The sequence below is a fragment of the Medicago truncatula genome, chromosome 7, assembly GCF_003473485.1.
Source record: "Medicago truncatula cultivar Jemalong A17 chromosome 7, MtrunA17r5.0-ANR, whole genome shotgun sequence".
NCBI classification, from domain to species: Eukaryota; Viridiplantae; Streptophyta; class Magnoliopsida; order Fabales; family Fabaceae; genus Medicago; species Medicago truncatula.
In genome coordinates, this window is record NC_053048.1 from 28,189,093 (window position 1) to 28,249,841 (window position 60,749).

A 60,749-nucleotide genomic window follows, 5' to 3' on the forward strand; every position below is an offset into this window, starting at 1 on the left:
ATTCTAAATTCAAACAACGGTCCTTATCTAAATAATTTCTAACATCTTTCTCCAAGCAACCAACTTTCTCATATCCTCCGTGTTGTTTGGCCATTGTGGCAAAGATTTTGCTTGTTCTCACTCCAACATGTTGCAAAGTTTCAATACAATTCTGTTGAGCTTTATTGATTGTTCTATGGCAAGGAAAATAATGTGCATATGTTGGAAAAAGTTCATGATTGTGATCTTTGATCAAGCCATGGACCACCCATTTTCCATCACATCTTCTTCTAATATGTAAGCCAGCCTCACATTCCACCTTCAAACAAGGACGTGGATTTTGTGCGGTCGACTCTCGTTTTTTCCCATATCTTGTGCAAGCATATTTCACATCAATAAATTGTCTAGAAATTTTTGAACGGCGATTGCTTTTAATGGATACACCAAATCCGACACATTTAGCATATCGAACATAGAAAGAATAAGCATCTTCCTGTGACTCAAATTCCATTCCAAGAGAAGGTTGTTGAAAATTGTTAGCATCTAAATCACCAACATATGAATCACTATTGACGGTCTCATTTATAACATGCTCTTCGTTTTCATCAATGGGTTCCATTAATTCCTAATATATGTATAAAAATAGTTACAACTAATTATCAATACATGTTGAACAAACATAAAAAACTCAATAAAATATTTTCAAAGACAAAGTGATAGTACCAAATTCATGTTTTTTAATACAGGGGAATCACATGCATTGACAATGAGGAGAACAAAAGTGTACCTTAAAAAGTGAAATACTCTTACTCTTTTGTTGGAATTGTGAGAGAAAAACACCAAGAAGTGACAGAGTGGTGGTGCTTATCCTTTGGGGACTTTCTGCATGAAACAGTGGCAGAATGGCAGAGCTTCTGATAGTTGAAACAACGATGTGCTCGATAAGGAAAGAGATATTCTTAGGCGCGGGAAAATGCCTTGTTGTTTGGGATATCCATTAAAAAAATAAAAACAATTAAACGTGTTGATTTTGGTGAACCGGTAACCAAGTCAAAAGTTAAAAGAATAGTATGACGTGGACCACTAAAAGAGGGAGTGCTTAACGAGAGTGTCAAAGCGCCTGATGCTAGCATTACTCTATTCAATATTGTGTTTATCGATTGGACCGTCAATATCTTTCTCAGGATCTAGAAGTCCTCCCAAAGAGTCTAGAGACCCTCCTAGAGGCCTCAACACCCTTCTAAAGGGATCCAGGGCCCAGGGCGCGCCCTCCCCAAGGCGCCGACTCAGCCAACTTCTTACTTGTAGAAGCCTCTAGAGCTCGGCATAAAGACCTAAGTACCCTTCAGAGCCTTCTCGAGGCATAACCAATACAATGCTAAATCCTAATTACGATTAGTGTACTTTTTTTATAAGTACAATTGGCGTAGTCTGTGGGAACCAGTAAAACTGACCCAGACCACACTCATAAACCTAAAATCTTATTGGTGACCTCGAAGAGATGGTGGCCGACGAATACCAAACCAGATTTAGTTTTCCATGAAGCTATCAAATGATCAACGCCAAACTGCCTCGGAGCGATCAATTTTTCCAACAACCAGGTGCTATCGATTTCAATTCTCATGAATTCAGTTTCAGTTATTCTTATGTCATTATTATTATATATTGACTTTAATATGTGTTTAGTCCCTACAAATAGAAGTCATTTAAACAATGGTCATGTATTCGTTAATCCTTACAATTTGCCCTCCCAAAATTTAATCACTTAAAAATTGGTCTCTCAACCCAGTTAATCAATGCCACGTCACTGATTAGCTGACGTGTCACATATGATTTATCAGAGTTGGTATGAACGGACAAAAACACCCTTGAGCTTCCCAGACAAATGCAAAAAGACCATTATACCCTCTATATTCATCTTCTGAAAATCTTCATCCATTACTTTTCCTTCCAATTCCTTTTCTGATTCCAATTCCTTCTCTTAAAAGTGAGTTTACTAATGTCACTAATTTGCATCAGCCTTCCATTGATAAAATCGAACCAGATCTTTAAATTTGCAATGTATCAAAGCTTCAACTTTGTGTTTGAATTGGAGAAGGTTGCATCGGGTTCGTGGTGGTGATGACAACGGAGATATGTTTGTTCTTCGACGTGGTGTTGGGGGAAACAGAGAGAGAGGGACGAAGTTGATTATCAAACTAGTAACGACCGTCGAGATCTCCGTTCTCGTTACCGCGCCGTCCAGAACATGATTCACGGTAGGAATTCAATTTTATTCAACGCTCATTCTGTTTTCTAATTCTGTTTCGAGTTTCATATTATTTATTTTTTTGCATGTTTTTACTTCTGTAGAGAATCCAGAAATGAGAAAACGACTTCAAATTTTGTGTTATTTGTGTCTTTGGTGGTGGTGAAATGGAAAGAGAGGGAGAGGAAGAAGAATGAATTGGAATTTCATGGGTGGGTGTGTGGTGGGTTTAGAATTCCAAAAAGATTGAAAGTGAATAAAAGAATGGGATTGGATTGGAAGAAGAAAATTGAAGATGAAAATGGTTGTTGAAGTTGACGATATGCAGCAGAGAAAGAACCTCCTTCCATTGGTGTAGTAGGATAATATATATATATATATATATATATATATATATATATATATATATATATATATATATATATATAGGATGGTCCAGCTGGTATGCGATGTGGTTGGGGTGTTGAAAATGTACCCCTTGGTGCTGCTGCTTGCATAGAATACCCATAATAATATGGTGAACCCATAGTTGAAGATAATGGTCCATAAAGTTGTTGATATTATTGTGCTTGCTGAATCTGTGGGTTATGATTTCAGTTTACTGATTCAATTTGATTTCAGTAACTGGATTTAATTTCAGAAATGTTTTGCTTGAAGCTTTTGTTTGTCATGACAATTGATTGGGATTTGGTGAGTTTGCAATTTGTTTCTCTGGATATTTAGAAACTATGGTAAAGTTGTGTTGCTGGGAGAATAACAAGGGGGAGTTGCAGGTGAATCTGCAAGGAAACGAAGATGAAGCCATGGGTATTTTGGTCTTTTCAAAAGTTATATCAGCTAATCAGTGACGTGGCACTGATTAATTGGATTGAGGGACTAATTTTTAAGTGATTAAATTTTGGGAGGGCAAATTGCTAGGATTAACAACGAATACATGGACCATTTTTTAAATAACTTCTATTTGCAGGGAGGGATTAAACACATATTAAAACCTTATATATTTGTTCGATTCAATTTGATCGACGGAGGATGTGTATGTTCATTTTTTCCAATCACCAGTTCCATATTGATGTTAATATTTAAGATTATTTTTGGTTACATAATATTTAAAATTTAATAACATCAACTACCACTGCTTCATACTAATTCATTTTATCATGAATTTGAAAAAAAAGATCCTAATAAGCTGTTTTGCATAAATAAGTTATTTTGAATAAGTTGTTTTGAAAAAAGAGATTCTAATAAGTTGTTTAGCTTAAATAAGCTATTTTGAATAAGTTATTTTGAAAAAAGAGATCCTAATAAGCTGTTTTGCATAAATAAGCTATTTTGAATATAAAAAAGAGATCCTAATAAGTTTTTTTTGCATAAATAAGCAGGTTTGAATAAGTTATTTTGAAAAAAGAGATCTTAATAAGCTATTTTGCATAAATAAGTTGTTTTGAATAAAGTTATTTTGAAAAAAGAGATCCTAATAAGCCGTTTTGCATAAATAAGCTGTTTTGAATAAGTAGTTTTTTAAAAAGAGATCTTGATAAGCTGTTTTGTATAAATAAGTTGTTTTTTAAAAAGAGATCCTAATAAGCCGTTTTGCATAAATAAGTTGTTTTGAATAAGTAGTGCTCACATGTTTGATCAAATGACCTATCGTATAATTTTAAAAATAATATAATCTTTCTTCTCATGGGTAATTACTTTTCAAAAATTCTCTTATTCGAAATCTCTTCTTATTGTGGCTCCCTTGCACATGTTTCATTCTTATTTCATTACTCCAATTAGCCCTTATTTGTGTGGCTCTTCCAAAACCTAATTGTCGTTTTGTTTTTCCTATATACCAGTATATTGTGTGTTATATACTAAAACGTGATGCTTAGCCTGTCGAAAAACATGAATTAGGTATCTAATCCTAAGAAATTAGTAAACGCCAAGCAAGGAATGAATAAAAGGAGAAGCCGCATGGAAACAAAGGAAGAGACATACAGTTAAATTAAAGAACAGTAAAAGCAAATATCCTTTTTCTGTGAATTTTACTTTTCTTGTCCAATGAGTAAAGTGATGGACATTATATGGTAGTGAAGATTGGGGATAAAACTAGATTAAAGTGAAGGTGTAATATTTTTTTAAGCACGCATATTTACTTATCTTGTTCATTAGGTAAAGTATTTTCTATATATAATACGCATTTTGATTTGTATTTTCATCAAGTTTGACAGATCAATTTCCCTCAACCATTATCATATTGAATGAATGATGGCATCCGAAACTATTAAAGAAAAATTTGTGGAACTACAAAAATCAAAGCAAATATCCCAAAATTCAAGACCGAAGATACAAAGGGTGCTAAAGTCTCTCAGAAATAGAAAAAACTTTGAGAAGCATTACTCACCCAAGTGTGTGTCAATAGGTCCTATTCATCATCAGAACACAAATCTGATATTAGCAGAGTAGTACAAACTTATGTGGGCAGCAAAATACATAGAAAACACCGGACACATTCCAGAGGATCTACACAAAAAGATTGCTGATAACATTGATGAACTGAAGGGTCATTTTGACGACGATGTTTTAGCTTCAACCAGATGGTCTCTTGCAGGCTTTCGTAGCCTTGAAGAAAAGCTGTCGTGGATGTTGTTCGTGGATGGATGTTCTTTGCTGTATATCTTGGAGAAAGCGGATCTTAATAAACCATGGCACATGAATATTAGGGTTGATCAACTGGTTCTTGTGATGATGGATGTGCTTTTGTTGGAGAATCAACTTCCTTATCAAGTACTCAAGCTATTGTGGACAGATGAAGACGAGAGTGGATTGATAGAAAGCATGATGAATTTCGTCGACGGTCATCATTGGGCCACACCAGATGAGTCCCAGTCAAAGACACCCTTTCATCTTCTTGATCGTCGGCGTAATATCATCCTCATTACATCTACAACCAAGGTACAACAGAAATATTAGAGAAAAAATTAAAATTTGTCACTAAATTATTTGTCTTTAAAACTTAATGCAAAATTAATAAAATATTTTTCCTTTTTCCGTTTCTAAATTTCATCACTATTTCAACTTTTTTTGTATTAGTTAAAGTTTAACTATTATTAATTTTCAACTTTTTGAGAAATAAACTGACATAATTTCTATTTTTGGTATATTATGAACATGTGCCCTTAGTGCACATGTTAGTATTTTTCATATTTTAATTACAAAGTGGAGGATAGTGATTAGAGAGGGGTGTGCATATATAATAGTGATTAGAGGGTTAAACTGAAATAAAATAATTAATACTACGTAGAAAAGATAAAATAACAATTGTTTTAAATTATTTTTTTCTTTGCAAAATGTGGTATTTTATTACTGTAAGACGAATGAAATTTTAAAATTTTATTGTTATAATCCAATCCATTTCTGTTTAAAACATAGATTAAAAACTATGAAGCTAACAAAGAGAATTGGAGAATGAAGACGATATACATGAACATAAAAGATCTAAAAGCACTAGGAATAAGACTTAAGTCAAGCAAGATACGAAGGCCAAGAGACATAAATTTCCGTTTCTAAATTTCATTACTATTTCAACCGTTCATTTTTTAGTTTAAGTTTACGTATCATTAATTTTCAACTTTTTGAGAAATAAATTGGCATAATTTCTATTTTTGGTATTCTAACACGCGCCCTTAGCGTACATGTTAGTATTTTTCATATTTTAATTACAAAGTGGAGGATAGTGATTAGAGAGGGGTGTGCATAATATTGATGAGAGGGTTAAACTAAAATAAAATAATTAAGATTAAGTAGAAAAGATAAGGGAAATGTTAACGAGTGCCTTTGGGGCACTCTTTAAGCACTTCAAATGATAAGTTTTTAATAAATATTTGTGTATTGAATGTATTGGAAATTGTAATAGTTGACTTTTTAAAAGAATAATTACTAAATTGGAGATGCTTAAAGAATGCCCCGGAGGTATTCGTTAACAAGACTCAAAAGATAAAATAACAATTGTTTTAAAATAATTTTTATTTGCAAAATGTGATATTTTTTTACTGTAAGAGGAATGAAATTTTATTTTTTTGATCCAATCCGTTATTGTTTAAAACATAGATTAAAAACAATAAAGCTTACAAAGAGAAATGGAGTAAGAAGCGTTCAGATGAAAAGCTCAAGATGATATACTCGAACATAAAAGATCTAAAAGCATTAGGAATAAGACTTAAGTCAAGCAAGAGACGAAGGCCAAGAGACATAGATTTCTCCGAAGGATGGTTCACTGCAGAACTAACTCTTCCCGAGATCGTTGTGGACAACATATCAGCCGCTACTTTCCTCAACCTGATAGCATATGAGATGTGTCCAGATTTTGACAACGATTACGGAATTTGTTCTTTTGTATCTTTTATGGACTCACTTATCGACCATCCTGAAGATGTGAAGGAAATGAGATCAAAAGGGATTTCGCTCAATTCCCTTGGGAGTGATGAGGAAGTGGTTGAACTTTTCAATATCATAAGTACTGACTTGGTACCTAACACAGAAACATATTTTGAAGTTAAAGACAAAATGCTTGATCATTACTATAAATACAGGACTTGGATAGTGCGGGGTTATTACACTTACTTCAGGATTGCTGCATTTATCGCCCTTGCTCTTACTTTCATTCGGACAGTGTTTACAATTTACCCGGCTTTCAAAAAAGATGGTTAGTTATGACAATGTTGTTTTCGTTATGGAACTTCTCTATGGATTGTATACCTTCTTGAGTCTTGACAATGAGTATTTAAAAAATGCGGAGCATTTTATTTTTATTTTTTTGTGCTATGTATAAGAATTGAAACATGAACTTTCATATTTCAAGTTAATTTATTCAAATTATTATTCTCATAAACGATCTACGTGTTTCTATATTCTTGAGATTTTGTTGATTTTGTTTAGATGAGTTATTTAATCTTGTGTTTTATCGACATTGCAATAAGTGAATCCACGAAATGAGTTAATAAGACAAGTATATTATAGGGTATTCATTCATAAACATGGCAACACACAAAGTATTCGTTACAAAATAAATAACCTAACAATAAAATACAATTATCACTATTTATGATAATGACAGACATGATGAATTATTTCTTCATCAACTTCAGCACTGTCTTTTCACATTTCATGTATGAAGTTGCACGTTTTTGTTTATTTGTTTTTTTTGTGGTGGTCGGGGTTTAAACCCGAAACTTTGTATATTTTATACATTATCCTTATCAATTGAGTTATGCTCAAGAGAACTTATGTTTATTTGTTTATGTATTTTAGAAGTGCACGTAGATAGTAAAACCCAAGGAAAATTATCAATAATTTTAGAGGTAAATTAAAAGAATATTAGTATTTGTGTAATTTGTAATATGTTTATTGAAAATTCATATAACTTAGAGGTAATAAAAAAGGAAATTGCTCATATTATAACCGGATTTTCTTTTGTTGTGATGATATAACCCGTAAATTATAAAATAAACTATTAATATATGTCTACAATATAAGATAAATAAATCCTAATAATCTTTTAAGTTGAAAAATTATCAAGAGTGCGTGTTTAAAATGAAAAGGTTTAACACCCTAAATTGATTTTCTAGAATATCATTTAGAGTGTTATATCTAATACCGGAAAACTGGAAATTTTTTGGTCGAAATACAAGGAAAATTAAAATTTGTCTTAATTACACAAGACAAGATGCAAATTATAGGGGATTATATGAAACAAATTTCATCAATAATCAAAAGAAACTAAATAAACTACTACTTTAGTCCTCAACCTATAAGCTACTACAATCTTTATCTTCCTCACCTATTTATGTGTAACCTTAAATACAAATAGTGTCAGGTGAGACTAACTTGTCTCAAGAATTTCTACTACACCATAAGTGGCCTCTAATCATGTTAAGCCTAAAATATACATTTTTTTTCCTTCACATAGTAGCATGCATGTTCAATAAAATAAAAAGAGTTATCCTCTCTTGTTTAAGGGGTAATTACCCTATATGGTCACCATTTAAGTATAATAATAGACAACATTAAATGTCATGATATCTATCAATCAAAATTTAATATACATAGATAACAGTAAATGTCAAATAAATGAATCAATTTTTTCTAAAAATAAAAGAGTTAATCTTAATCATTAGGCAACTTTTAATACTTTTAATTTTTATTTAATTATTTTAAGGTGTTCAATCTTAATTAATCTACACTACATGACTATAACAAATAAAATTTTACATCAATTTTTTTTTATCTGGATGTCCTTAAATTCATCAATTACATTCATAAAATTTCTTCCATTCCAAAACCCCGAACTTGAGAAAAAAAAACATATCCTTCATTCAAACTTCTTCTTCTTTATTCTTCCCTATTGATCAATTCTTGTTTCTTTTTCATTCTTCTTTCCATTTTGATTGTTCAATTTTGTCGTTCTAAACTGTCGTCGTTTCCAATTATAGTGAGAATTGTCGTTGTTTCTAGAACCGGTCTGTTATCGTGAGTTATTTTTTTATTTAAGCAGCCAATCAAATAAAATATACTAAAACGCATAGACCTGCCTCACTATCAACCAAAGCCTTAAAGTCCAAACAAAAGAACAAAAGCCTCGTGACATAACCATTTCAGCAGCAACTGAAAAAAAGAGCTAGTAAACTCCCACAACATCACAGCGGCAACACTTGCTAGCAGTCCTCAAAGTACAACGGATGACTTACTCAATTGTTATAATTAACTACTTCACAACCAAGAAAAATCAAATAAAAAAGAAAAATTAAGTCACCATACCTGACGTGGTTCTGGAAATAACGACAATTCTCACGATATTTAAAATCAAACGAACGATGATGATATTTCTCACGAAAATTAAAAAATGCTGTTGTAACGCCGTTATTTAATTATTTCTGATTTATTTAGAGTCTTTTATATGATTTTAAATAACTATTGTTGATGTTGTGGTGTGATGTATTTTATTAAATGATTTATTTGATTATTTAATAGAATTATTTTAGAGTGATGGGGCTGTTTTAGAATTAAGGAGAATTAGAGGGAGTTAATGAATAAGTGGGAGGTTATGTTTTACTGAGTTATTAGAAAATAGAAACAAGAGTCAGAGAAACAGTTTTTCACGTAGAAAAAGAGTTTTGGGAGAAAAGCCAAGAGAAGCTAAAGAGCCAAGAAGAGGAGTCCGATTTCTGTCACTACAAGAAAACAACGTTTTAGATTCGGCCAGAAACCCACTCTAACAACGCAAAATCCGACGCTAACACTGAATTAGCGTCGGTGTCGGAGGCAGGCTAAAAAATTCGAAGTTACTGGATAGAGTCGGCTTTTTTTGATCCGAGGCTACCATAGAGTCGGCTTAGCCGAGTTCAAAACCGACTATTCACTAGGCTGAGGCTATTAAATTCAAAATAAAAAAGTCAACAAAATCATTTAGAGTTAGCCCGTCCGACGCTATTTTTACAATTTAGAGTCGGCTACACTAACTCTAAAGTCAACTTTAAGTCAGTCCACCAATTTGGATAGAGTTGGCCATCCGACTCTAGAGTCAACCAAAAGTCAACAAAATCTTAGAGTCAGTTGGGCTGACTCTAAGGTCAAATACAAAAAGTCAAGGTTATTTAGTAGAGTCCGTCTAACGGATGCTAAAGTTGAAATCATAAAATAGTCAAATAAACTTTTAGAGTCGGTTTCACCGACACTAGTTTTTTTTTTTTTTTTTTAAACATGTTCAGCAAAACATTTCATTATATAGTCTCTTTTGAAGAACAATACAGCAAATCTGCTAAATATTTCACTTTATATAATGTCTGCCAAATATTTCACTTTATATAATGTTTGCCTGTAATGTCGATAAACTAGTTAGCACATCAAGTGAACTACAAAAAGTAATATTGTGCTAACATAAGAAACACATTCAGTTTAACACTTAAACCACTGTTGCGATACTGCAAAAGAGCCTAAAACTACAAAATATCAAAGTTACGACCACAATAGCATGCTCATGTCATAACATATTACCAAAAAAATAAGCACGTTCAAAAAAAGTCGTTCTAGTACTAAAAACTAGTCTAAAACAACCAAAGTCAAGAGTCACTATGCAATGAATGGTCGTCCAAGTTGTCATCATAATGAGGATGTGAAGGAGGCTGGGTGGCACTACATGATCCGTTACCCGAACGACGGTCGCGCTCCATAACAAATTTTTTAAATTCAGCTATTACAATCATCATTTGCTTGTTTAGGTCTATAGTCACTTGAGATTGAGCTAATGCATCATTAGCCTACTTCTCAGCTATAGCAGCCTTCTCGTCAGCTCTAACTCTAGCTGCCCTCTCCGCCTCCAAAGACATCTCATACATGGAACCATGATGATCTTGAGATTTTTGAGTAAATGACGTGCACCCACGCCGAAGGTTGACAGACAAGTCTGTTGTACCATAAACTCGACCACGAGTACGACCCCCTGCAGACTCGATCCACAACCTAAGCTTTGTTCCTCCATCAACCTCTTGCACACCATCTCCAGCTGTTTCATCAATCTGAGCTTGTATTGTACTCAATAAACAAGTCAAACAAACAAACAAATAAACAAAGCAGCGTGATAGTGTTATTGTTCTTTGATTTTATTGTGTTATTGTTCATTTCATTCCATTAAAAGCATCCATTTGAAGAATATCATATTCAATAGTTAAACCAATATCTCATGAATATTCAAAACAAATAATGGTTTTAGATGATTTAAAACCAAATCAAAAACTCTTTTGGAATGTAAAATCACGTTTCTCTAATTCACATGTATCAATCTTTTGATATCTACTAAACAGACATGTATCAATTTTCTAATTCCTAACTTCTAGATCTAAAAGGAATCGCTACTTTCTAAAAGAAAAACACCACTTTTCATTCCAAATACATATGTATCACATTTATAATCCCTAAATTCCAGATCAAAAATAACATGATAAAATAAACAAATAAATATGAAATTAAATTCATAAATACATAGAGAAGTTAAAAAAAAGTGAATTGGAGGTACAAAGAAAATAAAAAAAAAAAAGGTATTTTGTAAAAAAAAAAGGTATAAAATGACGAAGAAGATGAAGAGAGCAGAACTTACAGAGCTGATGAGAAGCTACGGAGCTAGTGAGAAGCTAGTTATGGAGGAGCTGGTTGACAAATGAAGGGCATGGTGACTTAATCGATGAAGAGCATGGAGAGAAGCTAGTTAAGGAGGAGCTGTGAAAAATGAAGTGTTTTTTCTCTTTTTTGGTGGTGAGTGAAAAGTGAATATAGGAAGAGATAGATGAATCTGTGATAGGGTTAGATAGATGAGTGGTAGAGATATTTTGGTAAATGATTTAGTATAATTTTTTAGTGAGTAAGTGTTAAAAAAAAGAAGAGGGAAAAGATTTTGGGGGAAATTTTACTAAGTAAAAGGAGGGAGAAAAGTATGGGAAAAAATTTAGGGTAATAATTTTGTGGCAAAATTACACTATTAGTCCCTTAACTTAATTTCAGGTAACAGTTTGGTCTTTTATCTTTTTTTCATTTCAATTTGGTCCTTTTTGTCCATTTTCATATACATTTTCAAGCTTAAAATATAATATTCTTATGCAAACATAGACGAGAATCATACATTTGAAGACTGAAAGACCATAAGAAAATAAAATCATGAATTTTAAACTTAAAATTTCATATGAAAATGGACAAAAATGACCAAATTGAAATGAAAAAAAGATAAAGGACGAAATTGTTACCTGAAATTAAGTTAAGAGACTATAAATGTAATTTTGCCTAATTTTGTTGACTTGAATAAAAAAAGCATTATAATTATTTATATATAAAATAGGTAATAATAATTTTTTTTGACAAAGGTAATAATAATTTTATTGAATTAAATTTATACGTGGGACCTACTTGAGAAAAAATAGGTAATAATAATTTTATTGAATTAAATTTATACGTGGGACCTACTTGAGAAAAAATAGGTAATAATAATTTTATTAAATTAAATTTTTATGAATAAAAATAACAGAGTCAGACGTGCCAACTCTAAATATGCTGGCAAAAGTTATTTGTGGGCCCCCTATCCTTTAGCCTCGGCTAGACCGACTCTAAATTTATTAAAAAATAAAAGGAAATAAGATATTGTGTAGAGTGGGTTAGGCCGACTCTAAGCAGACGCTATTAGCGTCGGTGTCGGGGGCTGATGCTAAATTTCAACTCTAAAACCCAATTTTCTTGTAGTGTGTAGAGTTGTTCGTCGAAATTAAGGTAAGGGTGAGGCTAACATTCAGTAATCATAGTGTATAAATTCTGAATTTGTGATTTAACATGTTGTGGTTCTTAGTTTGGATAATTGGGAATTAGGTTTTGAGAATTGTAATTAGTTGTTAATTAAATAGAAAATCCATAGTATTTGTGTACAGATGGTGTTCTGATTATAGGTTATTCATAGTCTAATGTTCCAATCAGTTTTGGGGTTGGGTTAATGAAAATTGGGATTTTATGTTTGAAAAGTTGGTGTCCAACGTTTTGCAAATAAGAGATCATGTGAGTTTTGGGAAATCGATTTTGGTTGGTTGAAACTTGAATTTTTTTTCGGTAGATTATGATAGAGCTAAGTCTCAGGAGCGTTTAGGCGAAAACGGCATCGAAAACGGGTTAACGGTTTGGTTTTTATTAAAAAATAAAAGGAAATAAGATATTGTGTAGAGTGGGTTAGGCCGACTCTAAGCAGACGCTATTAGCGTCGGTGTCGGGGGCCGATGCTAAATTTCAACTCTAAAACCCAATTTTCTTGTAGTGTGTAGAGTTGTTCGTCGAAATTAAGGTAAGGGTGAGGCTAACATTCAGTAATCATAGTGTATAAATTCTGAATTTGTGATTTAACATGTTGTGGTTCTTAGTTTGGATAATTGGGAATTAGGTTTTGAGAATTGTAATTAGTTGTTAATTAAATAGAAAATCCATAGTATTTGTGTACAGATGGTGTTCTGATTATAGGTTATTCATAGTCTAATGTTCCAATCAGTTTTGGGGTTGGGTTAATGAAAATTGGGATTTTATGTTTGAAAAGTTGGTGTCCAACGTTTTGCAAATAAGAGATCATGTGAGTTTTGGGAAATCGATTTTGGTTGGTTGAAACTTGAATTTTTTTTTCGGTAGATTATGATAGAGCTAAGTCTCAGGAGCGTTTAGGCGAAAACGGCATCGAAAACGGGTTAACGGTTTGGTTTTTATGCGTGAAAACGAGAAGGTCGAAAATCTGATGCTGTCTGTCAAACCATGATCGTGCCACGATTCGGGACCAACGTGCCACGATTTGGATCAGAATTTTAGTTCGTCTGACACTGGAAAAATCGTGACACGATGGGAGACCAACGTGCCACGATGTAGTCATCCAATAAACCTTAAAAATGCAATATTCTTCACTCCAAATGCTTCCAAACTTATTCCTAAGTGTAGGGACTTTATCCTAACCATCTAGAGATGTTTTTAGCTATGAAATAACCTTGTATAAAGGGGCTAATGAGTTCATGAGTTGGTCTTTGTGGTAGGAATGGAAGTTGTTTATAAAGGTATAGCCTTTCAGTGAATCTAAACTAATAAAATTGATGTTGTTGGTTAACTTAAGCTATTTATATAATATGTGGAAAATGTATGAGATAGAAAATATCGTTGTTATTATCATTCAAGTTGTTATTATTAATATTGCTATGTTGCAAGTTGTTTATGTTGCTGAGTCGTATGTTGAAATACACAAATGTCGAGTCCATTTGCATACTCATAATCCGTTGGGGGCTCATGCCATGTAGTGCTTTGTCATTCACCACGTTGATATAAACGAATGCTTTAACCATTCAATTGTTGGGGGCTCATGTCCTGGAATGCTTGTCATTCACCACATTGTGATATACCGTTTGGGGACTTATGTCCTGGAATGCTTTAACCATTCAAATCGTTGGGGGCTCATGCCCTGGAATGCTCAGTCATTCAACACGTTGAAAATGGAACCACATGCATAATGCATTTGTTGTTTGTTGTCGGTTGCATTTGTAGTCATTGTTGGTTGAGTCGTTGGTGTTGTTGTTGTTGTGGAGGTTGATGTTTGTTATTGTTGTTGCTGTAAATGAAGCATGAATATTATTGTTGATTAAATTGTTGTATTCGATATTGATAAATGCTAACGATGATTTATATACCTATATTTATTGTTGTGAATCTCACCCCTTCTGCTTGGAAATGTTGTCTTCTTATGGTAAATTGCAGGTGATGAAGCTTAGTAGAAGTGATGGCTCATGTGTCTAGGTGCTCTGATATGTAACAGGATGGAAATTATGTAGTTGTATATTCATTCCTTTATGTATCAAATTGTGAACCTATAGTTGGAGTTTCATGTTGATGTTGGTTTAAGTTTTAAAAATATTACGTTGAGGCCTTTGTGCCAGATTTTATGAAGTTTGTTGATATTGAATAATTTGAAAATATTCCGCTGCGAAGTATTGACATTTTATAAAATTCGTTGAATAAATAGCATTTTATCTATTTATGAAATTGTGAAATAGCAGTGTAGCAGGCCCGTTTTGGTGATAAACTTTGATTTATTAATATATTTATGATGTTGGGTTAACGGGGTGTTACAGCGGCAGTTTGGAACGACAAAAGTGAACAATCAAAATGGGAATAAGAAATTTTATGAATGTAAATGATAAACTTAAGGACATTTAGATGACAGAAATTTGATGTGAAATTTTAATTGTTCTAAGTCATTCATGTAGTCTAAATTAATTAAGATTGAACACCTAAATATAATTAAGGCAAAATTACATTAGGGGTTCATTATCTTATTTATTTGTAACACTTTGGTCCTTTATCTAATTTATCCTTTTCTGCTTAGGTCTTTTATCTCTCTTAAAAGCACATGTACATCTTTTTTCTCATTTTTTTTTTAAAATACATAATTTTATTTTTAAAAATATTTTTTTATTAAAAATGAAAAAAATTTAGAAATATGATGAAGATGTTCATCATCTTCTTTAAATAAAAAAAATTCTACTAAAATATATCTCAAAATATCGTGAATTAATGTTATATTCACCTCAAATCTTCTTTTAAACACAAAAATCAAAACCTTAATTTCACAAATGTTGCAAGGCGGATGGTGGAGGCTTTGTCACTGGCGGTAGGGTTAGACTTTACGAAAGTTAAGATTGTTCTGGAAACAACAAAATTGATGTGCAAAGCTGCTCTTAATTTTGGGGTTATTTTTATGTTGAGTTTGAATATTGAGTTAGAAAATAATAATAATAATAATAATAATAATAATAATATACGGTTTGACAATTTATATAACTAATTTTTTTTTTTTTTGTGATGAAACTAAATCTCTTTCTCCATAGGGTTTTGATTTTTGTGTTTAAAGGAAGATTTGAGGTGATTTTAACATTAATTCGTGATATTTGTAGATATATTTTGAAGAAATTTTTTTGATTCAATGAAGATGATGAAGATTCAAAGGAAGAAGATGAAGATGATGAACATCTTCATCTTATTTCTGGATTTTTTTTTTAATAAAAATATATTAAAAAAAAATAAAATTATGTATTTTTTTAATAAAAAAATGAGAAAAAGGATGTATATGTGCTTTTATGAGACTTAAAAGACCTTAAGGAAAAGAAAAATAAAGATAAAGGACCAAAGTGTTACAAATAAATAAGATAAATGAGCTCTAATGTAATAATGTCTATAATTAAATAAAAATTAAAAGTATTAAAAGTTACCTTTTGATTAAAATTGATTTTTTTAAGAAAAAATTGACTCATTTATTGACATTTAATGTTGCCAATGTATATTACATTTTGATTGGTTGATATCATGAGAGGGTAAATACACCTAAATAAGAGAGGGTAATTAAAAACAATCAATTATAGGGGATTATATGAAACAAATTCCATCAATAATCAAAAGAAACTAAATAAACTACTACTTTAGTCCTCAACCTATAAGCTACTACAATCTTTATCTTCCTCGCCTATTTATGTGTAACCTTAATACAAATAGTGTCAGGTGAGACTATCTTGTCTCAAGAATTTCTACTACATCATAAGTGGCCTCTAATCATGTTAAGCCTAAAATATACATTTTTTTTTCCTTCACATAGTAGCATGCATGTTCAATAAACAATTCACATAAAGTATAGACGACGTTCAAGATAGAATGATTTAGGAATAATTAAGGTTGAACAAACAATTATTATCTTGTCAATTTTACAGATAATATTGGATGTGAGACGTATCCAATGTTACCTTCAATAGTATTGTTATATATATATATATATATATATATATATATATATATATATATATATATATATATATATGAGCTTGTAACTTACTTTCACTTAAAAAAAATATGAAAGAGTGAGTTAGCTAGCCTACTTCCACTTTGGAGTAAGTTAACAACCTTGTTAACTTACTTTTAAATTAAAAAAAAATAAATAAATAAAACTTCTATAATTTAAACCATTTGTAAATGTAATGGTTGTACAAAGTTATGCACGTGTAACATATTTATTATTTATGAACTAATTACATGAAAAATGTAAATATTTTTCAACGATGTATAAAAAATACAGGATTAATTAACGTCATCTTTATCATTAATTAGAATTTTAGTATTCAATAATATTTTGACATATTTCCAATCTACCATTTTATAATATTTAATAACAAATTTTTTTTTTGTTTTTATCGTTAACATCCACTACTACAAAATACCCTCTTTAATAGCATTCATTTTAACGTTTAATAGTGCTTTTGAAGCGCTAAGAAAGCCCCTGCTATTATAGGTCCGAACCCCTATAATAGCTCTTTCAAAGCGCTGTCAAATATCAGTGTTTCAATAGCACTTTTAGAAAAGCGCTAACATGACCTTATTTTGGTGCTATTTTTAAATAGATGTTTCTTAGCGATTTTCAGAAAGCGCTATCTTAACTATCCCCTTTATTAGCACCTTCAAAAAAGTGTAATAAAGGCATGCTATTATAAGTTTTTTTTTTAAATCCTTCATTCGAAAGATCAATATTGTAGCAAATTAGCAAATCAGTCAAACATTATCTCATTGCATCAATTGATAAAAAATAAACACTAGTAAGGCCACTGTCATATGTTCATCTCATTGCACAAACTAATATGTTCATCGAAAACTTGGCTACAAAATAAATCTCATATATTAATCAATCCTAGAGAAGGACATCTAATTTACAAAACTAAAAGTAAGGCCACTGCACATATAGCAAAAGTAGTCGCAACCAACAAAAAAACACCCAACTGCAAAGTTACTCATGACAAGCGATCCAATGTCTAGTGCTTAAAGCTACCTCTAACAAATGATTTCCTGTGTCATATGGAAGGAAATTTTAATTATGTATATTGTTCGATTTCCAGCACAGAACCCATATGCCCAAGATTTTATCTCTTTGCCTTAATAAAAACGACATAGTGAACTAACCTGATTCACGAGAGATGAGGATAGTCAACGCAAATGCTTAGTGCAAAATCTGCAGAAAAAATCAGAAGCACGAGATTAGTGCAAACCAAAATAATAGCGTTTGTGAAAAGAGCTATCTATACCCCCTCCAACAATAGCGTTTACAAAAAGGCGATATTAGTGCAAACCAAAATAATAGCGTTTATAGAAAAGCGCTATCTAACCCAGTTTTTAGCTCTGTTTGGTAAAAATAGCGGATAGCTGATAACTGATGACTAATAACTTATAGCTGATGACTGATAGCTTATAAGCTAATTGAGGTGTTTGGTAAAATGAGCGGTTCAACTAACTGATAAATGTAAAATGACATAAAAAGGTATTATCAATTCATAATATAGTTTATATAAATTGATATGTAACTCTAAAATAAAAATTCATATTAAAGTATTAAGGAATTCTTAGTTTAACTTTTTTTTTTTAAATTTATAAATTTAGAAAAATACTTAGCTACAATGCCTATCTAATATACTTTACCCAACAATTAAAAAACAATTGAAGGTTATCACAAGTCTTAAAAAAAAAAAAATTGACAGTTATCATAATGTATTATTAATAACACAAAAAAAAGTATTATTAACAATAATTGATAGATATAATGAATAATATCTTCTTGATTTTTTTTACGGGACCTTCATGAAATTTATTTTACTGAATTATTAAATGCATTATCAATCAAGGAAGGTATAAATAGACATAAAACTATTTTTTTTTTCACAAAAGACTTGAAACAATTTTATACGGTTCAAAACTAGGAAAACAATTTTATACAGTTCAAAAAAAAATTATAGTTCAAAACAAGGAGAAAAAACACAAGTGAGGTATATTATCATTTAGAAAGAAAAAAAAACACACAGCGGGGAGGTATATATATGTCAATGAAATGTCCTAAAGGTAAAGATATTCGTCAAAACAAAATATATAAATGTAACTAACATTAAATAAATTATAAAGGGGTATAAATTGATTTTAGATAAATTAATAAGTAAAACTGGAATTAAAAGTGAGACACTATAAGCTATAAGTCAAACGCTATTTCAAGTAGTTTCTGAAAAATAGCTTATAAACTTCTGAAATAAGCTATAAGCTTGTTGTAAAAAAGCGTTACCAAACAGAGCTTTTTTTATCAGATGAACTTATAAGCTATAAGTTCTTTTTTGGGTGTTATCAAACAGATCCTTTAACATGTTTTTCTTAACGCTTTCTGAAAAGTGCTATAACAGGTCTATAAATTGCATTTTTAATAGCAGTTATTCAAAAATGCTATTAAAATTGCTATTAAAAGCCAAAATTGTGATAGTGATCATTTTTAACATAAATTTTTTCTTATTTTTCAATATAAATAACATTGCACATAACTTTATAATTTTTTCTTTTATTACACATAACGTGTCTGTTGCGAGTTATATATTAAGACGTGATGCTTAGCCCGTGGAAAAACGTTTATTAGGTTTCTAATCCTAAGGAGTTAAAATCCAAGGAAGAAATAAAAGAAGAAGCTTGCGTTGTTACATTAAATTCTAGAACAGTAAAAGCAATGATCCTTTTTCCATGAATTTTACTTTTCTTGTCCATTGAGTAAAGTGATGGACATTATATAGTTTGTTATGAGGACAAGTTACTTTAGTAACAAAGAGGACATATATGTCCTCGTGAAGTTACTTTATATAGAAGATTTGGAGTTCGAATCTCGGCCATAAAAAAAATAAGATAGATATAAAAAATTATTAAAGTGAAGTGTAAGAATTTTTTTTAGCAAGCATATTTACTTATCTTCTTCAATAGGTAAAGCACTACAATGAGCCCATATTATATAACACACATTTTAATTTATATTTTCGTTAAGTTTGAAGGATCAATATTCCTCAACCATTATTATATTGAATGAATGATGGCATCCCAAACTATTAAAGAAAAAATTGTGGAGCTACAAAAATTAAAGCAAACCACTACAAGAAACATTACCTTTTGCCAGGGGTAAAATCTCTGAGAAAAGGACAGAATCCTTGAAAAAAGGGACGTTTGCGTGGGAATTTGCCAGGGGCAGAAGCACTGGCAAAACCGCTCGTCGCTAACATTTTGTCAGGGGTTACACCCCTGGGGGAAAAACGAGGGGCTAAACCCCTAGCATATGGCTTGGCTTTGTCCTTGTCACAATCCCTGACATATTCCCTCACTTTTTCTGTAGTGCAGTCTGCTCTGACTGTGCTGACACACTGACTGATTGATGCATGGTCAAATCTGATCAGCAAAAAACCAGGGACTTGCGAGGGGTTTAACCCCTGGCAAACGGTATATTATTTTTTTTAAATAAATGTTTTATTTATATTATATTGTTTTATTTTATAAATTGATAAAATATAACAACATATTTTAATTTATTAAAAAAATAGTTTTTAACATAGTTTTAATTTTATTTTTTTTTTAAAAAAACTGATTTTTAATACACTATTTTCAAAAATTGTTTTCCAACAATAAACCCTTTTAGTATATTATTTTTTATGAAGTATTTTTACTTTAAAATTAGAAAATTTAAAAAAAACAGATTTTAAAAACAATTTTAGTACACAAATTTTAAAATTTCAACAAACAGATTTTATTTTAAAAGAATTTCAGAATTTTTACTACACAAAATTAAAAACGGATTTTCCCTAAAAAAAAATTTAAAAAAAACCAGTTTTATTAAAGTAACAATTTTCTATAGTAATTAAAAACCTATTTTCCCGAATTTAAAAAAAAAAATATATTATATAGTATATATAAACTTAGTATTTTTTATTTGACAAATATAAACTTAGGGTCTGTTTGGTTAACCCCAAAAAAGAGCTTTTAGATTTTAGCTTATAGCTTATAAGCTCGTTTGACAAAAAAAAATTCTGTTTGGTAACACCTTTTCACCATGAGCTTATAGCTTATTTCACGAGCTTAAAAGCTATTTTTCAGAAGCTATTCCAAGTAGCGTTTGAGCTTATAGCTTATAGCTTCTCACTTTTTGTAACGCCCCAATTTTATTTAATTATTATTAGTCGATTTAAGGTCTTTTATATATATATATATGATTTTATATAATTATGTTGATTATGTGGTGTGTTATATTTTATTAAATGAGTTATTTTACTATTTAATAGAATAAGTGGGAATTAGTAATTATTGAAGTTTTGGGGGTTATATTTTAATTAAAGGAATTAAGAAGGAGTTAAGTGTTATAATTGAGGGAAGTTAAGAATAGGGGAAAGTGGGTAACTGTCAGTCAGAAAACATTTTCACGTGGAAGCAGTTTTTGGGAGAAAAGCCAAGAGAAGAGCCAAGTGGGGAGAATTCAGATTTTTGTTTAAGCATTATTCATTAATCTAAGGTAAGGGTGAGGCTAACTTGCAATGATTTTAGTTTATATAATTCTGATTCTGTTTAATAAAGATTATGAATAAATTTGGAGAATTGGGAATTAGGGTTAAGGAGAGAATTGATGATTAAATGATGAAATTAGGGTGAATTGATGTAGGAATGATGAGCAGACTTTAGATAATTCATATATTGATGTTTAGAATCAGTTTTAAGGTTAGAACCATGGAATTGGGTGAATTTTTGAGAAAAACTGTAACTTGGCCGTACTGTTTTTCATCGCTCGCCTCCCGAGTGATGAACCTCGCCATAGCGAGTGATGAAGATCATCGCTCGCCTCGCGAGCAGGAGTGGTCGCCTCGCGAGTTGCATTTCGCAGCTCGCCATAGCGAGCAAGTTTACTCGCCGTGGCGAGTGTGGGCAGAGAGCTTGCAAGATTTCGTGTTTTTGAGCTGTGAGTTTAACCTTGGGTGTTTATGAGGGCCTGAACATATACCTTAATGATTAGGCAAAGTTTTAGAATGAGATTGAACTTGGAATGGTGTCAGAATGGAATGGTGAGTAGTTTACCCTAACTCGCCATGGCGAGTAGAGCCTCTCGCCTCGCGAGTTGTCCCATTTCAGAAGCCTTGTTTAGGATTTTGCGATCATTTGTCGCACGTGATGATATGAGTAGACCCATGAGGTAGGGGAGAAGTTATTCTTGATTATACGGAGATTCAGAGAGGATGTTTATAATGTTTAATGACGTCGACTTAGGTTGATGAACAATGAGGGGATAGTTATATAATATGAAAGATGTTGATATGAGTCCTACTTGTTGTATATGATGATTATTATTATTGTTGTCTCGCTGCTTGTTATTATATGTTGCTGTTGATTGAATATGATTTGCTGCTGATTGTTGGTGTATGCATACATGCATTCAATTGGATTATACAAGATGTTGGTTCAGGTTGTAAGGTTGCAAGTTGTCGTTCTAAGTAACGGAGTCATAGATTGTTGATGTTGACCAAGTTGGGGAGTAAGTCATAAGTTATTATGCACAGTCGTTGTCGTTGTTGTTGCCTATGTTGTCGTTGTCGTAGTTGAGTTGTATGCTGATATACACAAGTGGAGTCCTTTCATGATTAGGAAACTGTTGAGGGCTCATGCCCTGGAATGCCTTGTCATTCAATCTGTTGAGGGCTCATGCCCTGGAATGCTCGTCATTCAACCGTTGAGGGCTTATGCCCTGGAATGCCTTGTCATTCAATCTGTTGAGGGCTCATGCCCTGGAATGTTAATCATTCAATCTGTTGAGGGCTCATGCCCTGGAATGTTCATCATTCAAATTGTTGGGGGCTTATGCCTCGGAATGCTTAGTCATTCATTGAGTTGAAAATAGTACCCTGTCGTTCGTTGTCGTTGATGTAGTGGATGATGTTGTCGTTGTTGTTGATGGTGATATTGTCGTTGTTGTAGGTTGTGTTGTGGTCGTTGTTGTTGAGGGAGATATTGTTGTTGTGGTCGAGTTGTTGTTGTCGTTGTTGGTTGATTTAGTAAGAGTTATTAAAGTCGAAGAAGTATGAATATTATTGTTGACTTATATGTTGCTTATTACGTTATTTAATTAAGTTGATGATTTATATATCTATTATTATTGTTTGTGAATCTCACCCCTTCTGCTTGGAATTGTTGCCCTTCGTATGGGTAACTTGCAGGTATTGAAGTTTATTAGAAGTGGTGGCTCAAAGTGTCTAGGGCTCTGATACGTACGGGATGGGATTTTCTTATTGTTTTTCATTCCTATGTATCAAATTTGAATATTGCTGACGTAGCCCTATGGTTGTTGAATTTATGTTGATAAGGCTTTATGCCAAAGATTTAATTATGGAGATTTAAACTATTGCTATCTTTGTTTTGAGGCAAATTTTCCGCTGCAAATTTAATAATGACTTGAAGGACGTTTATTAAATAGATTTTATATTCTATTTAAGAAATTTTGAAAATGTAGTGTGACATGCCCGTTTGGGAATTACTCTGATGCATGAATTATTAATTAATTGATTTTTGGGAAACGGGGTGTTACACTTTTTCTTCCAATTTTACCCTTATTATTTCATTTAAATTGTATTTTTATCCATTATAATTTTTATAATAAGCTACGTAATAAAGACTACTATCCCTTTATTCCAATTTATATATATATATATATATATCAGCTGACCTTTTTTTTTTTTTTTTTTTTGAAAAAATATATACCTTCGTTTTTTTTTTACGAAACAAAATACTATTATTCTATTAGTATTATTTTTTTTTTTTTGAGGTAAGTGTTATTTTCTTTATTCTCTGTTATTAGTATTACTCTATTAGTGCTATCTTTTTTTTTATTTTTGAGGTAAATGTTATTTTTTTTTTATAAAGTGGAAACACTTAAATGATAATAAATATAAGATAAAATTTTAGTGAATAAAATTTAATTTAATTTATAATACATAGGATATATTAAATTAATAAATTTAAAGTATTTTTTTAAAGAAAATTTAGTTTACAAAATTACAAATACTTAAATTAATGATATAATTTTTATTATGAATTAAGAATACCCTTTATGTCATTTTACATTTATCAGCTAGTTGAACCGCTATTTTTACCAAACACTTCAGTTAGCTTATCAGCTATCCGCTATTTTTACCAAACAGAGCCTTAGTGTTGGACCATGCATTTTTTGTCATTCTAGTATAATAACTATACACACAATTAACAAATCTACCTAATAAACATATATTCAACAACATGCATATTCTTTAAAAAAAATGCATATATCATATCAAAAAAATATAAACAACATGCATATATTTTATTTTGTCACAAAAAAAAAAATGCATATAATACATTAAAATCATTTTCAAAATTTATTAAAAAAAATTAAAAACAAATCTTGCAAAATAAATTCAGAGAAGAACAAATTTACTAACTTGTTGAAGCTTGAAATGAGAGAAGAACAAAATCCAGCAGAGAGCAAGCTTATCAAGAGCAAGAATCCACAGGAGGAGACAAGACTTGAAAGATACAAAGGGTGGTAGACCATCTCATAAATAGAACAAATTTTGAGAAGCATTACTCACCCAAGTTGGTGTCATTAGGTCCTATCCATCATGACAATCCAAATCTAAAGACAGGAGAAGAGTATAAGCTTATGTGGGCAGCAAAATACCTCGAGAATACAGGCCACAATCCACACGATCTGCACAAAAAGATTGTTGATAACATTGATGAACTGAAGGGTCGTTTTAGCGACGATGTTTTAACTTTAACTGGAAATTCTCTTCAAGGCTTTGAATGCCTTGAAGAAAAGCTGTCGTGGATGTTATTCGTAGATGGATGTTCTTTGCTCCATATCTTGGATAACATTGTTCACCCACGAGACATGAATATTAAGCTTGATCTAGTTATTCTTGTGATGATCGATGTACTTTTGTTGGAGAATCAACTGCCTTATGAAGTACTCTAGCTATTGTGAAAAGATAACAACGAGAGTGAATTGATAAAGTGCACGAGGAAATTCATCATCTCGAGTGGCTGGGCGTCAAGGTCAGAGATGGAGGAGGAAGGAGGAGGAGAACATAATGTATCAATAACAAATGAGTCACATTCAGAGACAATACCCACTCATCTTCTTGATCTTCTGCATAAACTCAACCTCACTACATCCAAGTCCAAGGTACAATACAATTAAACAATAAAAAGCACTAGAAAAAATTGAAATTTTTTTAAAACACTTAAGGGCAGAATGTTCAACGGTGGGTGCTGACTTGGTACCTAACAACAAAGAATATTTCAAAGTCAAATTCAAATTAGTTGACCATTACCGTAAAAAATACAAGACTTGGATAAAACTGGGTTTTTGCACTTACTTCAACAATCCTTGGGCCGTTATTGCATTCGTTCCTGCATTTATTGCCCTTGCTTTCATTCAGACATGGTTTGCAATTCACCCGGCTAGCAATAAAGGTGGTTAGTTATGAGAATGTTGTTTTCGTTATGGCACTCTTCACTTCTCCATGGGTTGTGTTGAATTTTTTTAATGAACTTCTGGGTTAAGTTTGTGTGTCCCTTCTTGAGTCTTGACTATGAGTATTTCAAAAATAAAGAGTGTCTTTTTCTTTGTGATGAGTGTTTGAATTGAAACATGAATTTTCATATTTCAAGTTAATTTATTCAAATAAATATTGTTGATTTTATTTAGATGGGTTGTTTAATATCGTATTTATCGACATTGCAATAAGTTAATAGACCAAATGAGTTAATAAGCAAGTATTCCATCTGTCCCAAATTATAAATCGTTTTAGTCATTTCACATGTATTAAAAATGTAATTAATTTTGTATGGAAAAAAGATATTATGAGTTATTTTACAAAATTGTCTTTAATTAATGGTATAGGAAAGATAAATTATCAAATTGAAATAAAAAAGGTAATAAATAGTTAAAAGTATAATAAGAAAAGTAGCATTAATGATTCATTGGTATTGTAAACTGACATTTTTTTTTTTATAAACCAGGTATCCTCCGCGCACAACTGCGAAGACTAATCCCTCGAGGATTGTGGGACCCAAATGGGTGGTAGGCTCTCCCTAAGAGTTTTAACGCTGCAGCATGCCTAAAGCTGGATTCGACCCAGGACCTTGGTTAAGTTAGAAGAGACCCGTTCCATCTCATCTAAACGCTCTTGGGTTAACACACAAAGTATTTGCTACGAAATAACCTAACAAAAATCAACTCAAATAGTTATGAAAATGACAGAATGAATAATTTCTTCATCAACTTCAGTACAAACTTCTTCACATAGTTTTTTTCTGGCTTTTCCTCATTCACAAAAGAAAAATGATTACTATATCCATTGTTACTAAACTTTTTACCCGTGCGACGCCATTTCTCCCTAAAAATCATAAGGTTAATATAAAAAATTAAAAAACGTGGAGCAGTCAATATGAGTTATTGCAAATCTAAAAAATAAATTTATGTTTAGTCTTTTTTAGACAAACAAAACGTACAATATGTATTTATATTAACTAAAATATCACCAATGCAATTTATAATGGATAAAAAAAAGACGATGCTATTTATCGCGACTAGACTATCCCACTTGAATGTGCTTTTTCTTTCTAAATAACATTAAGCAATAAGTTCTTAATATAGCTAAAGGTGTTTATTCCAACAAATCAAAAGAAATCACCGTCGCTGCTCAAGCATGTAAAAATATATATAATATGCTAAAATCTCAAATGCATATTGTCTCATGCAATAATGTAATCTGCAAAATACAACTAATAACCGAAAGGTATCTCATTTTTTTTTTTATAATGGCTACTAATATAAAACGTTTTGAACTCTGATCGAGACGAACAAAGTAGCAGAACCGGTACAATAAAGGCACACTGTATATAAGTGGTTGCACCAAAACAAAAACCTAACTGATACGAAAAGAAGATGCACAAAAAACTTAAACATCACCAAACAGACCCCCACCAGCACTCCCCAAACGACCTAATCAAGCAGAAACAAAATTGCTGCCACAACGTCAGAAAAACATATGTTAATAATGTTTTGAGCTTAAATCGCAACTTCGTGAAAGTTAGGGGGCGAAAACTGCTATTAAGCCATATGTTAATAATGGCTTTGCACATGATTTTACATATTAGTGTTTAGTTAATGGACACATAAATGGCTCTTATAAGGTTTCGGGGTTATTATGCTTTTTGTAAGCAAAAAAATAGTATCATTTCTAATGCTATCGATAGTACTAGTTTTAGTAGAATGTGCTACAACATGGTGCTTGTAATGTGTCTTTGACTATGATTTTCTAATGATAGAACAAGGCAAAGACACTCTTTAACTATGAATTTATAGATTTTCTTGTTTTTGTGATTTTCTCTTAGTTTTTTTTTTAATTTCATTTGCCAAGAAAAAAGATAAGTTTATTTATTTTTCCATGTTGAAAAATGTTTCAGATTCTTTGGGTAGTAAAATATAAAAAATTGATAGCATTGTTCGAATTTGTCGCTGCTATATGATAAATTGATAGCACTATGAATAGTGGAATTTGTGGCTGCTATGATGTTTCAGATTATAGTAAATTGGTAGCTTTTTTTTCCCTTGTTTCTTGGGTGTTTGTAGTGAGTGAGTTGATACCGTTTTGATTGAAAGGTCTGGAATTGCGATAGATGTTACAAAAGTGAGTTTGCATTTCTTGATGCCCATTTATTTACTCGTCTCTAATTATAAGCAAATATTGGTTGTCTTTAATCTTTACCAAGTAATTTTAGTTGTTCTGTTATGCCGTAACGAGTTTATACTGGACTATATCCGGCTATTTGTGTGCTTTCATGTTTGTTGCCATTGATTGATACTCATGCTTATATATTTTTCCATTTGCATTCTTCTTTTTGTCCCAGATTTGAGTGTATGTTACTTGTGGTTATAGGGAATAATGTGTATTGTTTCATCATTTGTAGAACAGCAAATCGGTCACAAAAAACATCACCTTGAATCGGTTCACTGGTCGATGTTCGACTTATCCCACCCTATCACTCTTATTCTCTAGCAAATGAAATGTTTTACTAAAATTTCTTAGTTGAGTCTTCCTAGTTATATTAAATTACACAACCTCATAAAGTAAAGTGTTCCTTGTCCATGGATGGTCAACTATATTAGTGAGTTTCTTTTTCTTTTCAACTATTTTCATTTTCGTGTTTAATGTAATTTGAAATAGTTGCTACGTCTGGATGTTAAAAATTATGTTAGATTTCACAAGATTAGGATTTTGGAATTTTTGTATTGGAACTGGATAGTTTGATAGGTTAATAGACAAACAATGAATTAAATAATGTATGGATGTTTTGTATTGTATTGTTTGTCAACCGAGATTCTTTTGATTAATTCTTTATGCACTTGAGTTATTTTAAACTGTTGGCTATGCTGAAAACTGAATGATACTTGATTAATTTTTCTTTCCATATGACACATGAGAATATGCTGGATGTAGATCTATTGAGTAAACGTTGGATTGCTTGTCATGAGTCCTCTCAATGTTTGGTGTTTTTTTTTTGTGCCTGCTTTTCATATATATGTATTGTGCATGACTTTTTCATTTTTATATAAGTATACATTAGATGTCATTTAGGATTGATTAATATTATGACATTTGTAATTAAGTTTCAAATCAACACATTACTAGTGTTTAATTCTATCAATGGATACTAGTGTTTCTAACTAGTATTTTTTTTATTGTCTCATTAGCATTTTATTATAATGCTTTTGGTTGTAGATTTAATTAAAAAAATAAAAATAGGGACTTTTATTAGCGCTTTCCGTAAAACGCTAAGAAACACCAGTTTAAAAATAGCCCAAAAGTAAGGCTGTATTAGCGCTTTTCTGAAAGCTCTATTGAAATGTTGCTATTTAATAGCACTTAGAAAACGCTATTATAGCATTTTGACCTTTAATTGTAGGGGGTTTCCTAGCACTTCACAAACATTATTAAAATGCTCAAATGGCGCTATTAAAGGGATTATTTTGTAGTAGTGAGATTTGGGGTTTGATGTTGTTGCTTTTCTTTTTGCCACATTAGTGTTGCGAAGTCATTTTTCTTTTTTGTGATAAGGCTGGGAAGAAGTCGTATGCTTCTTACCATTCTTTACAAGTTTATTTTTCTGCATAATATGTATAGTTTTTTGTAACTTGTAATTATTGTTCTTCTCTGCCTTTTGGTATTTAAGTCCTAGAGCATTCGGTGTACTCATGCTTAATTTCGAGATACAAGTGTGGTTATTTGTTTTGTTGACACATACAATACAATAAGAGGAGTTGTAATTTTGTAGGTCAAAGTTTTAGTTTATTGGGTCGAATGGGTTTTTAAGTAATACGTAGGCATGGCAATGGGGTGGGGTGGGGTGGGGATGGATTTTGTCTTCCCCATCTCCATTTTCTACTTCCATATATTTAATTGTTACCTACTCGTACCCAACAGAGATGAGAAATTGAATCTCATCCCCACCTCCAATGGGTTCGGGTATTCCCGTCCCCGCATTGAATCAATTTCTTTTAATAAAAAAAAAAAGTTTTTTTAAGCTTCAATGACAATGTTGTAATGCATTATCCAACAATTTTTGTTCATTTTAACATTTTCTTACTAAATAATTTAGTTGGTCTTTTAACTATCAATGAAAGTTCATATATCATGACAATTATCAAACCAAATAACATGACATATCATTATCAACCCCCTCAAAAAAAAAAAATGACCTTTCTAGATTCGAGTAGGGTTTGGGTATGAGTTCGAGGTGGGTACATATATCCCCGTCACCCGTCTCATATCCGTATTTTGAAATCGGGAAAAACCTAAACCCGATCAAATCGGAAAAAACCCGTCAAATCGGAGTTGATTTGGGCGGGTACCCATGGACACGGATTTTGTTGTCATATCTAGTTGTACGGGGTCATAGGGTTTTTAAGCAGTTTGATTTTTGAAATTTACAAATCTTCATCATATTAGTCTGTTGTATACCTTTCAGTTTGTTCCCGATCATGTAATTGATTTTTGTTTTTTATTTATTTATTTATTTTTTTAATTTTAAGGTTCATTTTACCACCCATGAAAGTCCGGTGGAGGTTGTCTTCTCAATTTGAGCTTAACAAATTGGTTGTCTTCTCTATATGAACCTATCGAATTGCTATTCTGATGGATGATCAACGATCAAAATTGTAAAGATGCAAAATAATTATTCAAGTTGCACATGAAATTTTAATCCTTTTGGATGCTATGTGCTTTGATTATTAAACATTATTTAAGATATAGCATGAAGATTAAAAATCGTATTATTATCTTATGTTCGTTTTTCGCGTTAAATTTTTGCGTCAATTTTAAAATATGAAGTTTAAATATTTATTTTAAATTTAAGGGTTAAATATGTTTTGATTCCTATAAATATGTCAGCTTTCGTTTTAGTCCCTATAAAAAATTTCGTTCAATTTTTAGTCATAAAAAAAAAAATTCATCTTCACTTTTGGTTTCTCCATTGAGGTAAACTCATACGTAGAATTCATATTTTTTGAATAAAATTTTGCAGAAATTTTTTTTTTTTTTTTTTGTGGTGGTCAGAGTTTGAAACCCAAATCTTGCATATATTATGCATTTTTCCTACCAACTAAGTTAAGCTCACGAAGACTGCAGAAAAATGTATTACAATATAAGGATCTCTCCCAAAAAAAATTATAATTTTTTAACCAAAACATGAATTAAATGTGGATTTTTATATTTTTTATGGTAAAAAATTCATATTTAATTTATGTTTTGTTAAAAAATTCTTTTTTTTTTGGAGTGACTTTTACAATATTCTATACATTTATGCTCAATTACATTAAGAAATACAAAAATTTACATAAAAATAGGGACCAAAATTGTTGGTTGCAAATTTTACGAGGACTAAAAGCTGAAGGAAAATATAGAGGGACTAAAATGAAAAGTTGATATATTTATAGGGACCAAAAACATATTTAACCCTTAATTTAATTCAAAATAAATTCTCTCGGTGCTCTGCACTAGTATACACACTAGTTAAATAAAAGAAAGAAAAATGTTATTTTACCAAATTATTCTAATCAACTATTGGTTTGTTTTTCATTAAAGATAAAATAATACTTTGAAAATAGTGTATATAATGTTAATTGAATGGTACAATTGAAACGAAAAAGTTATTATTGCATTGGAAACTGAAAATGACATTTATTTTGAACCAATTTTTTTTACTAAAACGACACTTATTTTGAAAAGGATAGAGTATTTATTGGCCTTACCAAATAGAGTCATAGTATTTATAGTTTATTGACAAAAAAGATACAAAATAAATAAAGGTATGTTAATGTAATTCAAAATATCAAAAGAGTCTTATAAAAAAAGACAAAAAAAAAGACAAAAAAAAAAATCTTAAAATGTCTTTATAATTAAGGGCGGTAGTTAATTTACTCCCTTCGTTCCTGCTTGTAAACGCCCTTTGCATTTTCCACATTTCTTAAAAAAAGTTGTTAGTGCAATTAATTTGTTTATTTTGTGGGTTAATATTACCAAATTATCATTTGTTTGTATGTGTATTAAATTTGACTTTTCACATTTCAAAACAGTTAATAGTATTAGAGAAATGATATTTGTACAATCACTTTCTCACAACTTTTTGACAACTTTATCTCTCATACTCACATTATTCTCTTATTCTCTCTCTTCTTTCTTCTCTTTCCATTGTTTTTGACCAATGAAAAGAGAGAAAAAATAAATTGTCACAAAAGTTGTTTCATATTGTTGTTCAAATAACACTACTCATAGTATTAAGGGGAAATTGCATTCACATTAACCTCCCTTAAGGTTTGTTAAAATGTCACATACATCCCATTTATTTTATAAACCAACACTAACCATAATATATGAATTTTGTGATTGAATCAATTGGTTATGATTGAATTGAAAAGGTGTAAATCTTATACGAAATTAAACAACCATGTATGAGTGACCTTGATAATGATATATCTTAGTTTCAAAGCCACATGATTCAACAATGTTGGAGCAGAAAGCGCTTGAGAATAGTATTTGGCGGAATTACCAATACATGGTTTAAAAAGGAACAAAGAGCTTCACAATGTTTGTTAGGTTTTCAGAGTTTTAACGGTGTTACCATTCAAGGGAGGTACGTGTCCTTTATAGAATAAAATAAGGGAGATCAGGTCAGTTTATAAAATAGAGGGAGCATATGTGACATTTTAACAAAACTTAGGAGAGGTTAATGTAATTTACCCTAAGGTTAATGTAATTTACCGAAGGATTAATTAGGGGTATGTTTAAAAGAATTAATAATAAATGTATCTAGTACTTCCTCCGTTTTTAAATAGTACTTCCTTCGTCCTTATATCTAGCCCTCTTTGCTTTTTTCACATTTCTTAATAAAAGTGGTTAGTTTAGTTAACGTGTCTATTATGTGTTAATATTAACTAGACTTTCCACCCGTGCGCATATACATTGTAGATGTAGTAGACAAAAACAAATCTCAATGCATATCAAAGAGAATAAAACATGTGGTCTCAAATATATGCAGATGTTAAAATTCGAACCTTAGACACCACACTTATTCACCTTAAAAATATTAATTTTTATCAATCGTGTCTTACTTCATTCTTTTGTTAAAATTATATGTCAATGTTATATTATTGGTATGTTACTTCATCTTTTTTTTTTTTTTGACAAAATGTTACTTCATTATTTTGTAAAAATTATATGTTAATGTTATATTATGTACCTAAAAATAGCTCATTCTTAACCTCAACATGTAAAATGTTTTATTTAATAATTTTCCTTTTATCAAATATTTGACATTTACTGTAAACGATACCCTTTAACTGTTTGTTGAAATGTTTCTTCCACCTGTTTGTAATATTAACAAAAAAAATGTTGCTACAATCTTTCAAAACCCTTTTATTCCAATATGGCGATTTGTTTTGTTGAAGAAATAGGGCGATTTGTTTTGAAGAAATAGGGGAAATAAAGCGATGCCGATTTGCTTTGTTCATGAAAATAGGAGATTAGGTGTGAGCATTAGGGTTGTTCATGAAAATAGGAGATTAGGTGTGAGCATTAGGGTTAAAATAGTAAATTTATGCAATAGGTTTAGGTTAAAATTAGGGCTAAAATATGCTTTTGTGTTAACTTTAATATATAAGAAGATAATCTTTCAAAACCCTTTTATTCCAATATGGCGATTTGTTTTGTTGAAGAAATAGGGCGATTTGTTTTGAAGAAATAGGGGAAATAAAGCGATGCTGATTTGCTTTGTTCAAGAAAATAGGAGATTAGGTGTGAGCATTAGGGTTGTTCATGAAAATAGGAGATTAGGTGTGAACATTAGGGTTAAAATAGTAAATTTATGCAATAGGTTTAGGTTAAAATTAGGGCTAAATGTGTTAACTTTAATATATAAGAAGATAATCTTTCAAAACCCTTTTATTTCAATATGGCGATTTGTTTTGTTGAAGAAATAGGGCGATTTGTTTAGAAGAAATAGGGGAAATAAAGCGATGCCGATTTGTTTTGTTCATGAAAATAGGAGATTAGGTGTGAGCATTAGGGTTGTTCATGAAAATAGGAGATTAGATGTGAGCATTAGGGTTAAAATAGTAAATTTAAGCAATAGGTTTAGGTTAAAATTAAGGCTAAAATATGCTTCTGTGTTAACTTTATCGTAACCTTATTCAACTGACGGTAATCTATGCACAATCTCATACTACCATCCTTCTTCTTAACCAACAACACCGGTGCTCCCCAAGGTGAAACACTGGGTCTTACAAATTTCTTATCCAACAGGTCTTCCAACTGTTTCTTCAACTCAGCTAACTCAGAAGCTGACATACGGTATGGTGCCATCGACACCGGCTTCGTTCCGGGAACAAGGTCAATTGAAAATTCAATCTCCCTCTCTGGTAGCACATCAGGAATCTCATCAGGAAAAACTTCTGGAAATTCATTCACTACAGGTAACATATCAATCACAGCTTGATGTTCTAACGACAATTGTGCCATTAGAGAATACATCAGAATTCCATCACGTTCAAACTGTTTCATCTGTTTTGTAGACAAAAGTTCAACTTCACCCTCTTCTTCAACAGAAGAAAAATGCATCGTCTTACTATAGCAGTTGATGTGAACTCGGTTATACTCTAACCAATTCATCCCAAAAATCACATCCATACCCGACAACGGCAGACAAACTAAATCAACCACGAAATCTCTACCAAACATAGATATAGGACACCTCAGACAAACAAGAGAAGTGGTTACTGAACCCTTAGCTGGAGTTTCAACAACCATTTCCCCTTCCATATCAGATACATCCAAACCCAACTTATAAGCACATTCAATAGCAATAAAACAATGAGTAGCACCAATATCAATAATAGCAATTAAAGGAGTACTATTAAAGAAACAAGTACCTCTGATAAGTCGGTCCTCATTGGTAGTCTGCGTACCAGTCAATGCAAACACCTTGCCCCCAGTTCTAACCTTCTTCGGCTCAGGACACTGTGAGCTAATATGACCCTCTCCATTGCAGTTGTAGCAGACAATATCCCCACGCTTACATTCAGCTAAAGTGTGACCCTTCTGACCACACCTGAAACACTTCCTCTCATCTTTACCACAAACATTGCTCTTGTGGCCTTTTTCACCACACTTGTAACAAACAATCTCAGAGGGAGCATCTCTCCTCTTAGGCCTCATGTCATCACTCATATTCTGCTTTCCTTTGTCAGCAGGAGCACTGTAAGGCTTAGGACGATTTTGTTGTCCCTTACCCCTCCTCTCACTCATTATCTTGTAATGAGCTTTGATGTCTTCTTCATAAATTCTACACCTGTTAACCAACTCAGAGAAGACTCTGATCTGCTGATACCCAATAGCTCTTTTGATGTCAGCCCTCAAACCATTTTCAAATTTGATGCACTTGGAGAACTCAGTTGTCTCCGCACTGTAATGAGGATAGAACGTAGCAAGTTCCACAAACTTTGCAGCATACTCCGAAACGGACATATCACCCTGTTTCAGCTCTAGAAACTCAATTTCTTTCTTACCTCTGACATCCGCTGGAAAATACCTGCCCAGGAACTCCTTCCTGAACATAGCCCAGGTTACAACAGCATCATCCTGTTCCAGCACAGGCAACAAACTAATCCACCAATCATCAGCCTCTTCCGCTAACATGTGCATCCCAAACCGCACCTTCTGTGTCTCAGAACACTGCATGACCCTGAAAATTCCTTCAACTTCCTTCAGCCATTTCTGAGCAACGTCAGGATCATACATACCCTTGAACGTTGGTGGATGATTCCTCAAGAAAGTTTCCAACATCCTAGTTCCATCACTACCAGCCTCAGTCTTAGGTTGCTGTTGAACAGCTTGAGCTACAGCCTCAAGCGCAGCAACAAGAGCAGCATCACTACTTCCAGTCATCTTGAAGTTCTACATGAGAAACAACAACTCAGAACAACAACAAAAAGCAACATTAAAGTTGACACTCTATCCTAGGTGGCTCGACACGACTCTACTACTTGGCCGAACGGACCAACCTGCTCTGATACCAAATTGTAACACCCCGTTACCCAAAAGTAATTAAATAACAATTATTCATCAGAGTTAAGCACCAAACGGGCATGCTACATTGCAAATTCAAAATTCCTTAAATAGAAAATAAAACTATTTAAATCGACATCATTCATAACCTAAAAAAATTATGCAGCGGAAAGTTTGCATTTCAAATAACCACAACAACGGTTAAAATCCTCCAAATAATATCTTGGCATAAAGCCTAACAACAATATCAACCATCAAAAGGGCCACATCATCAAGTTCCAAAAATTGATACATAGGAAGGAAAAACAACAATAATATAAATAGTAATTCCCATCCCACGTATCAGAGCCCTAGACACGACATTGAGCCACCACCGACTACTCAGGATCACCTGCAAGTTACCCATAGGAAGGGCATCATTTTCAAGCAGAAGGGGTGAGATTCACAACAATAAATATAGATATCAAAATCTTCAATTGAATCTGACACCCTAAACATCAAGTACATCATCTTGCAAATATAAACATAATAATTCACAAGCAACAACAACCATCATCAATATCCACACATCACCATATGTATATAAATATTTACATATATTCATCAACAACATCAACAACATCAAGTGGCATCTACAACCAACAAATAAGACTCATGCAATGGACATGACAACACTGCTAAGACAACACCTTAGACTCCTCAAATATGCATGTGGTACCAACCAGGACCGAAGCCCTCACCGCTGTTGAACAACTAGTGCTCCAGGACATGAGTCCTCTCCGCTGTTTATGCATATGCAATGGACCTACTTGTGTATATCTACATACAACTGACCATGCATACAAACTCCATGTGACTCCACTTAAACAACATGTATGGTTAATAGTTAAAACATACATTTCAGTCCTCAACAACAATCAACAACCAATAGAGATTCAACCATCCAGAATTATGCATAATTAAATATAACTATGCTTAAACAACAACACTCAATCACTACCATTCATGCAAGCAAAACAGCACTCAACAATGCACAGCTCGCCTCGCGAGCACATCTGCTCGCTATGGCGAGTTCACAAAACCACTTGCTCGCCATGGCGAGTTCAAGGCGAACTCGAGGCGAGTGAAAATTAGGTGCTCTCGGGAAAAAATGACATTTTCTCACTCAAACCTCAATTCTAAGCTCCCTATTCATCTTTTTAATCTAAAACTTGTTCCAGTCATCATTAATACCATCTAGGTACCTTAAACCATCCCCAAAACATCTTATAACAACTTTTCAAAAATCAAGTTTTGATCTGGGCTACTCGCCATGGCGAGTTGGTCTGCTCGCGAGGCGAGCTATGAAGTTGCTCACTCGCCATGGCGAGCACAGCTACTCGCGAGGCGAGCGATGAACTTCTGTACGGGCAGAAAACTGGTTTTTCCCAAAAATCCCATTTTTCTTCCAATCACTCCCCAAATCAGTTTACAGATATAAATTAACTTTCTGTATGCACTTAGAACCTATTTCAAGCATCAAATTCACACTCCCAACTCCCAAAATCATCATTCCAACATAAAACCCAAAATCCCAAATTTCCACTAAAACCTGTTAAACTCAAAATCAGAAATCAATAACTACACTATTGAAGTAAACCTCACCCTTACCTTAAATTTGCAGAATAAATGCACAGCAAAATCAACTCTTGGTTCTTCCTTGGTTCTCTCTTGCTTTTCTCCCAACTTGACAGTTTCACGTAAAAAGCTTCTAACGTCTGTTTTCCTAACTTCCCTCTTACTTAACTCCCTTTATTTTCATTTAACTCCCTTTAATTTTATTAAATTCTATTAACTCCCCAAACAGCAAAATAATTATTATTTCACACTTATTCTAATTATTATTAAAATAAACTATATGATAAAATAAACACACCACATAAATCACCAAAAATCATATATATATATATATATATATATATATAGACTCCACATAAATCAAATAATTAAATATGACAACTAGGGCGTTACATAAAGCGATGCCGATTTGCTTTGTTCATGAAAATAGGAGATTAGGTGTGAGCATTAGGGTTGTTCATGAAAATAGGAGATTAGGTGTGAGCATTAGGGTTAAAATAGTAAATTTATGCAATAGGTTTATGTTAAAATTAGGGCTAAAATATGCTTCTGTGTTAACTTTAATATATAAGAAGATAATCTTTCAAAACCCTTTTATTCCAATTTGGCGATTTGTTTTGTTGAAGAAATAGGGCGATTTGTTTTGAAAAAATAGGGGAAATAAAGCGATGCCGATTTGCTTTGTTCATGAAAATAGGAGATTAGGTGTGAGCATTAGGGTTGTTCATGAAAATAGGAGATTAGGTGTGAGCATTATGGTTAAAATAGTAAATTTATGCAATAGGTTTAGGTTAAAATTAGGGCTAAAATATGCTTTTGTGTTAACTTTAATATATAAGAAGATAATCTTTCAAAACCCTTTTATTCCAATATGGCGATTTGTTTTGTTGAAGAAATAGGGCGATTTGTTTTGAAGAAATAGGGGAAATAAAGCGATGCCGATTTGTTTTGTTCATGAAAATAGGAGATTAGGTGTGAGCATTAGGGTTGTTCATGAAAATAGGAGATTAGGTGTGAGCATTTGGGTTAAAACAGTAAATTTATGCAATAGGTTTAGGTTAAAATTAGGGCTAAAATATGCTTCTGTGTTAACTTTAATATATAAGAAGATAATCTTTCAAAACCCTTTTATTCCAATATGGCGATTTGTTTTGTTGAAGAAATGGGGCGATTTGTTTTGAAGAAATAGGGAAAATAAAGCAATGTTGATTTGCTTTGTTCATGAAAATAGGAGATTAGGTGTGAGCATTAGGGTTGTTCATGAAAATAGGAGATTAGGTGTGAGCATTAGGGTTTAAATAGTAAATTTATGCAATAGGTTTAGGTTAAAATTAGGGTTAAAATATGCTTCTGTGTTAACTTTAATATATAAATAAGAAGATGTATCGAGAAATTGAGAAGGGGGAAAATTCAATAAGATTAAACAAAGGATTTTAGCATCAGGGTTAAAATAGTAAATTTATGCAATAGGTTTAGGTTAAAATTAGGGCTAAAATATGCTTTGGTGTTAACTTTAATATATAAGAAAATAAATAGTCTTTTGTTTGAATGGGTATTAAATTTAACTTTTCGTATTTCAAGACAAATTAGTAGGATTAATTACGGGTATGTTTAGGAAAAAAGTAATAAATGCATCTAGTAATTTGAAATAGAGTTTACATTTAGGGACAAACATAAAATCAAATGGATTCTTACATATAGGGACGGAGGGAGTAGTCGTTTAAGGTTTGTGCATGATTATTAAGAAAATGATTAATTGTGTTGATTTTGATGGTAAAATTAGTATCATTTAATAAAACACCCTTACTAATTGTAGTTAATGGAGTAGTTAAGTTGGATGAAATTCAATAATTGAGGGTATAATAAAGGAAAAATATAATAAATGTTGCATTGATATTCTAAAGTGACAATTATTTTGAGAAAAAGAAAAACTGGTAAAGAGACAATTATTGTGAGACGGAAGATACAATTATTGTGAGACGGAATGAGTAATTTAAGAAAAAAGTTTATATCTAAAGACAAATTTCTAATAAAAATCTATTGACACGAAATGACTAACTTTTATATGATGTTGCATTGGTATTTTAACGTGACAATTATTTTGAGAAAAAAAATGATAAAGCGAAAATTATTGTCAACCAATTAGAGTGAATAGGCAAACCCCCCTGAAATTGTAACTTTTATACAAATTTCTAATAAAAATGTATTGACATGAAAGGATTAACTTTTATACATGAAGTTCCAAAACAAAAACCCTCACGAATTAGAGTCTAGTTTCATTAAAAAATGACACACTTGGGTCACGTTCCTTCCCAATTTTGAGCAGAAATTAGGGCTGATAATGAACCGAACCAACTCGAAAATAGTTCGAAACTCGATTCGATAATTGATTCGTTGAACTTTGTTCACGAACCAAATGAGTCGAACTTGAGTTGAAAACTAAACTCGTTAAATAAATGAGTTGAACTTGAGCTTCGTATGGTTCGACTCGTTAGATTCATGAACCAGCTCGATATATATATATATATATATATATATATATATATATATATATATATATAATGTTATTTGGTATTTTTTATATAATGTGGAATTTATGTAATTTATTATAAACTTCTTTTAATAGAGAAAGAAAAAAAAGATATTAATGGTACTTTGTACTGACTTTTAAAAAAACATGTGTGTGCGAGTACAACAAGAAAAAAGAAAAACAAATAGTCTCACATCGGGGAGTTTAGAAAACATTAGAGAGGAAAAGTATTATATATATTTACTAGAGAAGCGTATTTATGATTCACATTGTAAACTTATACTGTTATGCGCTAGAGTAAGGTGCTACTATCTTTCTAGATAGCGAATATGACTCAGTTTTAATTTAATTATATTTTTGTTATGTTTTTATTTTTAAATGGTCAAAGACATTTTTAACAAAAAAAGAAAAAATATCGAAATAGATAAACGAGTTGAATCTAACAAGTCGAACCGAGTTGTTCGAGTCGAACTCGAGTTAAGAAAAATGTTCGTTTCGAATTCGAGTCGAATTTCAAACCGAACCAATTTTTATCTTGTCGAATTGAACTCAAACAGATTCGGTTTAACTCGACTCATTTTCAACAGCAGCGGAAACATATTTGGGTGCCCACAAAAATCTTTCCTGACCTCATCACATGATGTGATCCAAAAATCGATCATGACCTCATCATATTTTATCCAAAAAATAAAAAATAAAAAAAGAAATGAAAAAAAAAAACTGGTGGCCGAATTCAATGGCATTTAAAACGGGAGACAAAGCTCATTATTGTGCATTTATACGTAGGACCCCTCTTATCAGCCTATCCCACGTTTAAAGAAAATTGTTGTTCACAGTACAGGGTTAAAAACAAAAAAAAAAAAAAAAACACCAGTAAAATATCAAAATATTCATTTGATAGTTAATCGTTGCTATCAGCGATAGTTAACTACCGCGAAACTTCGATAGTTAACTAGTGCAGAACTTCAAACCTCATTTTTTTTTTCTCAAAGTGAAATTAAATGCAAGTTAATTTGTTCTTCATCTCATTTTTTCCATATCAAATAATCAATGAAATTAAATGCAAATTAATTATAACAAAATCAAATATGATTTTTCGCATATTCTGAAATTAATTTGCATTTTGTAAAAAATGATTTTTTTTGAAATTTAAGTATAACAAAAATTTGTCTTTTTTACTTATAATTTGAGACAAAAAAAATGAGATTTTATTGCTTATAATTTGAAACGATAGGAGTTTATACGTAAAAATAATCGAACGGTATATTAATAAAATTATAATATTAATTAATTTTATTTAATTTTTTGAAAAAAAATAAATTAAACTTTAATTATCAAACTCCCGATCAATCTAATAGAGTCTATATTAAACACCCTCTCAATTACTACTTTTCTTTTTTAAATATTTGTGTTTTTTTTTAGGGATTATTTTTGTGCTTGTATTTGAGTCCATAAGATGGAGGCATTAGCAGCTAAAGGTGTTGGGCGTACGATGCAAAGCTTATGCATTAATATCAAAATTCAAGCTATGCGGCATTAAGTGCTGATGGAGTTTTTTTTTTTTTTTTTTTTTTAAATTGCAACGGCAGTTAACTGCCGATGGAACTACGGTAGTTAACTGCCGCCGGTTCAGATCATCGACAGTTACCTATCGAAGGATCATTTTGATCATTTACGGGTGTGTTTTAGCCTTATTTAAAGTGTGAACAACAATTTTCATGTTTGAATTTGAACTCTTCTGAATTCATTGATCTAATAAAATGGGTCCATGAAGTTGGGAAATTGCTCCTCTCATGGAGAATTGATCACTCCCAACTAGACTTTTCAAAATACCCTTGCATGACTTTATTCACGTAGTTGTTAAACTCAATGTGACTTAAGTCATGTTCAGTTTCAACGTGAGTTAATTCACATTGGATTTTGTTATAAAAACATAATAGAACAATAGGAATTTCCAAAACTCCATTGTTGCGGTTTTGATCATCATTGTTCCGATTTTCTCCAAGCAAGTCATTCAATGCCAATTACAACCCCAAAATCAAGTATGTTTTTTTTTTTGTCAAGTAGCCTAGTGGCTAGAGCTCACACAATTTAATTGTGGAGAAGTGGGGTCTCTGAGGTTCGAATCCCGACCCCTGCATATAATATGCAATATCCTTACCAACTGAGATAAGTTCACGGGGATAGTAAATCTTTATTATCCTATTGCATTGACTTTTTTTTATTGAATTGTTATTTTTTTTTTTGGATAAATTGTCACATATTTAGGTTTTTATGATTTTTTATTTTTGATTTGATTGAATTGTTAGAGGTTGATTATAATAGAAAATGTTGATTAGAGTAGAATTCATTGAAATGTGGTAGAAACATATTAGATATTTGAAATTGTTAGAAATTGTCAAATTATGGTAGAATATTTAGGATTAGAGTAGGTTTGATCATTGATTTTTGCATCGGTACAGGAGAGAATGACATGTTATTTTGGTCCACAAACAAAAGCAGGTTATTTTGAAAATTTTGAACGATGTTCTTTTATGAAATTTTGATTTTGATTAAAACTAAAAAAATATAAATGTTTGTTACTTTCTGTAATGTTTTTTTATTTATTGATGTGAAATATGTTGGCGAAAATTTGTAATGTTGCACTTTTATTGAATTTCATTTTTGGTGTATTGTGAAGGTAATGTCAAATTCTTGTGTAATTTAGTTCAATTATGAAAGATTATCAGGGCCGTTCCTACAAATCTGGAGGCTCTGTTCTATAAGTAAAAAGAGATCCGTAATAAAATAAAAACGTATTTTTTTAAAGAACATTGTTCTATTTAAATTTTTTAAAAGATAAATACAAAGTATCGTATATATGCGATACACCAAAAAGTGAAAATCACTACCAGATGCATCAAGAATCTCAAATCACCCTCCCAAAAAAACATTCACCTAATACTTAGTAATACTATTAGGCTATAATATTTTTTTTAGGCTCGTACCTTAGAAACAGTAATTTTCTCTTGTTCTTATCCCTTTCACATGTGGTCCTCCTTTTCACCTCAGAGCCGTACCCTTCACTTATTAGATAAAGGTGTGAGTGAGTGCATGGCAAAAAACTACAGCACTATCACTGAGTCCATAATATATAATCCGCATTTTCATTCATGATTTCGTAACTTTGCAAGATCAATATCCCTCAACCATTAGTGTATTGAATGAATGATGGCATCCCAAACTCTTAAAGAAAAATTTGTGGAGCTACAATCAAAGCAAACACCCCAAAATTCACGACCCAAGATACAAAGGGTGCCATATTACCGCAGAAGGATGTCAAATTTGGGGAAGCACTACACACCCAAGTTGTTGTCAATAGGTCCTATCCATCATGACAGATCAGATCTGAAGTTAGGAGAGAAGTACAAGCTTAAGTGGGCAGCAGAATACATAGAAAACACCGCACTTAATCCAGAGGAACTACACCAAAAGATTGCTGATAACATCGATGAACTGAAGGGTCGTTTTAGCGATGATGTTTTAACTTTAACTGGAAAGTCTCTTGAAGGCTTTCATAGCCTTGAAGAAAAGTTGTCGTGGATGTTGTTCGTGGATGGATGCTCTTTGCTTTATCTCTTGGAGAAAGGGCACATGAAGATTAAGGTTGGTCAACTGGTTCTTGTGATGATGGATGTGCTTTTGTTGGAGAATCAACTTCCTTACGAAGTACTCAAGCTATTGTGGAAAAATAACGAGAGTGAATTGATAAAATGCATGATGAGTTTTCCCAACTATCTTCGGAACATACCAGGTGAGTCACAGTCAGATAACAACATGGAAGGAGAAGGAGAACATAGTGTATCAATAATAACAAATGAGTCACAGTCAGAGACACCCACTCATCTTCTAGATCTTCAGCATAAAGTCATCCTCACTACATCCAAGTCCAAGGTACACAACAATTAACAATAAAAAGCACTAGAAAAGATTGAAATAACAATGGAAATTACAGAGAGAAAAAATTTTGATCACTAAATTTTGTCTCTAACACTTAAGGGCAGAATTTGAAACAGTGATTATCTTGTTCCATTTCTATATTTGCATTAGAATTTCAACTTTTTTTTATTAGTTTTAAGTCTATCTACTGTTATCATAAGTATTTCAACTTTTTATTAGAAAATTTATGCATTCAATAAATTTGAAATTAATATTTATGGAATAATTTCTTAATTTTGAATCCTAAGTCCCCGGTGTCACTTGGGGATAACACCTTCTTTTTAAAATATTTTTTCTTTACAAAAGTGATTTTTATTATTGGACAAAGGAAGTATAATTTTAATTTTTTTCATTATCATAAGTAAGATGGTCCAAGACTCCAATCCATTTCTGATTAAACATAGGGTAAGATCCTAAAATGGACCAGTCTGAAGAAGAATGAGTTCAAACCGATTACATACAGGGGCATAGAAGATCTAAGAGCAGTAGGAATAAGACTTAAGACAAGCGCAACAAGGAGGCCAACAGACGTAGATTTCACTGCAGGATGGTTTACTGCAAAACTGACTATTCCTGTAATCTATGTGAACAACCTTGCAGCCTCTAATTTACTCAACCTGATAGCATATGAGATGTGTCCAGATTTTGACAACGACTGTGGGATCTGTTCTTATGTAGCTTTGATGGACTCACTCATCGACCATCCGGAAGATGTGAAGGTATTGAGATCAAAAGGGATTTTGTGCACGGTTTGGAGTGATGAGGAAGTTGCCAGTCTTTTCAATATCATAGGTACTGACTTGGTAATTAACATATTCAACTATTTTGAAGTCCAAGTGAAATTAAGTGACCATTACTTTAATAAATACAAGAGTTGGATAGCGCTGGGTTTTCGCACTTACTTCAACAATCCTTGGACCGTTATTGCCTTCCTTGCTGCATTTACTGCCCTTGCTCTTACTTTCATTCAGACATGGTTTACGGTTCACCCGGCTAGCAAATAATGGTGGTTCGTTATGACAATGTTGTTTTCGTTATGGCACTCATCACTTCTCTGGATTCTTAATAGGTTGAATTTTTAATAAATAAATTTTAGGTTAAGTTTTCATCGACGTCTTGACTATGAGTATGTATTTCAAAGATAAAGAGTGCCTTTCTCTTTGTGTTGTGTGTTTGAATTAAAACAAGAATAAATTAATATTCTCATTGATGATCTACGTGTTACTCTATTGGTGCGATTATGTTTATCTTATTTAGACCAGAGAAAAACGTCTTTCCGCTCTTTTTATTGCGCTAACGTTTGAAAATTATGAACGGTGTTTTTTTATAAAATTTTAATTTTGATTAAAAGTAAAAATATAAATATTTTTTGTTTTCAAATTATAACAAATCAAACTAACCATGATTGTCTATTTCAATGAAACCAACAATATAACAAAAAAAATCTAATCTAAATTCTTATTTTTATAATGACACCAACAACAATCTTTATTATAAAAAAAAGTTGTTGTTTAAGGGTATAATTGGGATAATGAAAAAGTAAGTATAGATACAATCATATAGTTTGTTATACTTTTTAAATGATAAAGCAAAAAAAAACTAGGCATTTGTGTTTGTTACACTTTTATTTTAATATTTAAATTTATTCTTATCTATTTGTTACATGTGTTATTTGTATTAAAAATCAAGTAAATTATTTTAAAGAGAAAAAATCATCCCAAAAGAGCTGAAATAGATAGTTTTCTTTAGGTTTAAATATGTCTTTAGTCCTTGCACTTTCATCAGATTTTGGCATTGGTCCCTACACTTTTTTTTGTTTGGAATTGGTCCCTGCACTTTGTAAAAATATTGGTATTGGTCCCTCTGTTAACTTTCTGTTAATAAAAAAACACAAAACTATTGGTATTGGTCCTTGCACTTTGTAAAAATATTGGTATTGGTCCCTGCACTTTGTAAAAATATTGATATTGGTGCCACGTGGCGTGAAATGATTGGGCCACGTGGCAGTCCGTTGGTTTTGTTTTTTTTTTTTTTAACAGAAAGTTAACAGAGGGACCAATACCAATATTTTTACAAAGTGCAGGGACCAATGCCAAACAAAAAAAGTGCAGGGACCAATGCCAAAATCTGATGAAAGTACAGGGACCAATGACACATTTAAACATTTTCTTTATATAGTATAATATAGAAGATGAGTTATTTAATATTGTGCTCATAGACATCACAATAAGTGAATAGACCAAATGAGTTAATAAGACAAGTATCTATATTATAGGGTATTCATAGACATGACAACACACCAAGTATTTCAATCTAATCACTAGCTATGAAAATGACAGACACTAGGGGGGTGTTTAAATCACCGCATACGATAGTTAAAAACAACATTAGGGTAATTTTCTTTCAACCACCCTATCGATTGAAGCTTAATTTTATCTAAAAGATGTCAAAAAGGATCCCCTTTTTTGTTGACAAACGCTAGCATTTATTTCTTGCTAAATAGTCCAAACACAAGAGAGTCAAATCAAATGAAAAGCATGACAAATGCTTTTTGAGAAGCCACCTAGTGTCAAAATTGAAGTAAGCGGCTTAGGAATTTGACGAGGCATGTATTACTTTGTTTTATCCATAAATGGTTCCTTTGTGACTAAAATTTCAAGCGGCTTAAAGTCCTCATTTCCTTCATTGAATTCATCGAGTGGTAGAGGTGCAAACTTGATTTTAATCACATCCTTCACGAAAGGGTAGATGTTGGCATAACCATCGTATAATGCACGACAATCATATTGACAAGGCCTCCCAAGATAAATGTGGCAAATATCCTTAAAAATAGCATTGCACCATACATTTTCTTTACAATTATTGCCAATAGAAATGAAACAATAGAGTGTTGAGATAATTTTACCTAATTATCCTTGTTGAGCCATTGCAGCTTGTATGGATCTTGGTGATTAATCGGTTTGGACTATAAATAGTATGCTATATAGTTTGATGCAACATTTTCACATCTTTTGTTATTGACAATGACATTACAAACCATGTCTTGTGAGGTGCAATGAGCGTGGAAGAAATTGTGTCCTAGCCATAATTTATTTTTGGTTGTTTTTGTTTGCAAGATTCTTTTAACCTCCAAAGATTCTCCATATTCAGCAGGAAGATATTCTTCGTCATATATTGGTTCGTCATTCTCCTCTTTTTCAAACACTTCATGAATGTCATCAGGACCATATTCATCATCATATATTATTTCTCTGTTTCCCTCTTCTTTAAACACTTCACGAAATTCAACATCAACATATTATTCATCATAAATTGGTTCTCTCATCGTCTCTTCTTCAAATGGTTAAGGAATGTCTTTCGTTTCTTCTTCAGAAATTTCATATATCTCCCCATTAAAGATGGTGATGGCTTTATGATTTGGACAATCTAAGGCTATGCGGCCATACCCTTGACACCAGAAACATTTGGGTGTCTTGATATTTCTCTCTATGATTGTATTATGTTGGGGTTTGAATGAGAAAATAGGTTGGTGGGTTGGTGGATTGTGAGAATCTATATGATTTCATGTGGAGGAAAAAGTTTGGTTTGAAGCGTTTTTGAACAATTGTAAGTGAGTAAAGTTTTCATCATAATAATGAGGAGGTGAATACTTACGGATTAGTTTCTCACGCATTTTATCTCACATCTTGATCTTACTTTTCCCATCACACTTAAGGTTCCTTTTCCGATTTTCCCACCAAATTAAAGCATGTTTCTTTAGCTTAAATACAACAATCTTTACCTTGTGTTCCTATGGTATCTCCTTGTACTCAAATACACTTTCAATAGTCGAGAGCCAATCAACAAACTCATCTGGTTGTAGCTTCCCATCAAAAGCTTGAATGTCTATTTTGATATCATTCATTCGAATCAGACATCGATGTGAGCGACTGCTTCTAGACGATGAAGAGTCACTACCGGAACCATCATACTCTTCTTCGTCATGCTTCCAAAATAATGGTTGTTGGGCGTTGACAGTCTTCTGCTGTAGTTGAACTTGTCGACTAATTTCTTCCATCTCAATTTCTTGCAAAGATATTTCGTTTTGTTTTCTATGTGGCATTTTGACAATGGCGGTCGATGATCTTTATTTTGGTGAAGATCGTGGTGGTGCGTGGTTGTCTTGTTGGCAGTGTTAGTTTCGCGAACAAATGGCTACAAAGTGAAGTTTTGAGAAAGCAACTCCTTGCTCGCTTGAAAACTCACTTTCCGTTTATTTCTTCTCTCAAACTCAACTCCAAGGTATCGTAACTTGCTCTGACGTCAAATTTTGCTCAGGGATGAAAGGAAAGGTAGAGAAAATAGAGAAACTCTTTAATATTCTCAAAGAAAGTTGTTATTATTTGAATGTTTCAATGCTTGAATGCTTGAATATGCCAAACACAGGGTGATGAGCCTTATTTATACTACTCTAGTAAGGCTTCAGATAGAAAGGTCTAGAAACATTTAGTGATACTACTTAATTACAAGAACTATCTAGAGATACTAATATCTAGTTCATGTAGCTAGAAAGTTCTAAGGATATTAAGATGCTCCTAGTTATTATGACTTTATTTAGTAGTATTCTTGAAAGTTCTAAAATATTCTCCACATCTTGAAAGTTCCATAATGTTCTATATCATTCTCTATCAACAATTTTAATCTAACAGCTCTCATCAATTCATTAAGTGGTCTGAACATAATAAGATATTTTGCATAAAATAAGTTGTTTTGAATAAGTTATTTTTTAAAAAGAGATCGTAATAAGCTGTTTTTCACAAGATAAGTTTGTTGGAACAAAATATTTTTTACAATGAACCTTAATGAGTTTTGATGATAACAAGGTATTAAAAATTGTCAATTGGTTATTACTAATAATTGTTCAAGTATACAGGACCAAATGCTAGTCAAGTAATTTCAATAGGTCTTGGAAGAACAATGGAAAGCAAAGGAATTCATAGCATCTGAAGAAAACTGCGTCTGAAGCTTGAAGTGCTCCTGAAGCTGAAGTGCATCTGAAGTGATGACGTCATCAGAAGCAGAAGCTCATCAGAAGCAAGGTTTTCATCAGAAGCGATATCATCACCAGAAGCTACATTTTATACGTAAATTCAAACTGGAGATCCAAAGTAGCTGTTTCTCATTTCAACATTATCTAAGAAGAACGAAGAATTGAAAGGGAGGTATCAACGGTCATTTGGATAGCACTGAGTATTTGTCCTTCGTTAACAGAGTTGACAAAGTACAAGTGTACAACCACTACCTCCACTACTCTGTTTTGTCCACGCTACAAGACAAGACAACAACTATGCCTGCAGAATTTGTGCCTTCAAGATGGGAATGAATTTGAAGCTAATTCTTCAAAGGACTACACCCAAATCAGGCAAAGGATTACTGGTGAATGATCAAAGGATTCCAAACGACTCTTTAGACGTGCAAATCATCTCAACGTCTCTTTCACACCTCTATATAAAGGAGTAAAGACTTGAAGATTGTAGATAGAGATATACAAGTTAAAAAGCGCCAAAACTCTGTCAATTTGATTCTACAAAGCACACTGAATTTCTGCACTGATTTGATATATCTTAGAAATTCAAAAGTCTAGAGTCTTTAACGTATTGTATTGTGAACACCACTGATTGTATATCAAGTGTTCAAGTCAAACTTATTTCATTGTATTTTTGTTTGATCAGAAGCCTCTTGCCTGCGTGCTTGAGCATTAGAAGACTCTTGCTTAGTGCTTGAGCATTGGAAGACTCTTGCGTGTGTGCTTGAGCATTTTTGAGAAGTCTCATACTTAGAGAGTATTGAGCATTTGTAATCTTTGTGATTATAGTGAAATCTCCTTGGAAGTGCAAGGGGGACTGGACTACTTCCGATTTGTGGAAGGAACCAGGATAACTGCTTGTATCTTGCTTTTCTTTTCTCTGCTTTGATCTTTTCCGCTGCATACCTGATTCTGATTATTTCATCAGAAGCATTCTCAAACTGCTTCTGAAGTTTTATCAGAAGAAGTATTTTTAGAGAGAAAAAGAAAACACAATTCAACCCCCCCTTCTTGTGTTTTTCTTACCTTCAAAGTTGTTTTGAGAAAGCTGTTTTTTAAAAAGAGATCGTAATAAGTTGTTTTTGATAAGATAAACTGTTTTTTAAAAAGAGAACGTAATAAACTTTTTGCATAAAATAAGTTGTTTTGAATAAGTTATTTTTTTATAAAAATATCGTATAAGTTGTTTTTCATAAGATAAATTGTTTTGAATAAGCTGTTTTTTAAAAGAGATTGTAATAAGTTGTTTTTGCATAAATAAGTTGTTTTGAAGAAATAAACTATTCAGCTTTTAATTTTTTAATTTGTTCTTTTTTTTAGTAAAAGTGTTTTGTTCGTTGGATAAAAAATAACCAATAAAAAATGATTCATTGAATCTTTTAAATAAGTTGGATGTATTATTGGAGTCATCAATATTTTTTAATGGATTAATTGAATCCAATCCGTTAAAAATAAATTGTTTGACGGATGGATCATATAGATTCTGTAATAGATAGATCAGATGGATATGTATTTGATGGATTCAATTGACACCTCTAAGTGCTCACATGTTTGATCGAATAATTGATTATTTTTTCTCTTGTTAATTATTTCCGAAAATTCTCTTATTAATGTCTTAATATTATGGCTCCTTTGCACATGTTTCATAACCCTTATTTGTGTGTTATATATTAAAATGTGATACTTAGCCTGTGGAAAAACATGAATTAGGTATCTAATCCTAAGAAATTAAAAGCCAAGCAAGGAATGAATAAAAGGAGAAGCCGCATGGAAACAGAGGAAGAGACATACAGTTAAATTAAAGAACAGTAAAAGAAAATATCCTTTTTCTGTGAATTTTACTTTTCTTGTCCAATGAGTAAAGTGATGGACATTATATGGTAGTGAAGATTGGGGATAAAACTCGATTAAAGTGAAGGTGTAATAATTTTTTTAAGCAAGCATATTTACTTATCTTGTTCATTAGGTAAAGTATTTTCTATATATAATACGCATTTTGATTTGTATTTTCATCAAGTTTGAAAGATCAATATCCCTCAACCATTATCATATTGAATGAATGATGGCATCCGAAACTATTAAAGAAAAATTTGTGGAACTACAAAAATCAAAGCAAATACCCCAAAATTCAAGACCGAAGATACAAAGGGTGCTAAAGTCTCTCAGAAATAGAAAAAACTTTGAGAAGCATTACTCACCCAAGTGTGTGTCAATAGGTCCTATTCATCATCATAACACAAATCTGATATTAGCAGAGAAGTACAAACTTATGTGGGCAGCAAAATACATAGAAAATAACGGATACATTCCAGAGGATCTACACAAAAAGATTGCTGATAACATTGATGAACTGAAGGGTCATTTTGACGATGATGTTTTAACTTCAACCAGATGGTCTCTTGCAGGCTTTCGTAGCCTTGAAGAAAAGTTGTCGTGGATGTTGTTCGTGGATGGATGTTCTTTGCTGTATATCTTGGAGAAAGCGAATCTTAATGAACCATGGCACATGAATATTAAGGTTGATCAACTGGTTCTTGTGATGATGGATGTGCTTTTGTTGGAGAATCAACTTCCTTATCAAGTACTCAAGCTATTGTGGAAGATGAAGACGAGAGTGGCTTGATAGAAAGCATGATGAATTTCCTCGACTGTCATCATTGGGCCACACCAGATGAGTCACAGTCAGGGAAGAAGAAGGACATGGTTCCAAAAAGAAAAGGAGAAGGAGTCACAGTCAGAGACACCCTTTCATCTTCTTGATCTTCAGCGTAATACCATCCTCATTACATCTACAACCAAGGTACAACAAAAATATTAGAGAAAAAAATTAAAATTTGTCACTAAATTATTTGTCTATAAAACTTAATGCAAAATTAATAAAATATTTTTCCTTTTTTCCGTTTCTAAATTTCATCACTATTTCAACTTTTTTTGTATTAGTTAAAGTTTAACTATCATTAATTTTCAACTTTTTGAGAAATAAACTGACATAATTTCTATTTTTGGTATATTATGAACATGTGCCCTTAGTGCACATGTTAGTATTTTCCATATTTTAATTACAAAGTGGAGATAGTGATTAGAGAGGGGTGTGCATAATAGTGATTAGAGGGTTAAACTAAACTAAAATAATTAATACTAAGTATAAAGGATAAAATAACAATTGTTTTAAAATGTTTTTCTTTGCAAAATATGATATTTTATTACTGCAAGAGGAATGAAATTTTGAAATTTTAATGTTATGATCCAATCCATTTCTGTTTGAAACATAGATTAGAAACAATGAAGCTAACAAAGAGAATTTGAGTAAGAAGAGTCGAGATGAAAAGGTCAAGATGATGACATACCGGAACATACAAGATCTAAGAGATGTAGGAATAAATTTTAAGTCAAGCAAGACGAGAAGGCCAAGAGACATAGATTTCTCTGAAGGATTGTTCACTGCAGAACTGACTCTTCCTGAGATTGTTGTGGACGACTCATCAGCCACTACATTCCTCAACCTGATAGCATATGAGATGTGTCCAGATTTTCATAACGACTACGGGATTTGTTCTTTTGCAGCGTTCATGGACTCGCTTATCGACAATCCTGAAGATGTGAAGTTACTGAGATCAAAAGAGATTTTGCTCAATTCCCTTGGGAGTGATGAGGAAGTTGCTGAACTTTTCAATATCATAAGTACTGACTTGGTACCTAATGCAGACACATATTTAGAGGTTAGAGCCAAAATACATGATCATTACCGTAATAGATGCAATACATGGATAGCGCAGGGTTTTCGCACTTACTTCAGCAGTCCTTGGGCCATTATTGCATTCATTGCTGCTCTCATCGCGCTTGTTCTTACTTTCATTCAGACATGGTTTACGGTTAACCCGCCAAGCAAATAAAGGTGGTTCGTTGTGATAATGTTGTTTTCGTTATGACACTCATCACTTGTCTGTGGATTTTTAATACGTTGAGTTTTTTTAATGAATAAATTTTCTGTGAAATTTTCGTGTACGTCTTAACTTGAGTATTTCAAAAATAAAGAGTGCTTTTATATTTCTGCTAGGTGTTTGAATTGAAACATGAATAAATTAATACTCTAATAGATGATCTATGTGTTTCTATATTGTTGAGATTATGTGGATTTTATTTAGATGAGTTATTTAATATTGTGTTCATCGATATTGCAATAAGTGAATAGATCAAATGAGTTGATAAGACTAGTATATATTATGGAAAATGATTCATAAACACCCTTGTCCCATACCACTTTTGTACACACCCCATTAGAAGGGCATTTTGGTATTTTCACAAACCCTTTCTTCAATCCTTTCACTCTCTGCAACAGAAATACTTTCTTTCTTTTTTCCTTCCTTCTCCTCACCGGCCACCAACCACCGCCGTCACAACCACCATCTCCGCCGTCATTGACCTCAAATCTCACTAGCACCACCATCGCCCTCAAATCTAATCACCATCATCACCATATCTCACACTCTCATCTCACCACCACCGTCGCCACCATCTTGACCTTCAGATCTCACCCTCCCCATCACCATCCTCCGTCGTCACCACCACCGTCTCCGCCATCCTCACCCTCTCTTCACCATATAAAACTATTAGATCTCACAACCACCGTCTCATCACCACAACCACTGTAGCTCGACATCTCAGACTTACCACCGGAACACAAAACACAGACGACGGCAACGACGAGTTATGGAAATTGTAAAGTCTGTCGTCACGGTGGCGGCGACGGTGACATGAACTGATTCCAATCTGATTTTTTTTTTAATTTGATTTGTGTTGTCTCAGTTGAAGGATGTGATTCTCATTGGTTTGGAATGGTTGTTGGTTCAGTTTTTGGTCTGAGTGGGGTGGCGGAGAGAACACGAAGGGAGAGAGGAAGAGAAAGGCTTCTCTGTGTTTTTCTTCTTCTTTCTGTTGTGTTTTTTTTTTTTTTAAGAGGGACACATATCACACATTTGTGTGGAGGTTAAAAAGTGTGTATAATTAAAGGGTGTATGTGTATAAGCACTCATATATTATAGAGTGATTCATAGACATGACAATGCACAAAGTTTTTTTTTGTAAAAATTTAAAAAAAAAAAGGACAAAGTCTTTTTGTTTACGAAATAACCTAACAACAAAATTCAACTAAAATCTAATCACTAGCTATGAAAATGAAAAAATTGATGAATAATTTCTTTACCAACTTCAACACAAGCATTTTTTTTAAGGAAACTTCTTCACAATTAAGTGCAATAGAAAAAAAATAGAAACGGACATGTTAGTTCACATCTTTCCACTAATAGAACTTAAAAAAAAATCAATTATTTTAAGGCTCCATTTGTGAGAAGTAGTAAGGTAACAATGCCATACATATATTGGGAGCTTAAAAAAAATTGCTTACGGAGCTCAAATTGGAAAAAAATAAAAAAATTACTTTTGCGATGGAATTAGAAAACAACTGCTCATGGATCATAGAAAATTACTATTTCGTTGTATTTTGCGATGGAAGGAAGTACCTTTCATCAAGTCAAAATCTTAAAACCCTTGTAACAAAAAAAAAAAAAATAGTATCAGATCCATGAAATTGAGGAGATGGATGTAGGTGATTGAGTGCCGCATAACCACGTGATGTTTTAGTAAAGTTTTTTTTTTTTAATCTGAGCCGTTTAATATATCTAATGATTGTTATTAATAGTTCTCATCTCTCACGATAGATATTATGAAATTTGACAAGAATCAAAACTCTTTCGAATTCAAAAGCATTCAAACACTTAGAATCTTTTTATTAAACTTAGTATCTTAAAATCTCATTCTTAAAGTTAATTTACCACTCTTTGAGATCTAAAAGTGTAAACTCTCTCCCTCTCCCTCTTTCAGGAAAAAGTCAATCAAATTCAACCCCTTCTAGTGTTTATCTCACCTACATGTATATTATTACCATTATTGAAATAGAAGCAATGTTCTTGAATTTTTTTCATAATTTTTTGTAGGCATATTTATAACTTTAAAATACGGTTTTCCACACAAAATAATAGAATTTTTCCACAAAAGGGATTCTAGGGTTAAGAATTGTCTATTATGGTTTTAGATTGATTACTGGATGCCTTGAGAATGATCTCAAGAATAGTATTTATAGCCCGCTATGGACTTGAGTTTTTGTTGCTTGGCTTCCAAGCAAGAGGGGTATTTATGTATTTTGGGTGGTTTAATTTCTAGAAGATAAGGAAGGCGGCGTCCTATGGAGGACGCGCCTGGATCTTAATAACCCTTTTGGAGGGTGTCTGAACCTTCCTAGAGGGTGCCTAAGCCCTTCCAGAGAGCTTCTAGGCCTTTAGGAATATTATGACGGTTCACAGTCCTCCAAACACGAGTCTTGAAACAAGGCGAAGTGGTGTAAAATGTGGGGTTAGCCTTGCTAGAAGAAACCACAATCTTTGGAAGATTCATGGTGGTTCATGAACGTTCTTGATCATAGGGTATTCATAGACATGGCAACGCACAAAGTATTGGCTACAAAATACAATCACTATTTATCAACATGATTATATATTCTAGACTCACTATATACTTCTCACGCAAAATTGTAGAAATAATTTATGAATGTGACAAATGATTTATATATCATAATTATTTAAGTGTAGTATATGTGAAAAAAATAGATAATAAGTAAACGTGAAAAAATATATATAATTAAGAGTAATAGAAAAAACGGACAAATGTGTGCTTGTCTTTTCTTTAGTGCAATATGGTAGTTAAAAGCAAAAGTAGGGTGGTTTGCTTTTAACCACCATAAGGATTTGAAGATTAATTTTATCTGGAATATGTTGAAAAGGATCCCCTTTTGTTGAAACTCTAGCATTTATGTCTCGCAAAATAGTCCAAACACAAGAGAACCAAATCAAATAAAAAGCATGACAAATGTTTTTTGAGAAACAACCCAACAATCAAAATTGAAGTAAGTGGTCCTTAACATGAGTTGTCTTGACTGAAACTTAGCTCAACTAATTGTAAATATCTAACCATATTTTACCAAAAATAGTCGCTTATCAAAATCAAATTATCAATATCCTCTTGACAACCGCAGCCACCCTAACAAAAATGAGTATTTGGTTGAAGCACCTTTCTCCTAATTAAATTATTTGTTGTTGGAAAACGGTTACATAATAAGCGTCGGGTAAGAATGTTGACTTTTAAAGGAACCGCTTTGTGCCAAATGATTTCTGGTTGATTGTTCTCTAAAGGTTGATTCCTTGATGTTAAAGAGTTGTAAACACTAGTAATATTGTATCTTGAAGAGGCATGAAGTTGTCAAATCCACATGTCATTCACATCAGCATGCAAAACAATGGATAAAAGCGCACAACACTCGCTCTAGTTCCTCCTCCCAAGCCAACAATCTCCTCCGTCATTTCCAAACCTCACCATCCTCCCCCAACCTAACGAAAACATGTTCGACATAGTCGCCAATTTTTTATCAACAACGTCAAAAAGGTTACTGAATCTATCCTTCATTAACACTACCTTCAGCCAAGGTTCCCACTAAAACAAAGTACCTATTCCATCTCCCACATAACGTCGTAAGTGATCGGTAAACCAAATACCTTCTTCCTCTGCACCACCCCTAATACTAATCAAAAAATTTCCTCCACACAATAGATACTCTCCCCCCTCCTCCCATCACCGATAATTCCACCTTCCTCAACATACCTCGTTGCTAACACTTGATACCACAACAACCTTTTTCCTCTCCCAAAGTCTAACACCACTTACCGAGTAAAGACAAATTAAACTATCTAATCCTTATGACCCTCATACCTCCATCCTCCTTTTTAAAGAAAGAGTATCCCAATTAATCCAATATATTTTCGTAGCAAAGTGTCATCGGCAAATTGCAAGTGAGAAATACTAACACTGTTTGTCTATACAACATTGTAACATGAAAATATATCAGCACAGACTAAAGCATTCATCATAAAATTAGGGCCTTCTGCCGCAATTTAAAAGAGAAACGACAAAAGTGGGCCACCTTGGCGCAAACCTCGTTCTAACTTGAACTCGTCTGTTGGCAGCCATCCAGTAGCACAGATGCAGACGTTGTAGCTACACACTCCATGATCCATCTGCGCCATAAAACAGGAAAATTCAGTTTGGTCATAACATCATTAATTAAGGTAACGTGAATCAACAAAATCAAAAGCCTTCTTAAAGTCGACTTAAAAAGGAGCAATTCTTTTTTAAAGTGACGAGCGTATACCATCTTGTTTGTAATTAAAATACCATCTAGAATTTATATGCCATGAAAAAAAGCTGAATAAGACTCTGAAGTGACACTTCTGATGACACAACACAGTCTATTAGATATCACCTTAGCCAACACATTATACATACACCCAATCAAAGAGATTAATATGAAATCTTACAAACGTTAAGGGCTTTCAACCTAAGGAATAAGATCGATAAAAGTACTATTTATTCCTTTAGATAACTTCTCATTCCAATGAAATTCAGAGATGAAGCACATAATATCATCTTTAAGCTCAGCCCAAAAATCCTTAAAGAAGTTAGAATTAATTCCATCGGGCCCCTGACTCTTAGAACTACCATAGTCTCACACTGTCTGCTTCACCTCTTTTACACAAAAAGGTTTTGTTAAAACTCCATCCTGCTCCTGATTGAGAGTTTTGAAAGTAAGATTTTCCACACTAGGCCTATCCAAGTTTACATTTCAGAAGTGATTAGTAAAATGATTAAAGATTGCGCTTTTGATATCAGTCACTCCCTCGATTTGTGACCCATTAACTGACATAAAGACAATTGAGTTCGATATTCTCCTATATGACATAATACCATGAAAGAATTTGGAGTTAACATCACCTTTTTTTAGCCAATCGACAACTCATGTACGTCACCTCTATTTAAAGGGACTTTACACGATCCCAAAGATGTGAAATCATTCAAGCATAAACCCTCATTCTTGCTCCTTAAACTGACTTGAGCGTCATAGTGTTTACAAGTACAACCACCTTTGTTCCAAAGCCAACTAACGCCCAAAACAACTGCATCAGACGCCATCAATCTGATCATGTACGATCAACGCTACATTCTCTTTCAGTTTGATCATTTCAAACTTCAATCAATAAACTCACAACACCTAATTGTTGTGCAATAAATTTATTTTTACTCCCATTTATCACAACAAATTAAAATCAACATACAAACAAACATTTTCTACACAAAAACTACGTATCTTTGAAGTTTCCATCGCACCCAAAGATATGTAGGAGCAAGCGACCACTCTTGTCAAGAACAATATGAACAAATCTTTTTTCCCTCTATTTAAAACCAAACCATTTCCATTTCAAAATCATATTTTAATTCGCATTTAATAATTAAAAGAAATAAATATTTTAGAAGTTAACAAAATCTTGCACAAGTAATTTGTGGTAACCGTTTCTTAATTTGTAGAGTGCTAATAATTTGTGGTAACCATTTAATATAAAATTTTAGACACGGAAATGAAACATATTTTAATTTATTCAAAAAAAACAGATGTTAGCAAAGTTTTAATTTAAAAAAAAAAAACTGATTTTTAACACTATTTTAATAAATTGTTTTCCAACAATAGAACTTTTTAGTATAGTATTTTTTATTAAGCATTTTTATTTTCCTACGCTTTGATTAGTTTTAATTTATAAAAATAATAATTATAACATAATTATAAGTTAAATATAAAAACTGATTTTTAAATATGATAAAAACAGATTTTAATTTATTAAAAAACAGCATTAGGTTTAATAATCTGTTTTTATATTTAAATTATAATTATGTTATAATTTAAAAATTGGTTTTAATATGGCATTAACTAATTAACTAAAATATCTTTATAAAAACTAGGTATTAAAAATTTAAAAAAATATAAATTTTTAATAACAGATTTATTTTAACAAACAATTTAACTTTTAAAACAATATTCCCTAATTTTGTTATTTTAAAACAGTACCGAAATGTACACTTGCCTAAAATTAATTAAACTAGTCCTATTTTCTTTCCTATTTTTCATTAAAACAATTAAAGTTTATTATTAAAAAAAAACAGAATATATATAGGCAATTATTGTTTGACCATATTTCTTTTAACATTCTACTACAACATGCATATATTTCATTTTATCACAAAAAAAAAAAAAAAAAAAAAAACAGCATGCAAATATTTCATTTCATCACAATAAATTAAAACAACATGCATATATATTTCATATGATCACAAAAAAAAAACATGCATATATATAATTCATTTTATCACAACAAAAACATGCATTTCATCATTTTATCACAAAAAAAAACATGGATATATTTTGCAAATTCGAATAAAAAATTACTAACAATATTCATACATAATAATATGAGAAAAAAAAATTATCATCATTACATTTAATTTATTTACATTTTCGGACAAAAAAAATTACCCAACAATCAACATATATTTTTATAACATATCAACATGCATGAATATCAATTATAGTGTTATGAGGAAAGAAACAAAAAAACTAACTTGTTGAAGCTTTACAAAAAAATATCTGCAATGCAATCCAAAAACAACAAGAGTTGGGGCAATAGCTGACCACAGGAGGCGACAAATAACACAACTGCAAATAGTATAGAAAATAAATAACATTAGTAAGCACTAAAAATTAATATCATGATAAAAACTGATAAGAAATGAAGAATTTTTTACCAAATAAATGAAGTTTGATGAAGGTTTTGTGTTTTAGGTGAAGAAATTTTGTGAGAAAATTTTGCTTAAGAGTTGCTGGCTCCATAAACCGGTGCATCTCTTATATAGGGAGGGAACAAAAACCACGGCTTTTGCGAGGGGCACTTCCCTGGCACAGATAGTCAAATCCTACTATAGGGTAGGCACAGACGAGGCGCAGAACGGCAGGGAAAAAGCGACGGCTAGCTGCAATTTCCGAGGGGTTTAGCCCCTGGCAGGCCTGCAACGGACCAGCTTTCCCAGCGCCTTGTCAACTCAACCGGAAAAAGCCTGCCATTTGCGCATCCGAGGGGCAAAGCCCTGGCATAAGCCGTCGGTTTTCTCTGACACAGTAGAGATTCCTTCAGCTTTTGGATTTTCAAACTCCCGCCTAAACAAAAGCCACGCCATTTTACAAAAAACGAGGGGCAAAGTCCCTGTCTTTTCTGCCAGCGGTTGTCCCTGGCATTTTCCCTGGCAAATTTGCCAGGGGTTTCAAACCTTGACAAAATCCCTGGCAAAAGGTCATTATTCTTGTAGTGTTTCCCAATTAAATAGTTAACAAATTACCTTGAGCAAACAGAACATAGGTAAGCAGCGCAACAATACAAGTAAATTTATGCACATCCACCGCTTAATAGTGCGTTTGTCTTATCATGCGAAAGCGATTGTGTGCAAGTTTTTTACAATTAAGATTAAATAAGGGGAAAATAAGTGTGTGACAATAAGCTAAAAGGTTCCATTGTTATTGTGAAAGAACTTGTGCACAGGTTATTTTTTAGCAAATGAATATTGAATGATCAAAAACAAATTTATAATAATAAGCTATATGAATGATTTAAAACCATGTTATGAAAAATATATTACCATTCATTGCTGCTGTGATAGACTAGTTGGTGCACAGGTTGTTTTAGTACATTTGAAGATTGAATTTCAGCAAAATCAGCTTATGACAATAAGCTACATGGATGAGCTTATGAAGATAGCTAAATCAGGTCTTATAAGCAAAATATTTCCACTCATGTACTATAAATCCTCATAAAAATACCTATGCCATAAGACATAGCCAAATAAATTATTTAAAAAACATAACCAGAACATATGGTATCTTTCTTAACTAAAACATTAAGAGAATCACCAACAGCACAAAACAAAATAACAATGATAATTAAAAATGTACAATAAAATTAGTTAGGGGGACTTTACACGGTCCCAAAGATATGAAATCATTCAACCCTAAACCCTCATTCTTGTTCTTTAAACTGACTTGAGCGTCGAAGTGTTTGCAAGTACAACAACCTTTGTTCCAGAGCCAACCAACGCCCAAAACAACTGCATCAGACACCATCAATCTATCATGTACGATCAACGCTGCATTCTCTTTCAGTTTGATCATTTCAAACTTCAATCAATAAACTCACAACACCTAATTGTTGTGCAATCAATTTATTTTTATTCGCATTTATCACAACAAAACATTTACCTTAAAATCAACATACAAAAAAACATTTTCTACACAAAAAC

At 32.2% G+C, this 60,749-nt stretch overlaps 5 protein-coding genes and 1 pseudogene across 5 annotated transcripts in view; 5 read left to right on the forward strand and 1 right to left on the reverse strand.

Annotated features, from left to right (window-relative positions):
• LOC120577048 (protein FAR-RED IMPAIRED RESPONSE 1-like) overlaps positions 1–94 on the reverse strand; it is a 781-nt gene extending 687 nt beyond the window's left edge. The window contains exon 1 of the mRNA XM_039827950.1: positions 1–94. This exon is cut by the window's left edge and continues 557 nt beyond it. Within this exon, the coding sequence (XP_039683884.1) occupies positions 1–94 (94 nt within the window).
• A 4,349-nt stretch (positions 95–4,443) lies between these two features.
• LOC11405775 (uncharacterized) lies at positions 4,444–7,100 on the forward strand. The gene is made up of 2 exons (XM_024769990.2): positions 4,444–5,164; positions 6,320–7,100. Exons 1-2 carry the CDS (start codon positions 4,685–4,687, stop codon positions 6,917–6,919), a joined length of 1,080 nt encoding a protein of 359 aa, XP_024625758.1. The 5' UTR covers positions 4,444–4,684; the 3' UTR covers positions 6,920–7,100.
• A 12,579-nt stretch (positions 7,101–19,679) lies between these two features.
• LOC11405437 (UPF0481 protein At3g47200-like) lies at positions 19,680–25,137 on the forward strand (annotated as a pseudogene).
• Positions 25,138–42,519: 17,382 nt separating this feature from the next.
• LOC11407023 (uncharacterized) lies at positions 42,520–44,622 on the forward strand. The gene is made up of 2 exons (XM_003622973.4): positions 42,520–43,360; positions 43,810–44,622. The coding sequence occupies exons 1-2, from the start codon at positions 42,635–42,637 to the stop codon at positions 44,407–44,409; spliced, it is 1,326 nt and encodes a 441-aa protein (XP_003623021.2). The 5' UTR covers positions 42,520–42,634; the 3' UTR covers positions 44,410–44,622.
• A 5,859-nt stretch (positions 44,623–50,481) lies between these two features.
• On the forward strand, positions 50,482–51,128 carry LOC120576846 (UPF0481 protein At3g47200). Its single transcript, XM_039827402.1, has one exon. It carries the CDS (start codon positions 50,530–50,532, stop codon positions 51,091–51,093), a length of 564 nt encoding a protein of 187 aa, XP_039683336.1. The 5' UTR covers positions 50,482–50,529; the 3' UTR covers positions 51,094–51,128.
• Positions 51,110–52,551, forward strand: LOC11413443 (putative UPF0481 protein At3g02645). The gene is made up of 2 exons (XM_024770057.2): positions 51,110–51,270; positions 51,743–52,551. The coding sequence occupies exons 1-2, from the start codon at positions 51,142–51,144 to the stop codon at positions 52,361–52,363; spliced, it is 750 nt and encodes a 249-aa protein (XP_024625825.1). The 5' UTR covers positions 51,110–51,141; the 3' UTR covers positions 52,364–52,551.
• The last annotated feature ends 8,198 nt before the right edge of the window (positions 52,552–60,749 follow it).

Excerpts from the sequence above, each read along its gene's own strand:
- LOC11405775 (XM_024769990.2), top strand. The coding sequence starts at position 4,685 with ATGTGGGCAGCAAAATACATAGAAAACACCGGACACATTCCAGAGGAT. Across the intron at positions 5,165-6,319 it reads TCATTACATCTACAACCAAG|ATTAAAAACAATAAAGCTTA; the intron begins GTACAACAGAAA and ends TTTAAAACATAG.
- LOC11407023 (XM_003622973.4), top strand. The coding sequence starts at position 42,635 with ATGATGGCATCCCAAACTCTTAAAGAAAAATTTGTGGAGCTACAATCA. Across the intron at positions 43,361-43,809 it reads TCACTACATCCAAGTCCAAG|GGTAAGATCCTAAAATGGAC; the intron begins GTACACAACAAT and ends GATTAAACATAG.
- LOC120576846 (XM_039827402.1), top strand. The coding sequence starts at position 50,530 with ATGATGGCATCCGAAACTATTAAAGAAAAATTTGTGGAACTACAAAAA.
- LOC11413443 (XM_024770057.2), top strand. The coding sequence starts at position 51,142 with ATGAGTCACAGTCAGGGAAGAAGAAGGACATGGTTCCAAAAAGAAAAG. Across the intron at positions 51,271-51,742 it reads TCATTACATCTACAACCAAG|ATTAGAAACAATGAAGCTAA; the intron begins GTACAACAAAAA and ends TTTGAAACATAG.